At 43.4% G+C, this 71,636-nt stretch overlaps 4 protein-coding genes across 9 annotated transcripts; 3 read left to right on the forward strand and 1 right to left on the reverse strand.

The window, feature by feature from the left end:
• The first annotated feature begins 8,612 nt into the window (after window positions 1-8,612).
• On the forward strand, window positions 8,613-20,322 carry psmc6 (proteasome 26S subunit, ATPase 6). The gene is made up of 14 exons (NM_001140882.1): window positions 8,613-8,698; window positions 9,142-9,221; window positions 9,328-9,367; window positions 10,406-10,458; window positions 10,567-10,634; window positions 13,155-13,269; window positions 13,366-13,453; window positions 13,730-13,791; window positions 13,910-14,033; window positions 14,265-14,326; window positions 14,664-14,784; window positions 15,131-15,211; window positions 15,390-15,461; window positions 19,876-20,322. The coding sequence occupies exons 1-14, from the start codon at window positions 8,614-8,616 to the stop codon at window positions 19,992-19,994; spliced, it is 1,170 nt and encodes a 389-aa protein (NP_001134354.1). The 5' UTR covers window position 8,613; the 3' UTR covers window positions 19,995-20,322.
• Window positions 20,323-20,324: 2 nt separating this feature from the next.
• cgrrf1 (cell growth regulator with ring finger domain 1) lies at window positions 20,325-25,988 on the reverse strand. 3 transcript variants are annotated; one of them, XM_045695219.1, is made up of 7 exons: window positions 25,763-25,967; window positions 25,082-25,119; window positions 24,760-24,899; window positions 24,226-24,406; window positions 22,062-22,209; window positions 21,683-21,790; window positions 20,325-21,368 (listed from the first exon to the last, which is right to left on the reverse strand). In XM_045695219.1, the coding sequence occupies exons 1-7, from the start codon at window positions 25,796-25,798 to the stop codon at window positions 21,039-21,041; spliced, it is 981 nt and encodes a 326-aa protein (XP_045551175.1). In that variant the 5' UTR covers window positions 25,799-25,967; the 3' UTR covers window positions 20,325-21,038.
• A 9-nt stretch (window positions 25,989-25,997) lies between these two features.
• ddhd1b (DDHD domain containing 1b) lies at window positions 25,998-40,309 on the forward strand. 2 transcript variants are annotated; one of them, XM_014144959.2, is made up of 13 exons: window positions 25,998-27,178; window positions 27,379-27,582; window positions 27,973-28,101; window positions 28,872-29,019; window positions 29,349-29,458; window positions 29,927-30,033; window positions 30,445-30,704; window positions 33,397-33,475; window positions 33,586-33,735; window positions 34,013-34,077; window positions 34,263-34,444; window positions 36,892-37,143; window positions 37,912-40,309. In XM_014144959.2, exons 1-13 carry the CDS (start codon window positions 26,386-26,388, stop codon window positions 38,094-38,096), a joined length of 2,664 nt encoding a protein of 887 aa, XP_014000434.1. In that variant the 5' UTR covers window positions 25,998-26,385; the 3' UTR covers window positions 38,097-40,309. The 2 variants fall into 2 exon arrangements, with proteins under 2 accessions (XP_014000434.1, XP_014000435.1); XM_014144960.2 differs by having other exon boundaries at window positions 27,379-27,561.
• Window positions 40,310-41,438: 1,129 nt separating this feature from the next.
• Window positions 41,439-48,234, forward strand: stxbp6l (syntaxin binding protein 6 (amisyn), like). Of its 3 annotated transcripts, none has more exons than XM_014144955.2 (7): window positions 41,439-41,594; window positions 42,141-42,328; window positions 43,608-43,738; window positions 43,873-44,176; window positions 44,482-44,580; window positions 45,256-45,428; window positions 45,796-48,234. In XM_014144955.2, the coding sequence occupies exons 2-7, from the start codon at window positions 42,175-42,177 to the stop codon at window positions 45,817-45,819; spliced, it is 885 nt and encodes a 294-aa protein (XP_014000430.1). In that variant the 5' UTR covers window positions 41,439-41,594; window positions 42,141-42,174; the 3' UTR covers window positions 45,820-48,234. The 3 variants fall into 3 exon arrangements, with proteins under 3 accessions (XP_014000430.1, XP_014000431.1, XP_014000432.1); XM_014144956.2 differs by having other exon boundaries at window positions 45,259-45,428; XM_014144957.2 differs by lacking the exon at window positions 45,256-45,428.
• The last annotated feature ends 23,402 nt before the right edge of the window (window positions 48,235-71,636 follow it).

Consider the following 71,636-nt stretch of genomic DNA (forward strand, 5'->3'; position numbering starts at 1 on the left):
ATGTACTCCCAGTTCACTCATGACTGCACGGCCAGGCACGACCCCAACACCATCATTAAGTTTGCTGATGACACAACAGGGGTAGGCCTGATCACCGACAACGATGAGACAGCCTATAGGGAGGAGGTCAGAGACCTGGCCATGTGGAGCCAGGACAACAACATCTCCCTCAATGCGATATAGACAAAGCAGATGATTGTGGACTACAGGAAAAGGAGGGCCGAGTACGCCCCCATTCTCATCGACAGGGTTGTAGTGGAGCAGTTTGAGAGCTTCAAGTTCCTTGGTGTCCACATCACCAACAAACTATCATGGTCCAAGCACACCAAGACAGTCGTGAAGAGGGCACGGCAAAACCTATTCAGGAGACTGAAAAGATTTGGCATGGGTCCTGACTGGTTGCATCACTGCCTGGTATGGCAACTGTTAAGCGTCCAACCGCAAGGCACTACAGAGGGTAGTGCGTACGGCCCAGTACATCACTGGGGCCAAGCTTCCTGCCATCCAGGACCTCTATACCAGGTAGTGTCAGAGGTAGACCCTAAAAACTGTCAAAGACTCCAGCCACCCTAGTCATAGACTGTTTACTCCGCTACCGCACGGCAAGCGGTATCGGAGTGCCAAGTCTAGGTCCAAAAGACTTCTCAACAGCTTCTACCCCCAAGCCATAAGACTCAGGAATAGCTAATCAAATGGCTACCCAGACTATTTGCATTGCCCCCCCCCTCTTTTACGCTGCTGCTATTCTCTGTTTATTATCTATGCATAGTCACTTTAACTCTACCTACATGTACATATTACCTCAATTACCTCGACTAACCGGTGCTCCCGCACATTGACTCTGTACCTGTACCCCATGTACTGTAAATTGAGTGATGTGTGTTGTCATTTGTGTAAAAGGGGTGCTATTTTGTCTCAAAATGTTAAATAGAATTCTATGGGAAACATCCATTCCTGTTGCTTTTCTCCACGTGAATGTTTTAACAGTATCTAATATTTATTTTTGGGTGATCTGTTTTTTTAGTTATTATTTTTTATCTGCTGATAATTGCTTCAGGGTTGTTGAGTCTAAGAAGGCTGAAGGATCTGTCCCACTGTTGTTTAATCCTGATTTATATTCATTTTCAAAGAAGCTTTTAAAATTGTAATTAATCGCTTTGTTGTTTCTGACCCCTCCGCTTTCAACTCACCACCCACCTGGTGATCCATCTTCCCTAATCACAATTCTGCTCCCTTCCCCAGCTATTTAAGCAGCTTGTTTCCCTTCAGTGTTTATGGTGGTGGCATGGGGTGGCCCAATTCCTTTTATTTTCCTTTTGATGTGTGTAGTGTAACCCATAATTTCCCACAGGAATGTTTTTTTTAATGCTTCCGCGTTGAGAATATTAGCAGCATCCAAAGACCATCAGGGGGTTGTTGAGTTGAAGTTTCTGTGGTGGTTGCTTCACTGTCTATCCTCATTCAAATTGCACTGAATGATGGGGTGCCGCCAGAGGGGTGCTGCTAGTGTTGTTTACTCCTTCTCTACATTTGGTGACCAGATGACTCTGGGGTACAACTACACATTATCATCTATGTCTGTGGTTTATTAGACAAAGACATCTCATGAAGTGCTGCTTGCTGTGTTTTCCATTGAAACTTTCCATGCAGGGCACTGTACCATAGCTAATGCAATATGACAGCACAGAGGTTGTTTGAAAAACTAGGGGGGAATACCAGAGCTTGTGGTCAACTAAATCCACAGGATCACGACATAGTCAGGTCCCATTTATCAGTAGACCTATACCACATCATAGAGATATGATTTCTAATCTACAGCATATTCATTTGATCAGATAGCAATGCTCATACGCTGAAGACTTTGTACCTTACTATGTAAGGAAAAACAAGTAAAGAAAAACACTGTTTTTAATAAGAGTTTGTCTATACTTCTAATGTGTTCATCCTGTGAAATGTCTTAGGGGCAAATCACCTGATATTCACAGGTTGGTTGGTCTCCTTCCTCTAACGTGCTTGAACATGTCCAACATTTATTTCACCCTCTAGCTGCCATTAGTGTCCGTTTGACATGCTTCAGAACATAAATGTCATGCCATACTGTGTTACACAGTACTGTCTTGGGACACTGGACAGCTACACCACAAACTGTAGAATCTCTATTACTAAGTCAAGTCTGTGGTACAACTTCAAAGTAATAGTTATTTCACACAATAACCTTTGAATTGAGATTAAAATGGAATTAATGACTGTAATGGGAAAATGTAAGATTGCTGAAGTTAATATTTAGTTTAGGCAGTGGTTCCCAAACTGTGTGGTACATGTTCTTATTTTTGTTGATAGTGTTTGATGCCAGAGAAGTTACTAAAGGTCCAGGTACAAGGAGTTTATTCGTTTATGACTACTGTTGGATGTGATTAAGTACTTTGACTGTTGTGATTGCTTTACTACTGTTTTATAACTCTGTACACAGCTGATGTTTATAACTCTGTAGCAGATGAAGGTCACTTATTTGGGTTTCCTGCAAGCCTCTTATAACTTTGCTTCCTCTGCTCACAAAGAACACAAAATCAGCTGATATCCAGACTAGAAGAGTGTCATTAAACATTCTTCGGGAGAGGTCGAAATGTACACAATAGTTACCCAGAGGAATATGGGTGAGGCTCATCATATTTCTATTTCAGTCAGTGGGAGGGTTTTGTACTTTTGAAATGTATTCCAGGCGAGGGTCATGTAATTTGTAATCAATGAAATGTCATATTGCTCAGGGTTTGAGAATGGATTTATTGTGTGCCCGATGATGCCCCTCGTCCCTGATTCTCTGCTGGGCACTCAATATCAAGTGTGCCTAGTGTGGTCTCAGTAAAATTATCCATAGCCTATACCAGCCTTTCTCAAACCCCGGTCCAGGTCCATGGACCGGAGCCGGTCTGTGGAGGAATGCTTGCCTGTCTGCAGCATATTTGTCTTGTGTCACACCCTGATCTGTTTCACCTGTCTTTGTGCTTGTCTCCACCCCTCTCCAGGTGTCGCCCATCTTCCCCATTATCCCCAGTGTATTTATAACTGTGTTCTCTGTTTGTCTGTTACCAGTCTTTCCCGGTTTTTACCTTTCGGCCTGCCTGCCGTTCTATATCGTGCCACACCTCTCTGGATTATTGACCCCTGCCTGCCCTGACCCTGAGACTGCCTGCCGTTCTGGACCTGTTGCACCCTTTCTGGATTACTGACCTCTGCCTGCCCTTGACCTGTCGTTTGCCTGCCCCTGTACTATAAATAAACTTTTGTTACTTTGACACTGTTTGCATCTGTGTCATACCTGAAACCTGAGAGTCTTGAATATGATTGGGGTTTTTTCGTGGTCTGCTGCATATTTGACTGGAATACTGTATATACTTGACTCAGATAAATACATGCCATGGGCCTACTTGCACAATACGCTGAACTATGCATGCTGCAGTAAAGAAATTGTATTACCATGTCTAAGTATAGTTACAGTACACCAAACCAGCCTGTTCTCATAGACTAGACGTAACATAGGAATTGTAAATCCGGGACACTCAAATTAGTATGATATGTTAATTTTGGTATGGTTACATAAGACAGATGGCTTCTTAGGACAAAAACAAAAGTAGGGTGGTTAGTCGGGGTGGATGGGTGGGTGTATAACGCGACCATCTAGCAACCTAAATGTTGTGAGTTTGAATCTCATCATGGGCAACTTTAGCATTTTAAATAATTAGCAACTTTTCAACTACTTACTATTTTTTAGCTACTTTGCAACTACTTAGCATGTTAGCTAACCCTTCTCCTAACCCTAACCTTATCCCTTTTAGCTAACCCTTACCCTATCCCTAACCCTGTTAGCTAACCCTTGCCCTAACTCTAACCCTTTAACTCAACTCATAAACTTAACCCTAACCCCTAGCCTATCTAATGTTAGCCAGCTAATTAACATTGGCCACCTAGCTAGAATTTGTAACATCATAAGTTTTGCAAATTTGTAACATATTGTACATTTTGCGAAATTGGAACATATCATGTGTTTTGCAAATTTGTAACATAGTGTACGTTTTGCAAATGCGTAACATATAATACAAATTATAATTCGTAACATATTATATGGACATCCACAAATGAATGCTTACCATACGAAACATAATGGCATGTCTTGGATTTATATACAGATTTTTGTACAGAATAACACAAAATGCTCTGAGACCAAGTTAACCAAACACACACTTACACAAACACACACAAGCTAGCCCTTCTATACAACCTGCAAGCTCTCTTTCTTTCTGCCTGGATTTGTTTAAAATAACAGCTGCCTGCCAAAACCAGTCTGTGTGATATGTAAGACCAGCCAAACAAAAATGCTGCACAATAATTTCACAGATAACGAGAGTTTACTGAAAGCTTCATACTTACTCTCTCATAACATTTACAGGTGCCAGGCTACTTTCCCTGTAGTTTAAAAGCTGGTCATGCCCTCAGTCGTGGATGCTTTCCGAGAGGTTTTAGGCCCAGCTGCTGCTACAAAGATCAGTGAAATCCTACTTTCCAATGACACTGTCACACATAGAATCCAGGATATAGCAGATGATATTGAATCACATACAGATTTTAGACAGAGCCCGCACATCAAATTGGTTTGCAATTAAAACAGATGAGATGACTGATATTTGAAATCGCAAATGTCCACTCACTCGGTCTCTCCAGGCGCCCAGCTTTTTCTTGAAATCGATACAAACGGTCCCACCGTAATCCATGTTCCGTTATGTAGTCCTACTCGTTCAGAACACGGAACACTTCACCTGCAGTCCCGTGGCAACTCTTTGCGTCAAAGAAATTAATCATATATAGTGCTTTGGAAAGCATTCAGACCTCTTGACTTTTTCCACATGTTGTTACGTTACAGCCTTATTCTAAAATGTATAACATTGTTTTTTCCCTCATCAAACTACACACAATATCACATAATGACAAAGCAAAAACAGGTTTTTAGATTTTTTTGTAAATTGATTGAAAATAAAAAACCGAATAAGTATTCAGACCCTTTACTCAGTACTTTGTTGAAACACCTTTGGGTGAGATTACAGCCTTGAGTCTTATGTATGATGCTACAAATTTGGCACACCTGTATTTGGGGAGTTTCTCCCATCTTGCAGAGTTGCTGAACAGCCAGAATGTGGACAGGCGCATCTCATTAAAACGAGCGCGCAGGCCTTGGTCACAGGACATCTCCAATCCTCAAGAACCGGTGACAAGTCTCTTCAGTGCTGGTGAACGGATTACTCATCCACTGCTTTCCCGGGCGTGGATCAGATTGTGGGGAGAAGTAATCCTCAAATTTGAGTAGTTTTGCTCCGATGTGACCCCATCAATTTACGCACGTGATCCATATCTACGTCACCCACGACCGCCAGAGTTGAGAGTATAGCGGTAACAAATCGCAAATGCCTCTATCCACTCCGTGTCTCCAGGCGCCCAGTTATGTACTCGTTCAGAACACGGAATATCTCACAGCATTTCACAGCATTCGTATAGACATGATTATGGGATTATAAAGCGATCTATAACAACGCTTTAGTCCGCAATGCTTTATGCTAGAAACAAGCTGTAAAATGCAGGGGACAGACGTGACGCCGATGCATATGAGATATATTTGGTTTGTCTCTATAACATTCAGAGGCTGCACTACAACATTCTATAGCCGAGGACAAGGAGATAAAAAAAATTGACTTTGCTTGAGAAGTAATGATTCTGTCACTTTCAATTGAAGCTCAACAGCACTTCAACAACATGCCTATAAATGTAATATTTAGACTGTATAAAATTAAATTGAACTTTGAATGAAATAGTGATGTATCTAAAAATGCCTTATTAGGCTATACAGTCATTCTACAGTGTCTTTGAATTCACTTTTAGAAAAAGCAGGGGCGGAAATCCCGGGGGGACGGGGGGGACACGACCCCCCCATCCTGGGAAAAATATGATTTGTCCCCCCCAATATATCACTGAAACATAACTATGTAATTTAAATAATATTAATAATACGCAATGAAAGCAATTGTGCTGATTATAGACACTTAATAGCGCATTTTTAAGTTTCAAAAGATTGCGACCCCCCCACCCTTTGCCTCACAATGGTTTGATCCACTGCCAGTTCCTTAGTTGGCAAGTTAACAGAGGGGTGTTATCCACTGTCTGAAAGGCACTCAATGAACGTAACTGACGTGAGGTTAATCCAGTCAATCGCGCACACACACTAGCTGAATATGCAGAGCTAGCGGGCAAATATTAACTATTAAGCTAGCTAGTAATTATTCCATTTATGTGGCCTCGTCAAAGATGGAATCTTTGCTATCGTCAATTTATTCCAAGATCAGCATGCAGACGATGTAAGTTAGTGCTTCAAAGTCCCTGTGATAAGGTTAGCGATAAAATGAAGTCCAAACTGAACAGAACTACACTCTCTTCTACCATTGTCTTAAATATATTTAATGGTCTCGTTGCAAAAGCTAAATTGTCGCAAGGGAACTTTTATTTATTTATTTTATTTCACCTTTATTTAACCCAGGTAGCAAAGATTATAGCAAACACCATTGAAACGGAATTGGTGCTCGCTAGCTTTGCAAATTCAGCTATTGTTGGAAGCCAGCCAATATGAAACAAACTATTAAAATTACAAAAGGTTGCAGCATATGTTGTGTAAATGGTGAACTCATACAGCTGTCAACTCTTGTCATTTTAATCCGTTTCACATTTGCTAGCTACCTTTTAGATCGAAGCCCAAATAGAATGATAAAAGATAAGATGATAGAAGCCCATCTCCTACTGTAAATAACCTACACACTGTGTGTGTGTGTGTGTAGCCAGCCAGCCAGGTAGAAAAATGGCAGAAAAATAAAAGACAGACAGAGTATTTTTCAGTACACCAAAACGCAAAGTAAGAACCCTAGTAGCCTAATATCTCAAAGACTAGTTGATAAAATGTTCATAAGAAATAAATGAAATTCTAATGAAAATGTTTCACAATGATGTCATTAGGCAGAGCAGGCAACAGATGGCACACAGACAGCAGAGTTGGGGACAGATATGCAGGGACAGACTTGCAGAGACAGGGAGTCTCAGGTAAGTTTGTTGAGTCTTTGTTTGGCAACATTATGAAAGGTTCTCAATGTTTTTTACTTGTAAAATAGGAACATAATTGGAAAATGCCATGGATACCCCCACTCTCAACTTAAACTGGTGACTGAACTAAGATTTGTTAAAGGCAATGGTATTGCTGTTGTGATTAGTTGTGTAGTTTTGGGTACCGGTAGTTAGGAGTACGGCAAACACCTTATTTCTTTGGTTCCTCAATATACATTTACCATATTACAATGTAGGCTATGTGTTACAGCACTACTTTTGGTGTCCCCCTCAGGAATTGCTCTTGAGAAAATTTCATGTAATTGTCCCCTCCAAAGTTGATATCAGATTTTCGCCCCTGAGAAAAAGGTTTGGCCAGTCTTTGGTTTTAAGGATCATGTGGTGAGCTATGCATGCCTAGTTTGTTCATTTAGCCTAGTAGATGCTCATATATTACAATTCCCTAATCACAGTCAACAGAAATCTATTTTGTAATGACAATATCATGGAATAAAATATAATAAATTAGAAAATTATAGGTTCCTAAATGAAAAAAAAATTACAAGTGCATACCTGATATGTGACTGCTGTGTTAAACAATGGCTTTTTCTCTAAATCATTGATGATCAGATACTTCAGTTGTAACTGGTTTTGTTGAGCTCCATTTTTACAGTTGATAGACATCTTAAGCACTGTTCCAAACTTAGACTATCTTTTTTTTTTACTCTGGCATGTATATAAATCAAAACTCCTCAGGTGCTGCAGCATGCGCTCATTCTTTGGCATGCTCTGTTGCGGTATTAAAAAAGATTATCCTCATCCACAGTCATGTAAAATTATGTAGATTAAATTGAAATGCGTTTAAAAAATGCATTTTTTTTCTCGGACCGTAAATAAAATGATTCACGCAGTGCTTTTATTATAATGGAAATATTTCACCCTTGTCTGCGGTGGTCTGCGAATCCACAACCTTCTGAGTACTTTGCCTTGTAATGCTTACAAAACAAAGAACATAAGGCTCTGATCTGTCCTAGGAGTGAGGGTAAACGGTAGGCATGTTCTCTGCTATCTACTTTATGTTTTAATTATTCATTTTGGTAGATCCGATTTTCTCAAGGTATCCCTCATTATAAATAACGTACAGTCGCTTATTATTAATCTGTGACCCAGCATCACTGGGAAAGTCACCCAAGCTAAACATAACCCGATTCATTTTTAGTTAGAAGGATTTGTTTTTGTGATTTGAAAGTGAGGGGGAATATTTTATTTCCCAACAAAATCAGTCTTTTGGATCGAGAGGATTTTGTTTTCAGTGTCAAGGGGCATCCTTTGGAGCGTCCTTTGGTCTTGGTCATAGTGTCATCCAGTGAGAAGTATGAGGGGACACTGCCCCCATGTGGCAGATGTGAAAAATTGCATGATGACACAGAAACAAAACACATCTTCCGGCGTCGTACAGTTCCCATAATTCATAGAGGCAACATGGCTGACACCAGAGAAAAGGGACTTCAAGATTACAGGAAAAGATTACTTGAACATAAAGAGATTGACGGACGTTTAAAAGAGTGTGAGTAATGCATTACCGTGTCTTTGTCAATAGATCGGAATAATGCACATAAAATTGGTTATCCAACTAAAATGAGCAACAGCCAGTTAGGTATGCGGTTTTTGGCTTTTTGTAACTCGCTTTGTCATGCAGTGCCAGTAGACTCGTCCATAGAAATGAATGGTCTTCACAACCGGCTAACGCGTTAGCAAAATGCTAACTACAAAAACAGCTGTATCTAGCCGTATATTGAAGTGTATTTGCTGTACTAAGCCATGGCAAAACAGTTTAACCAGCTAACGTTATTTGCCAAGACCACTAGTTAACCATATTAGTTCGAGTTTAGCTTGAAGTCATGGAAGAACAATAACAGACATAATCAGCTAACGTTAATAACTGTAGCTAGCTAACGTTAGCTACACATCTTGATTCCTTTCGTATCCTCTGTCTGACTCTGTTTTCAGTGAGGGAACAGCTCAAGGAACAGACAAAACAATATGAAAAATCTGAAAATGACCTGAAGGCCTTACAAAGTGTTGGTCAGGTAAGATTGTGTATTTACACATGATTATTGACCGGCAATATAGTGTACAAAAAATGTGTCATAATGAATGGATTTGAACTGCTAATTATGTTCATACTTTATGTAGATTGTGGGTGAAGTGCTCAAACAGCTGACGGAGGAGAAATGTAAGTTGCAGCTAGTATCACTGCAATCGTCCTATTGATATGCCTAGCTACATCACATATTATGGTGCGTTCATACATTCACTGGTTAGCTACTCCGATTTCAAAGCACTCGTCAGTGTGTGCCAGAGAGCAGAATAACTGATGAGCAGAGTAACACCCGTTGAATATAACCTGTGTCGGCCAAAACAATTCATAAAATTGTTCCCAGCAGCACAGTTAAGTTAGTCACCAACGCTCTAGACAACATGAAAACATCCTAAGCACCTCTGCTAAGGCAAGTAAAATGGTAAGAGTGAGGTGTTCTCTCATTTGTGTCTGGAAGTAGCTAGCAAGTTAGCCAACTTTAGCCAGTTGACTACAGTTGTGAGATCAGAACTCTCGGGTCAACCCTACTCCTCGGGCCAGAGCGTACAGTGTGCACTCTGAACGCTCTGAGAGCAAACGGACAATCTGACAACACTCAATGTACAAACTCCCAGAGCTCACTCTGGCACTCCAGAGTGCATTGAAGAACACACCATGCCATGGGTGCGTTCGTAAATTCACTCCGGAGTGCCAGAGTTTACTTTGGGCGTTCGTAAATTCAGAGTGTTGTCAGATTGTCCGTTTGCTCTCAGAGCGTTCAGAGTGCACACTGGGCGTTCTGGCGGAGGAGTAGGGTTGATCCGAGAGTTCTGACCTCACAACGGCAGTCAAGCACCCAAGCCAACTGGCTAGCTTGCTAGCTACTTCCAGACACAAATGAGAGAACACCTCACTCTGACCATTTTACTCCCCCTAGCAGAGCTGGTTAGGCTGTTTTCATGTTATCCAGAGCGTTGATGACTGTAACTGGACTGCTGGCAACAATTTAATTACGCATTTTTGCCAACGTTTACTGACACCGGCCATATTCAGTGAGTGTTGAGCGTTCGGAAATTCATCAGTTATTATACGCTCTGGCACACCCAGACGGGTGTGCTCTGAATCGGAGTAGATAGCCAGAGGGAATTTACGAACACACTCCATGTCATGTTCATTATCTACTTCTCTTCACAGTCATTGTCAAGGCAACCAATGGACCTCGTTATGTTGTTGGCTGCCGCAGACAAGTAGGTCTTAAACCATGATGGTACCAACGTTTCATCAGTGATTATTTACATTCTGTGTCATCTCTCTATGATTGTAATTGAGCTCATCTCTCTGTAATTTTCACACAGCTGGATAAATCACAGCTCAAACCAGGTACTAGAGTGGCCCTGGACATGACCACCCTCACCATTATGAGGTAGGCACTAGGGATGCAAATTTCGGTCAATTTTACTGCCACTAACCGACCCTCATTAACCGGTCAATAAATGGTTAAATTCTTCCCAAACAGTAAAATGAAGTGACCAACAGAAAATACCATGCATGCATAAAAGGAATGGCAATTTTTCATTAAGAGCTTAGTGGAAACATGCAACAATAGCAAGCCTATCGTCTTAGTCAAAAGGCTGTATTATTGAACATGCAACTCCTGTAATGGAGCAGCTAATCAAATGTAATTTTCAAACACTTGCCAAAGTACAATTTGTGGGGAACCATTATTCTAAACAGCAAACTCAATGAGAGCGATTCCATATGTGACAGAGATGAAAATCTCTGTTAGAAACTTAGAAAGACGGGACATCTATTAGCAACAACTAGGACGGGTTGCTAAATGACTAGGATTGTGCCTTTGGCTTCTGGACAACGAAAGAAAGTTGATTTGAAAAACAATAGAACAGGAGAGAAATGCTGCTTAATGGCATGAGGAAGTTTTTTAAAACAATTGCCTCTGTTTCTATGGTTGAATAATGGTTAGACTACGTTGAAGCAAAGTAAGACATGCCTCATTACTTGAAGTAAAGAAGAACGTTCAGTTTCAAAAAATTATACTGCCACAAGCTCACATTGCAAAGTGGTGGGTGACTCGCTGATAGCCTGCCTACCATCGACTATAGCCTATGCACTCGAATGAAGAATGGGAGGCGCGCTTTGATTACGAGTTGAGATTGAAAAATACAAGTAATAGCTCTTTAATCGTGGCCATCAAAACAGTTTAAAATGTGATTGCATTTAGAGTTGATATTTGTTGCGCAATGACTGGGCTTACAAAAGCACGTTTCACTCTATTACCAGCTTTTTGAGGAGCTGCTCTTGCGTTGTCTGACGGGTGGTAAGGTATTCCGCTCCTCAAACCAGGCTCTGTAGGCTGTGCGGGTGTGTTAGGAGAATTTTCAATCCCAATGATAATGCCTAACAATTAATAAGCTTTGACTAATCCCCAAGGTTTGTAAGGCACTGGGTTAATAATAATTAGGCAAAGACTCAGCTTATGCAAAAGGTTCGTACAGTTAATTCACGAGAACGTTCTGAAGTCCATAATACAGAGACATTCATTTTATAACTTGCTTCTTACTTACACACAAACAGTAGATATCCTACACACATACATACACACAAACAGAAGATATCCTACACACATACATACACACAAACAGAAGATATCCTACACACATGCATACACACAAACAGTAGATGTCCTACACACAAACAGTAGATGTCCTACACACATGCATACACACAAACAGTAGATGTCCTACACACATGCATACACACAAACAGTAGATGTCCTACACACATGCATACACACAAACAGTAGATGTCCTACACACATGCATACACACAAACAGTAAATGTCCTACACACATGCATACACACAAACAGTAGGTGGGTTGTATTCCTCCACAGAGTTCTCACCACTGTTAATCACTACCCAGCGCTGTCCGTTCCATTCCCCCGAGATTAGAGAAACCTTGAGAAGTACTCCCTGTCCTATCATCTAGCCAGGTCGAGTCAAACACAGTCTTCATTGTTCTCGGTATTCTCTTAGGCACACACATACATTTCTCTTCCTCACAGGTCTCTACTAAACCTTATGGGACTTACGTTTAGTACTTTAATTATTCATTATACATGCTACATAAACTACTAATTACTAATTAGTTAGGTTTCAGGGTGGGATTCTTTAATCATTACCTTTAAACATATAATTCCCTTATCAGTGTGTGATTTTAATAAGATGCATGAGGACTAACAAAAATACACGCAGCAATTTCATTCCACAAAATTCTGCAAATTAACCTATAGACCCATAAGCATGACCGGTAAAATGTATTTTCGGCAGCTAACAGATTTAACGGTTAACCGTTAACATCCGTAATTGGTACTGCACCCACACGCAATAGGGCTGCAAAATATGGGCTTTTTTTTATTGCGATAAAAAAATAAAAAAAACATTATATATTGCGATATAGATCAAAACACTTGGGTGAACTGTTGGAACTATTGAAATAGAATGATTTATATTAAGAGGCGAAGTGGAAAGCAGCATTGTGTTGACTGCATTTGACCTAACAGAACAGCATGCAAACTTATAGTGAATCTAACAGCAAGGAGGAGGAACTGTGCTGGTTGAGTGACAGGGGGCGGGGTTCGGTGTGTGTGGGAAGCAGCCACAAGTGATGAGAGGGAGAGAGACGACAAACGGAGTAAAGCGTAACTGACATTACACGCGCTTATTGGCGTTCCAAAATATTGCCTGTGATATGGATCTCTTGCGATATGGATATTGCACAAGTCAATATAGCAATTTCAATGTGAATTTCATTATTGTTCAGCCCTAACACACACACCCGTTGAGCAAATGTCAATTCAGTCTACTGACACAGCCCTAAATGTTTTCCCTGATGGCAGATAACATGTACGCTCACCCACCCTACAGGTATCTGCCCAGAGAAGTCGACCCCCTGGTGTATAACATGTCCCATGAAGACCCTGGCAGTATCTCCTACTCAGAGATCGGTGGCTTGGCCGAGCAGATCCGTGAACTGAGAGAGGTACACGTCACATCCTACAGTACAGTTATGACGTTCCAAGTTTTTCCCTGAAGCAGTCAGGTGTTATATATGACACTCCCCTGTGTTCCCTGTCAGGTGATTGAGCTGCCCCTGACCAACCCTGAGCTTTTCCTGAGGGTGGGGATTATCCCTCCAAAGGGCTGCCTGCTCTACGGACCTCCAGGTGAGTCACTAGCAGGATTTTGATGTAGACTCTTTGAAATGTTCCTTGATTCCTCATGTCCTGGATTCCTTGACCTACATCTCAAAACACGTTGGATCAAAAGATCTGAGGTCCCTCCCCTCCAATGCGTCTTGAGAAGGAGGTCTAGGAATAAAGGATGCGGCGAACCAAGGAAAGACTTTTGAGATTCACCCAGAGTAATGTGGTTTAGGTTATGTCACTGAGGTCCTGAGGGTTTATTCATCGATTTCCTTTATGCACCTATCTTTTCATTAGGCACCGGAAAGACCCTTCTGGCAAGAGCTGTAGCCAGTCAGATGGACTGTAACTTCCTCAAGGTGAGTAATAGGCTACACTTTGTTTTTCTCCACTGGCCCTTTGGGCTGTATTCAGTATTCTTTGAACAACATGGCTGACGCTTAGCATGTCCTGTCTTCTTTGCACCGGATGCGGCAGGTTGTGTCCAGCTCCATTGTGGATAAGTACATTGGAGAGAGCGCCAGGCTCATCAGGGAGATGTTCAACTATGCCAGGGACCACCAGCCCTGCATCATCTTCATGGACGAGATCGACGCCATCGGTGAGCTTCCTCACCTGTAGCCTGGTCCCAGATCAGTTTGAGCTGTAAAGCTAACTGCTGTGGTCGTTGTCAGCCAAAATGAGTTGGATATACAGCAAAACCAGATCTGAGACCAGGTTAAGCATCCTGAGCCCTGATGACACATCTATTCCTTCTCCCTTTGCTTAGCATTGCGTGCAGTGTCTGGGAATGTTGAATGTGTTGTAAGTGAAATACTTTTTTCTCTACAAGGTGGCCGAAGGTTCTCAGAGGGCACGTCAGCTGACAGAGAGATCCAGAGGACCCTGATGGAGGTAAAATGGGCAGCCATAACTCTTAGATATATGTTACATAGAATGGATAATGTTCAACAGATGTTGCTTTCTATGAGAATGATGGTTCTGCAAAATATATTTATTTGGGGAAAGACTGTTCTGTGGCTTGGTCAGTACAGTATATCTTGTGGGTGATGTTGAAGATGGGAATAGAACTCGGTGACGTGTAGTTTGCAGCCAGCTTGACTGGCATTTCAATACTTACTGAAGGGTCTTACTGAAAGATGTCTAAAGTTATCCGGATCCACGGCAGATAATCCTCTCTGTGAGTTGGCTCCTCGCCGACTTATCTTTTGTGTGTTTGTGCGCCGTACAGCTGCTGAACCAAATGGATGGCTTTGACACCCTGCACAGAGTCAAGATGATCATGGCCACCAACCGGCCTGACACCCTGGACCCCGCGCTGCTGCGTCCCGGCAGACTGGACCGCAAGATCCGTACGTTCTTCCTCCTCTCATCATCATCCCGCATCCTTCATACTTAATCCTCTTAATGTAATATAATGATATATGCCATTTAGCAGACGCTTCTATCCTAAGTGACTTAGTTATGTGTGCATACATTCTTTGCCTATTGATGGTTCCGGGAATCGAACCCACAAACCTGATGTTGCAACTGCCGTGCTCTACCAACTGAGCCATGCAGGACCTTATCCCCTTTGGGCGATAAGGCCACAATGATCTCCTTCCATTTCTTTCTCAATCATAACCAAGTAGAAAGAAATGTGAATGTCTATGGAATGAAACGATGAGTGACCCATGGTTATTTCTACTGTTCCAACAGACATTGAGCTGCCCAATGAACAGGCCCGCTTGGACATCCTGAAGATCCACTCTGGCCCCATCACCAAACATGGAGAAATAGGTGTGTGTGCGTGCGCGCTCACTCTCACACTCACTCTCACTCACTCACACTCACCATGGAGACACTGTGGTCTTGATTTTTAGCACAGCTGGGACTGGGACACATTTAGGGGTAATCATGTTTTAGATTTTGTTATACTGCTTCTTGTAACAGGTGTTGTCACTTTTTATATTTTTAGATTACGAAGCGATCGTGAAGCTTTCAGACGGCTTCAATGGAGCCGATTTGAGAAACGTGTGCACTGAAGCAGGTAACTGACCAACATTATGAGCGGCTTTCCCGGCTACAAATAAAGCCTAGTCCTGGACTGAAAAGCCATTTTAATGAAGATTCTCCATTGAGTATGCTTTTTAGTCTACGACTAGTCTTAATCTGTGTCCGGGAAACCTATCTGAACATAGCTGTTATTGTCCTGAACCCAACTTGTTGTCATGTTTTTGGCTATGCCGGATTGTGATATGACATGCTATTCTATAAAATCATTTATCTGTAATTAATATTACCTGATTAAGCTAATCAGGTGAATGTAATTAACTCGAAAGTCGGGGCACCACGAAATAATGTTTATAGAGTTTTATCTTCCGAATAAACTCTTAAAGACTTAGTAATCTTTTGCATCAATAGCAGTCAATATTTAATCGTCACTTTATTCAGTCTCATCTGAAACATCGTAGAATTCTTGGTTATCTTCACGAACCCTGGCTAACAAGTTGAATCAGCCATACAAACTTTGGTTTAATTATTTATTTACTAAATACCTAAATAATCACACAGAATTACATAAACACAGAATGGATCATACATTGATTACAAATTATGTCCTACAACAAAACGTCCCTGGGGGACGGAACCTGTATGATGGCTGGTTACACAAAAGAGCACACCCAATGAGAGAGATTCCATATGTGACAGAGATGAAAATCTCTGTTAGAAACTTAGAAAGACGGGGCATCTATTAGCAACAACTAGGACGGGTTGCTAATATGACTAGGATTGTGCATTTGGCTTCTGTACAACGAAAGAAAGTTGATATGAAAAGCAATTGAGCAGGAGAGAAATGCTGCTTAATGGCATGAGGAAGTTTTTATAAAACAATTGCCTCTGTTTCTATGGTTGAATAATGGTTAGACTACGTTGAAGCAAAGTAAGACATGCCTCATTACTTGAAGTAAAGAAGAACGTTCACTTTCAAACAATTATACTGCCACAAGCTCACATTGCAAAGTGGTGGGTGACTCGCTGATAGCCTGCATACCATACCAGAGAGGGGGTTGGGCTTGAATGAAAGTGCGGGAGGACTGAAGAACAAAGTGAGAAGCTATCGTAAATACAGAATCTTATGCATTCTAAATAACCGCCCATTTGGAAAATGCAATAAATATTTACTCTGAGCTGCGCTTCAATAGGTTGGGTGTAGATGGAAGGCCGTGTTGCCCAACAGAGATTTTCCTTGTCCTTTGAAGAGTGTCTCTGGTGGTAAACTGGATACGTTGTAGTATCGTCGTTGTGTGGTAGACTGGATACGTCGTCCGTCCTTTCCTAGCCCACATTTACAGTGGCCGCTGCTAACTCACCGGCTAGGAGGTATCACTTCTGGGGTGAATAAGAGTTCAAAGTTCATACCAAGTTGCAAAACTTTTAGCTCATGCTATATTCTGGCTGGTAGAGTCGAAATTCATCCTTTCGGCGTGTTGATTGTCATCTTCACGTTGAAATTCAATGGTAATTTTGTTAGGTTATTATCTGAGCCCTTTCAAATCAAATCAAATCAAATTTATTTTTATATAGCCCTTCGTACATCAGCTGATATTCTCAAAGTGCTGTACAGAAACCCAGCCTAAAACCCCAAACAGCAAGCAAAGCATGTGAAAGAAGCACGGTGGCTAGGAAAAACTCCCTAGGAAAAACTCCCTAGAAAGGCCAAAAACCTAGGAAGAAACCTAGAGAGGAACCAGGCTATGAGGGGTGGCCAGTCCTCTTCTGGCTGTGCAGGGTGGATATTATAACAGAACATGGTCAAAATGTTAAAATGTTCATAAATGACCAGCATGGTCAAATAATAATAATCATAGTAGTTGTCGAGGGTGCAACAAGCACGTCCGGTGAACAGGTCAGGGTTCCATAGCCGCAGGCAGAACAGTTGAAACTGGAGCAGCAGCACGGCCAGGTGGACTGGGGACAGCAAGGAGTCATCATACCAGGTAGTCCTGAGGCATGGTCCTAGTCGGGCTCCGGTCCTTCGAGAGAAAGACAGAAAGAGAGAAAGAGAGAATTAGAGAGAGCATACTTTAAATACACACAGGACACCGGATAAGACAAGAGAAATACTCCAGATGTAACAGACTGACCCTAGCCCCCCGACACATAAACTACTGCAGCATAAATACTGGAGGCTGAGACAGGAGGGATCAGAAGACACTGTGGCCCCATCCGATGATACCCCGGACAGGGCCAAACAGGCAGGATATAACCCCACCCACTTTGCCAAAGCACAGCCCCCACACCACTAGAGGGATGTCTCCAACCACCAACTTACCGTCCTAAGACAAGGCCGAGTATAGCCCACAACGATCTCCGCCATGGCACAACCCAAGGGGGGGGCGCCAACCCAGACAGGAAGACCACGTCAGTGACTCAACCCACTCAAGTGACGCACCCCTCCCATGGACGGCATGGAAGAACACCAGTAGGCCAGTGACTCAGCCTCTGTAAAAGGGTTAGAGGCAGAGAATCCCAGTGGAAAGAGGGGAACCGGCAAGGCAGAGACAGCAAGGGCGGTTCGTTGCTCCAGCCTTTCCGTTCACCTTCACACTCCTGGGCCAGACTATACTTAATCATAGGACCTACTGAAGAGATAAGTCTTCAGTAAAGACTTAAAGGTTGAGACTGAGTCTGCGTCTCTCACATTGGTAGGCAGACCATTCCATAAAAATGGAGCTCTATAGGAGAAAGCCCTACCTCCAGCCGTTTGCTTAGAAATTCTAGGGACAATTAGGAGGCCTCGTCTTGTGACCGTAGCGTACGTGTAGGTATGTACGGCAGGACCAAATCGGAAAGATAGGTAGGAGCAAGCCCATGTAATGCTTTGTAGGTTAGCAGTAAAACCTTGAAATCAGCCCTTGCCTTAACAGGAAGCCAGTGTAGGGAGGCTAACACTGGAGTAATATGATCAAATTTTTTGGTTCTAGTCAGGATTCTAGCAGCCGTATTTAGCACTAACTGAAGTTTATTTAGTGCTTTATCCGGGTAGCCGGAAAGTAGAGCATTGCAGTAGTCCAGCCTAGAAGTAACAAAAGCATGGATTAATTTTTCTGCGTCATTTTTGGACAGAAAATTTCTGATTTTTGCAATGTTACGTAGATGGAAAAAAGCTGTCCTTGAAACAGTCTTGATATGTTCTTCAAAAGAGAGATCAGGGTCCAGAGTAACGCCGAGGTCCTTCACAGTTTTATTTGAGACGACTGTACAACCATCCAGATTAATTGTCAGATTCAACAGAAGATCTCTTTGTTTCTTGGGACCTAGAACAAGCATCTCTGTTTTGTCTGAGTTTAAAAGTAGAAAGTTTGCAGCCATCCACTTCTTTATGTCTGAAACACAGGCTTCTAGCGAGGGCAATTTTGGGGCTTCACCATGTTTCATTGAAATGTACAGCTGTGTGTCGTCTGCATAGCAGTGAAATTTAACATTATGTTTTCGAATGACATCCCCAAGAGGTAAAATATATAGTGAAAACAATAGTGGTCCTAAAACGGAACCTTGAGGAACACCGAAATTTACAATTGATTTGTCAGAGGACAAACCATTCACAGAGACAAACTGATATCTTTCCGACAGATAAGATCTAAACCAGGCCAGAACTTGTCCATGTAGACCAATTTGGGTTTCCAATCTCTCCAAAAGAATGTGGTGATCGATGGTATCAAAAGCGGCACTAAGATCTAGGAGCACGAGGACAGATGCAGAGCCTCGGTCTGACGTCATTAAAAGGTCATTTACCACCTTCACAAGTGCAGTCTCAGTGCTATGATGGGGTCTAAAACCAGACTGAAGCGTTTCGTATACATTGTTTGTGGGGACCGTCGTCCTCTCGTCCTCGGAACAGAAAGTTATATTTTCATCAAGGGCTTTATATAGGAGGGGAGAGAAGGGCGTGTTTCATAGTTTATAACCAATGTCTGTTCACATGGGAAGGGCCACTGAGTTGAGCATAGTTTACTCTATGACAAACCGCTAAATTTACTCTATGACAAACCAGCTAAATTACATTTAATCTTTTCACAAATAGTTTCATATTTAGACATTTAAATTGCACAACAATTCCATGTGAATCTGATAACTATAATGTGTAGTTCCAAGAAACAGTTTGTCGTCCTATCATCAGTAATAATGTCTCAGACGCCAACTGATCTAGCATCATATTCATTTAGTACCAAGGCATATTTTCAACTGGTTGGATTACCGAAATATGGTTCCTTTCTCCCCACCTTTTTATGTTCCCAGACTCTCTATGTTTAACAAAGGCTTTTCAAGAGTCCTTCTGTAGAGTCAAGAGAGAGAAACAGGAGAAAGGTATTTATGGGGGGGGTCATAAACCTCACCCACAGGCCAACGTCATGACACTGTTGTTCATGCTCTAAGTCTCGTCCCTTTCCATCTTCCAGGTATGTTTGCGATCCGTACCGATCACGAGTACGTCACTCAAGAGGATTTCATGAAGGCGGTTCGCAAGGTGGCCGACTCAAAGAAGCTTGAATCCAAACTGGACTACAAGCCCATATAAATGCTTATATCTGTATTCCTATATGTGAAAATGGAAAGTAGATGAGAAAGGGAGGCTGGGATGGGGTTTGCTGTTGCGGCTTAACTTTTTGTATGATGCAGAAAAGCTTATTAGTGTACCATTTATATACAGAGTTGCCAAGAAGTGACCTCAAAACAGTTAGATATTGGAAATGGATACATTAATGTCCCTGTCTCCACTCCGTAGTGTGAAATTTATGCCCACTGGCCCAGTATTTAGGGTTATATTAACAAAACAAATATTCTTGCCATTGGAGCACCTGTATCTGTAAAATGAATATGTCACATTAAAAACATTGATATATCACACTGATTGTCCAATTTTATTTTATTTTTTTGCTGCCTTTTAAACCTTGGGGAAGCTGTGATGACAGGTTTGATTTCTTTGTGATTTTCATAAAGCTGCAATTCATAACTTCTGTCCACGATTAAGGCTCTAAAGAAAAAACACCTCACTGTATGATATATTGACAAATACAATACATTCTCTATACATTGCACATCAAAAATATTAGGTTTTCCATATCTACATTTGAATTTTTTTAAATGATTTATTACAAAAAAACACAAGGAAGGGGTAACATTAAAGTATTAGAACATGAAGGACAAACAATACAGCATCAAGACACTATCAAACATGTAGCAGTCTTTCCGCAACAGCCATCCTTGTGTGAGGGTGCGTGTGCATTCCATATCTACATTTACAAATAGTACAAGGAGTAGTTTGCACCTCGATAAACTCAACATGATAAAATGTGGTTCATATGCTCACAGCCATAAAACAGTTGGAAATGTCCAATAAAACACACCTCAATGTGAAACCATATCATCCATTCTATAAACACTTTGATTCCGTTGAAATTGTACTAATGTATCTGTGTTGGAACAGCACCCATCGTGGCAATCGGCATGCACTTTTTGGACACCATTCCTTCCTATCAGTAGCCTGTAGAACTACTCCAATGAGTAACATTACTACGTTCATATTATAAATACTGATAATATTGACCTGCTACATTACAGTTCATTCTTCCTCCATATGGGGCCGCTGGAACAGGGCAAAGGACTCTAATACGAAAGCTCTGCATATGGGGCAGTGTTGGAAGCGATGGACACAGCCGTCACACACACAGGCGTGCCTGCAGGGCAGCAGGACGCGGTTAACAGGTGCATTCTGACACACCACACACTCTTTGCCTTTTCCCTCCTCTGACCAGTCCTCTTCATCTTCCATTGCTGGCATCTTTTCCTCCTTTCTGGGTTCTCTTCTCTGTGTTTCTGGTGGTGCCTCTGTGCTACGGTCGGGGTCAGTCGCCTCCGACAACCCCATGCTCTCGGCTGACATAAATAGTGGCTGGAGGACACAACAGATAACATTACATTTGTAGGGATGTCAACTGCCAGCATCAGACTTGCTCTTAACAGTGAACACTCTGTTCTAATAACTACAATAGCACACCACGTAAGAAGCAATGTTTTGGCAATTTGGCCTGCATTCTAAACGGTACGCTAGTATGGATATCGGAACGCAACCAAAGATCTGAAAAAAGTAATGATTGGCTACTGTAATCTCACTGAGCCCTTGTCCATTACCTTGAACAAGACATTCCTGCTACGTCAATGGGACTGGAGAAATAAATGATGAATTAACAAAAAATACAGCCGTACCTTCAACTCATACATGTTCCCTTGTGCCGTGAGGAGATATTGAAACAGGATCCGTGCCGACAGGCTGTATTTGTCATCTGGAACGTGAACCACTGTGACGCTGGCGACCTGAGCGAGAGGAACAATGAGGGATAATGAGTGTCACATCCCAGGACTGCACCCATGCCAGGATGGTAACTTTAAACCTAATGAGCACACCTTATATCGGGGTGTGGATTGCATCATTACCCCTAGGATAATACACATTGAAGTGATTGGACTTCATGGGCTGGTTTCCCGGACACAGATTGAGCATGTTCAAGGACTAGGCTTAATTTGTGCCCACGAAACTGGCCCCATGTGACGATGTTCCAAGTATTACCAAGACTGTCATACTAACAATGTTGTACGTGTCCCTTGCTTCAGATTCGGCCAGTGTGAGGACAGCCACTACGGGGTAGCGTTCCCGTGGCAAAAGCCCAAAATCAGTGATCCCCAGATCGGCTGGCATCTTGGTATAATGCTCCTCTCTGTCCTCTCCACTGATACTGAGGCTTTGGTTAAGGGGTAAAATACATGCAGGATGAAACTGAACTGAAAGACATGAAATTTTAGCCTTGCACGCACTCCATCCGTCTATCCTCAACCTTAGTGTCACAACTAAATATCATGATGATGAAATATGACATATCATACATCATTGAAACATGCATTAATGTGCATAAAAGACAAACATGAGCAAATAATATCTTCTAGAACCTGAATATTGGAAATCAAATGTTATTTGTCACAAGCCTTTCCCAATGATGCAGAGTAAAACAATTAATTTAAAAAAGTAACACAAGAGGAATAAAATACATACGAATGAAGCTACAGTGGGGGAAAAAGTATTTGATCCCCTGCTGATTTTGTACGTTTGCCCACTGATAAAGAAAGGATCAGTCTATAATTTTAATGGTAGGTTTATTTGAACAGTGAGAGACAGAAAAACAACAAAAATATCCAGAAAAACGCATGTCAAAAATGTTCTGAATTTATTTGCATTTTAATGAGGGAAATAAGTATTTGACCCCCTCTCAATCAGAAAGATTTCTGGCTCCCAGGTGTCTTTTATACAGGTAACGAGCTGAGATTAGGAGCACACTCTTAAAGGGAGTGCTCCTAACCGCAGCTTGTTACCTGTAAAAAAGACACCTGTCCACAGAAGCAATCAATCAATCAGATTCCAAACTCTCCACCATGGCCAAGACCAAAGAGCTCTCCAGGGATGTCAGGGACAAGATTGTAGACCTACACAAGGCTGGAATGGGCTACAAGATCATCGCCAAGCAGCTTGGTGAGAAGGTGACAACATTTGGTGCGATTATTCGCAAATGGAAGAAACACAAAAGAACTGTCAATATCCCTCGGCCTGGGGCTCCATGCAAGATCTCAACTTGTGGGGTTGCAATGATCATGAGAACAGTGAGGAATCAGCCCAGAACTACACGGGAGGATCTTGTCAATGATCTCAAGGCAGCTGGGACCATAGTCACCAAGAAAACAACTGGTAACACACTACGCCGTGAAGGACTGAAATCCTGCAGCGCCCGCAAGGTCCCCCTGCTCAAGAATACATATACATGCCCGTCTGAAGTTTGCCAATGAACATCTGAATGATTCAGAGGACAACCGGGTGAAAGTGTTGTGGTCAGATGAGACCAAAATTGAGCTCTTTGGCATCAACTCAACTCGCCGTGTTTGGAGGAGGAATGCTGCCTATGACCCCAAGAACACCATCTCCACCGTCAAACATGGAGGTGGAAACATTATTCTTTGGGGTGTTTTTCTGCTAAGGGGACAGGACAACTTCACCGCATCAAAGGGACAATGGACGGGGCCATGTACTGTCAAATCTTGGGTGAGAACCTCCTTCCCTCAGCCAGGGCATTGAAAATGGGTCGTGGATGGATATTCCAGCATGACAATGACCCAAAACACACGGCCAAGGCAACAAAGGAGTGGCTCAAGAAGAAGCACATTAAGGTCCTGGAGTGGCCTAGTCAGTCTCCAGACCTTAATCCCATAGAAAATCTGTGGAGGGAGCTGAAGGTTCGAGTTGCCAAACGTCAGCCTCGAAACCTTCATGACTTGGAGAAGATCTGCAAAGAGGAGTGGGACAAAATCCCTCCTGAGCTATATACAGGGAGTACCAGTACCAGATCAATGTGGAGCTATTTACAGGGAGTACCAGTGCCAGATCAATGTGAAGCTATATACAGGAAGTATCAGTACCAGATCAATGTGGAGCTATATACAGGGAGTACCAGTACCAGATCAATGTGGAGCTATATACAGGGAGTACCAGTACCAGATCAATGTGCAGGAAGGAGTATGAGGTATTTGAGTTGGACACTGTATGTACATAGAGGCAGGGTAAAGTGACTAGACAACAGGATAGATAATAATAAGAGTAGAAATGAAGAACACATCATAGGACCATCACATATACAAAACATGTACTTATACTAACAACAACGATACAGATTATACGATTATCAGATTATCGCCTGTGAGAAGGATACTGGAAGCTTTGGCAGTGGTGGTACTGGAAGTGCAGAGCTTCCTGGAACAGATGTGGCGTGGCGAGCTTACTGGGGCCTTGTTGGTGGGTCTGTAGCGCCCCCTGTAGGGCATGGACACCACAACCCCAGTAACAACTCAGCACACAAGGCTCCAGGCAGCATGGAAGCAGGGACACACCCTCTGGAAAGAGGACAACAATGAATGATTCAAAGTGGCAGTCAGATGGGTGTTGGGGAAATTGGCATGGATGCAGTACTAGTTGTATATTTCCCTGGTTAACCACTCAATAAGAAAATGTGGTATATTTAAGCAATAAAGCCCGAGGAGGTGTGGTTTATGGCAAATATACCAGAGCTAAGGGCTGTCCTTTTGCACGACACAACGTGGAGTGCCTGGACACAGCCCTTAGCCGTGGTATATTGGCCATATATCACAAACCCCTGAGGTGCCTTATTGCTATTATAATCTGGGTCCCGGAAACTGGCTCTATGTGTGGTTTGTTGCATAATAACTGTCTTTGCATGCTCTCTCACCAGTCACAGAGGCCACCCCAGAGGACCCCATCTCTAGGGCAAAGGGGTTGGTCACCTGAACCATCCTCTTCTCTGGGGCAGGCAAGACTGACTCAGTCTCATCAGAGCTGCGGAGAATCACTGGGACATCGAAACCAAACCTATGGGAGATGTGGAACATAGGACAGAAAATCTGAATATGTCATGATGTTGTGTGTATAAGAGATCAGACAAGATGAGTGAAGTAGCCTTCAATATAACAACTTGATATTACGTGCACACCAAATTGATAAAAGTTTATAAAACAATTTCTGATTTTAAATGAAGCTCTCTAATAGCCTACCTTTTGATGTAAAGAAATGTGTAGAACATTGTAAATTGCTTTTAAACAAAAAAAAACATGTTATAATAAAACTAGTAGACGACTGTGCAGAACAGTGCATGTTTCAGTAAATACAATACCAGATACTGTATTTTTTTCTGAGGCAATGACACTTTGATTAACTTTCCCGAATGCCAGGTTTATCCAAGGTCCAACGCTACAAAGTTTCATTTTACCTGTTGTGTGTATGTACTGACATGCATGTGTAACTGATAGATACACACACACCCACAACATGTGAATATTTTTAAATGTATGTACATTGAAAAGTATTTTGTCTGTCATGTATATTTCGTTATGGGTCGCACCCTAATAAGACTAGCTGTCGCCATTGCCGTCGGCTAATGGGGATCCTAATAAATAAAATATAAAACATTTTCGCGCGTGCCTAACATTGCAAAATTGTATCACTCTGTATGCTGTCACGTGAAGTATCAAAGTTGCATCGCCGTTTGCAATCTTTATTACCGCAACAAAAACACAGGAGAAGTTGAGATTTACTGAACAAAATATAAACAGGGCCGATTGCTTAATGTAGGCACAGATAGTTAGCAACTTTATTTGTAGGCTAAAATAATAATTCCATTCAATAATAACAGCCTAATGTTGTTGTCATAACAAGGCATTTTGACAGGAACCTACCAGCCGAGGACCATGGCGGCGGTAACAACGAAACATAACGATATGACAGTAATGTAAAATAATGGAGAATATTCATACAACGTAATTAGAAACACAGCTGCCATTTTTTAAAAATCTTGGCTAAAGATAAATAAACCAATTTATGATTAAACCCGTGGAGAAAACAATATTCGTTTTCTTCAAAGCAGTTACTTCCGTCTTTCAACTACGGTGGCCAGTACACCATCTGCCCCTCATGCGCAATCTTTTCGCGCATTTGGGAGGAGGAACACGTAGCCTACCATTGTAATTATGTTGTAAGCAAATCGCAGATAGGCATGCGAATAGAATAAGTGAACAGGTAAACCTACTGGCAGTGACAAAATGGGTCTCTGAGTAGTAGGATATCTATCAGTAATTTCAAAAAGTCTCACATTTGGTAGCCTATATCTGGATACTGAGTGGATGAACCAGCTCAAAGATGGTGGCATTTGCAGTAATCAAGGAGAAGGTTTGGAAACCGTTAGTCCTGGACCTATGACTGTCAATCAAAGGTCAACAAGAGGCGAAGAAATCAATAAGTTTGAGAACGTAGGCCATATTGTTTTTTAGGGAACAAGCTGTTGAATTTTTTTTGTCAAGTCATGAGCAATTTTAAGGACATTAAGTCGACTACCCGTCGACTGAGCTCGGATAATAATTCCGTGAGCAGCAATGACTGGGATATGGCCAATGATGTCTTTGTGTCGTGCTACGAGGAACCGATGGGAGAGACTATACACGGGGAGATGGACTCGGTCCAGTCCGGCTTGGAAATGCACTTGCCTCCGCTGCTGCTAGGCGATCACCGTTTATCTCAAGACGGCATGATATTGGGCCTAGTGGAGGAAACTTACTCGGGCTATCACTCTCTCCCCGACTCAGGGACAGGCTATTTGGACATCACAAACGACCTGAAGTACACCGAAAGTGATGGGAATGTGACTACAAAGAAGCGGAACCGCTCCAACAGTTCCAGACACCGCGGGGAGGTCGTCACCGAGCTGGGACCCGAGGAAGTGCGATGGTTCTACAAAGAGGACAAGAGAACCTGGAAGCCATTTGTTGGACACGACTCTTTGAAAATTGAAGTCATTTACCGCAAATTATGTGAACTAAACCCCTGCAAGGTGAAATGTCGCAATCCCGCCATTGAACCAGAGAACGCCAGTGGGTCAGCCACGGGGTCCGAGGCCCAACCGGAGGACGTGGCGGAGGGGGGAGCTGTTCAAGCGGATCCGGCGACAGGGGAAGGGGAAGGTGGAGGGGAGGGAGGATACGAGACGGATGACATCGACTTGGATTCCATAAGTGTCAACGTTGAGGCTGTTTGCGTCAGAGGGGGTCTCTATGAAGTGGATGTCAAAGAGAAAGAATGTTACCCAGTCTACTGGAACCGTGAGTAGCCTATCACTATAGATGTTTCTCTCTCTCGTGCTATTTGTCTTGTTAATCCTGGTTTTATCACACTGATACCATTCCTATTCATGTCATAACAGTCCCACATCTGTCCGAGCATAGAGCAAAGTTAATAGCCTACTGCTCATTCAATACAGTTGGACCGACATGACCATACGTCGCAACCCCTTTGTCCACAGAGCAGGACCGTATTCCTGTGATGAGGGGCCAGTGGTTCATCGACGGCACGTGGCTTCCTCTGGAGGAGGACGAGAGTGACCTCATCGAGCTGGAGCACCTGGCCCGTTTTCGTGGACAACAGATGAGGGAGATCTACGAGACTGCCACCGAAGTGGTGACCACCACAGTGGACAGCAAGGACGGTAAAGTGGATGGACTCAATGGCAAGTGGGACGGGGGCGTGCCATGTCTGGCGTGACCGTGCTGATGAAGGGTGTATGTGTCACATTCTATGTGAATGATATAGATGAACAACACACACCGGTTCTGGGCCCAAAAATAAACACTTTGAATAAGGAAAGAAAATAACATGGCTAGAACGTCGCACATGGCTACTGCAGAACACAAAAACAAGCGATTCTTATTGGACAATTTCATATCCGTTCTGGACAATTTTCTTCCTTTTAGTACCAACTGAACACGACCCTTGATTGAGTGCATGCAAGTGGTGTATGGAAGTGGGATTTCTACAAAAGTCACTGGAGACTTAATTCACATTAACGGAAGGACGTTATTAGGTCTATGTTAATTAATTTTCCTCTTGATTCTCACAGCGATCCACAGTTTGAAACTGAGCCGAAGCCATGTGGACTGGCACAGTGTGGATGAGGTGTATCTCTACAGTGATGCCACTACCTCCAAGATCGCACGCACTGTCACCCAGAGACTGGGCTTCTCCAAAGGTTTGTGTCCCCACTGAGGTGAAATAAGAATCCTCTGTGTTTCACTGCCTACAACATGGTGTATAACACCTAACTTAAAACCTGCAGGTACAATTGTGCACCTATGGTTATAATGCATTATAAGCCTTGTCAAAGCATGTATGACACCCTTATAATGTATTTTTTTCCATCTCATAATGATCCTGACTAAAAACATAAATTTTGACAGAACGAACTAGCAGCCTTTTGTGGGATTTGCTCAAATATTGTGTTTCTATACTGTATAAAACGACCTTTACAGTGTCCTGTATAATAACTGGTATAATTCCCTGTGTCCTGTATAATAACTGGTATAATTCCCTGTGTCCTGTATAATAACTGGTATAATTCCCCTGTGTCCTGTATAATAACTGGTATAATTCCCCTGTGTCCTGTATAATAACTGGTATAATTCCCCTGTGTCCTGTATAATAACTGGTATAATTCCCCTGTGTCCTGTATAATAACTGGTATAATTCCCCTGTGTCCTGTATAATAACTGGTATAATTCCCCTGTGTCCTGTATAATAACTGGTATAATTCCCCTGTGTCCTGTATAATAACTGGTATAATCCCCCTGTGTCCTGTATAATAACTGGTATAATTCCCCTGTGTCCTGTATAATAACTGGTATAATTCCCCTGTGTCCTGTATAATAACTGGTATAATTCCCCTGTGTCCTGTATAATAACTGGTATAATTCCCCTGTGTCCTGTATAATAACTGGTATAATTCCCCTGTGTCCTCCTCAGCTGGCAGTAGTGGGACGCGTCTCCATCGGGGCTATGTGGAGGAGGCAGCGCCCGAAGACACACCGCCCGAAACAACACACATTGTCTTTGTGGTGCACGGGATTGGCCAGAAGATGGATGAGGGCCGCATCATCAGGAACACAAGCATGTGAGTTACGGGAACAATGAGCTGTATAAAACCCTATCAGAACCTGCCATAGAGTTTCATACAATCTCATATGTTTATAATCTAGTATTATTGTAGGGAAAGTGAGCCAGAGTGGGAGAAAGGATAGCAACGATTGGGACCTGGAGGATTCAATCTAAAGCTGTCTCGGCACCATTGTTTATGATCACTTATTCACAGCTATGTTGTGCAATAGTAATGCGCTCATAAAGCTTCATGAAAAGGGTATTCCTAGGAAATATGGCCAAACATCCTTGGTAGCGTAACGTTTGTTTATGCACATCTGTGTCTGTGCCTTTACTCGTCTACAGGATGAGGGACGCTGCTCGGAAGATGGAGGAGAAGCATTTCTCCGATCGTTCCACAGAGCACGTGGAGTTCCTTCCTGTGGAGTGGAGGTCCAAACTGTGCCTGGATGGAGGTATGTAATGGCCAGTTTGGCCACACCTACTTTGTGACCTATTGAAGACCTTAGTGGTCGGGAAACGTTGTCGCCAATAAACCGCATGGTAGCATAGATGGCAGGGTGCAGAGTCTGGTTTTTATTGTTTGCTCCGGCACCTGCTCAAAGACAGTGGATATGTATGTGTATGTGTATCTTTTTCTTGTCTTGTCTCTCTTGCAATGAGACAACCCTGTATACGTAAAGGTGAAATAAAATATCCCTTTAAGTAGTAACGTCAGCTATTAGTGTGTATAGATAGATCATTTTGCTTGTAGTCCCACTGTTTGACATACCGGAGGGACTGAAATGTCTTTGTAGGTGACTTGTGTGTGTGTGTGTGTGTGTGTGTGTGTGTGTGTGTGTGTGTGTGTGTGTGTGTGTGTGTGTGTGTGTGTGTGTGTGTGTGTGTGTGTGTGTGTGTGTGTGATTGTGTGATGGTTGCAGACACTGTGGACTCCATCACTCCAGACAAAGTTCGAGGACTCAGAGACATGCTCAACAGCAGTGCTATGGACATCATGTACTACACCAGCCCTCTGTACAGAGACGAGGTGAGACTCTCTTCATTAATGACACCACTCATTCATTAACATTCCAAATGAATGACCATAAATCCTATGAGCCCGTCCTCCCCATGTTTGGTGCCACCAGCCACCGCTGGTCTGTATGTCTGTTGGTTGTAGAGTAGACAACTATAGGGGCCCACTGGTCACTGTGAGTCAAATAAACATACAGTAGACATATGATAGTGTCCACTTTCGCATGCCATGTGTCTAGAACACACACACACACACACACACACACACACACACACACACACACACACACACACACACACACTTGTCTGCATGTCCCATGCATATTTTACCACATACAAGCACAGTCTCAAACTCTAATATCTACCAATTTGCAGTTGCAGCCTAATACACAAATGTAATTCATCATGCTTCGTGTGTCTGTAGATCACTAGGGGTCTAACTCAGGAGCTGAATCGGCTATACACACTCTTCTGCATGCGGAACCCCGAGTTTGAGGAGAGTGGCAAGGTGTCCATCGTGTCCCACTCCCTGGGTTGTGTCATAACCTTCGACATCATGACAGGCTGGGACCCCGTACGCTTCCGTCATGAAGAACTATCGCCGGACCCAAAAGAGATGCAAGAGTGCTGGCCAAGGTATCAGGAGCGTCACCTACAAGAGGAGCTGAGACTCACACGACTCAGGTAGGTAGACACTCAATAGCCAGGGTCAGGCTCTAATTTCCCCTCCCCCCAAAATATGATTTTGTTTTGTCATTGTTGTTTGGAACCCACTGCCCGCAAGTCGTCGTCAAGTTTGCCACCCCCCAACCCGTCCGTTGGTTGTGCCTGTTGAGCTGCCGTGTACGGAGCTTGTGCGCTCCCGGTATCCAAACATGCATGGCTTGAGAGATGCGATCACAGGTCAAGTGTTGGTAGCTAGCTACCTAGTTTATATCTCAACAGTACTGACAACAGTATCACCCCCACCCCAGGCTTGACTCGTTGCACACGGGATGCCGGGCGTGCATTGGCAGGACCCGTTGGGTGCCCTGTGTGTCCTGATAGGACCCAGGCCATACCCCCTCCTCTTTATAGAGCCCCACAGAGGTGTCATAATACCCATAAAACCTAACCGTCAAACGCAAATGGTTCCAATCGTTTTTCCACCATTCATTTTTCCCATAGGGGATTTTAGAAACGCTTAAAATAAGGGCTGTGTTTTGTGTAGGCGTACCCTGGCGTGCCGTTTTGATAACCATGTAAATCTCTCGGACAAGGTGACTTTTATCAATATATTTGTCTCTATTTACTTTCAGATTCAAAAAATGCTAATTAGCATCAAAGTAGACATCATGCAAGACTACAAATCCCTGCAAGCATGTCATCTTTAGATGGGACCTTTGCTAACGCGTAAATGTAAAGGAATTTAGACAATTTATTCATTACTACATTTAGCTAACATTAGATAGTTAATCTAGAGATTCTTACCTTTGCCTCGATTCAGCAGTCTTGTCCAGATCATCAGTTCTTTATGATAGGCACATTAGCAGCTAATTAGCATTTCATTTGTTGGGTGTAAATACAAGCAAAAATATTGATAAACGTCACGTTGTCCGAGACAGATTTACATGGTTATTAAAACGTCACGCCATAGTAAGCCAACACGAAACACAGCCCCTTATTTTGTGTTTCCAAAATCTCCTATGGGAAAAATGTATTGGACCCATTTCTCTGTTTGACCGCTGGGTTTTATGGGTATTATGACTCATACTGTTGTGCTCTATGGTGTTGTTAACACGTTTGTTGTCTTTGTAAAAAAAATAAACAGCAGCATAAAATTGTATTAACACTTGTTAACACTTGATTTAGCCTAAATCATCATCAATATTTGGTCTGGTTGGCTGATATCCGCAGCAGATAGAGGCAGAAAGACATATAGAGGTAAATCGCAATCAGTAAAAGAAATTGAGCTAGCTAACTTGTAGATTTACATCAATCATCAACATCAATGATCACCCGATTTTCCCGATGGCATTCATGTCTGTAAGAGGGAATGTAACTAGCTTGCTTACAATTTGTGATGATGAGAGAGTATTGTTGCAGAAATAAATAGGCCTTTGCCGAGATACACTATATATATAAAAAAAGAATGTGGACACCCATTCAAATTAGTGGATTAGGCTATTTCAGCCACACCCGTTGCTGACAGGTGTATAAAATCGAGCACACAGCCATGCAATCTCCATAGACATACTTTGGCAGTAGAATGGCCTTACTGACGAGCTCAGTGGCTTTCAACGTGGCACCGTCATAGAATGCCACCTTTCCAACAAGTCAGTTCGGCAAATTTCTGCCCTGCTAGTGCTGCCCCGGTCAACTGTAAGTGCTGTTATTGTGAAGTCTAGGAGCAACAACGGCTCAGCCGCGAAGAGGTTGGCCACACAAGCTCACAGAACGGGAAGTGCGTAGCGCGTAAAAAAACCATCTGTTCTTGGTTGCAACTCTCACTACTGAGTTCCAAACTGCCTCTGGAAGCAACGTCAGAACCAAGAACTGTTCGTCGGGAGCTTCATGAAGTAGGTTTCCATGGCCGAGCAGTCGCACACAAGCCTAAGATCACCATGCGCAATGCCAAAGTTTGGTGGAGGAGGAATAATGATCTGGGGTTGTTTTTCATGTTTTGGGCTTGACCCTTTAGTTCCAGTGAAGGGAAATCTTAACGCTACAGCATACAATGACATTCTAGACAATTCTGTGCTTCCAACTTTGTGGCAACAGTTTGGGGAAGGCCTTTTCCTGTTTCAGTATGATAAAGCCCCCGTGTACAAAGTGAGGTCCATACAGAAATGGTTTGTTGAGATCAGTGTGGAAGAACTTTGGGATTAATTGGAACACTAACTGCGAGCCACGCCCAACATCAGTGTCAGACCTCACTAATGCTCTTGTGGCTGAATGGAAGCAAGTCCCCACAGCAATGTTCCAACATCTAGTGGAAAGCCTTCCCAGAAGAGTGGAGGCTGTTATTGCAGCAAAGGGGCGACCAACTCCATATTAATGCCCATGATTTTGGACTAATATGTTCGACGAGCAGGTGTCCACATACTTTTAGTCATGTAGTGTATGAATTATTAAAGTATTATTTATTTTTTTATCTCCCTGAAACGTCTCTTCACGGCCCTGGCCAGGGTCAAATTCATTAGGCACCAAACAGGGAAAAAAACTGACTCAAACAGGGAAGGATTACTTAAACTTTTTGGATTTTTGGATTTTTGTTTTGCTACGGTGTGCCCTATTGAATACGACCCAGATCCCACCCTCATTTGTCCCCAGTGTTGAATGTTTATGTTTCATTTACAGTTGTGTGATAATATTGGTGTTGCATTCATGTCTAAAGGTTACGGGATTTGGAAAATCAGTTTGCTGGTTTGCAATCCCCATCATCTGAAGGTTCTTCTTCAGCCTTGAAATTTAAGGTGACAAATTCCATATTTCATTCCTTCTAATTGTTATGACAGATAGATTGAGCCATGGATTTAACCGCGGTTCCCCTCTGATTTTCTCTGTGCCTTTTATTTTGTTATAGGTGGAGAACTTCTTTTGCATGGGTTCTCCCCTGGCCGTGTTCTTGGCGTTACGAGGGATCCGACCGGGGAACAACGTGACCCAGGATCACATCTTACCCAAATCCATCTGCCAACGTCTCTTCAACGTCTTTCATCCTACCGACCCTGTGGTGAGCCAACCAACTGAACCAGACAGTAGAGTCATTCAGTCATGCAGTCAGTCACTGATGGTATACTGTAGCAGATCCGTAAAGGATTGGAAGGGAAAGGGGCTCAGGAAGGGCTTTGGTAGGGTTGGAAACATACCTGCTGTTTACGTTTGTGCTTCCAGAATCAAATCAAGTGGCTAGCTAGATAGTGTGCGTAAGATTTGGTTTTGGGTTCCGGTCCCGAGATTGCTGATGGCATGATGGAAGTGCTTAATGATGCCTATGGCTGTATTTTCAGGCGTACCGATTGGAGCCCCTAATTTTAAAGAACTACAGTAACATTTCACCTGTCCAAATACACTGGTGAGTAGTGGATTTAGTATATTATTTTGAATAGAATAGATCACAGTCAGTACACACACACACACACACACACACACACACATATTGGGACAGCACAGAATCGGCAGCAGAGCAACACCCTTGGAGCAGTTTTGTACGAATCAGTGTTTGTGAATGACGTATTGTATTGTGACCGGGATCTACAGGTATAACACAAGTAGTCCGACTCCGTACGACCAGATCCGTCCCACACTTCTCAACCCTGCACTGAAGGAAAGTGCATCCGTCTCGGACACGGAGAGCCTCCCTAGCCCCTGTACCTCCCCCCCTCAGGCCCGAAGACACTACGGAGAGTCCATTACGAACCTGGGGAAAGCCAGCATTATGGGTGAGAGAGAGAATGAGAGACGGGGGGAGGGAGGGAGGGACATAGGGACTTTCAGTGATGGATTCTTCATTTTTATCTCCTTGTTTTTTAGACTTTGCTCTTTGTTTATCTTGTTGGTGTTTTTTACTTTGGTCTTTCCTGAAATTGGCTTATTTTATTATTTTATAGTAGAGAGAGTGGGCTTTTAGGCTTTAGTCAAGGACAGACCCACGGATGAAGATATATATATATATATATATATACTGCTTTAGTCAAGGACAGACCCACGGATGAAGATATATATATATATATATACTGCTCAAAAAAATAAAGGGAACACTTAAACAACACATCCTAGATCTGAATGAAATAAATAATCTTATTAAATACTTTTTTCTTTACATAGTTGAATGTGCTGACAACAAAATCACACAAAAATAATCAATGGAAATCCAATTTATCAACCCATGGAGGTCTGGATTTGGAGTCACACTCAAAATTAAAGTGGAAAACCACACTACAGGCTGATCCAACTTTGATGTAATGTCCTTAAAGCAAGTCAAAATGAGGCTCAGTAGTGTGTGTGGCCTCCACGTGCCTGTATGACCTCCCTACAACGCCTGGGCATGCTCCTGATGAGGTGGCGGATGGTCTCCTGAGGGATCTCCTCCCAGACCTGGACTAAAGCATCTGCCAAGTCCTGGACAGTCTGTGGTGCAACGTGGCGTTGGTGGATGGAGCGAGACATGATGTCCCAGATGTGCTCAATTGGATTCAGGTCTGGGGAACGGGCGGGCCAGTCCATAGCATCAATGCCTTCCTCTTGCAGGAACTGCTGACACACTCCAGCCACATGAGGTCTAGCATTGTCTTGCATTAGGAGGAACCCAGGGCCAACCGCACCAGCATATGGTCTCACAAGGGGTCTGAGGATCTCATCTCGGTACCTAATGGCAGTCAGGCTACCTCTGGCGAGCACATGGAGGGCTGTGTGGCCCCCCAAAGAAATGCCACCCCACACCATGACTGACCCACCGCCAAACCGGTCATGCTGGAGGATGTTGCAGGCAGCAGAACGTTCTCCATGGCGTCTCCAGACTCTGTCACGTCTGTCACATGTGCTCAGTGTGAACCTGCTTTCATCTGTGAAGAGCACAGGGCGCCAGTGGCGAATTTGCCAATCTTGGTGTTCTCTGGCAAATGCCAAACGTCCTGCACGGTGTTGGGCTGTAAGCACAAACCCCACCTGTGGACGTCATGCCCTCATACCACCCTCATGGAGTCTGTTTCTGACCGTTTGAGCAGACACATGCACATTTGTGGCCTGCTGGAGGTCATTTTGCAGGGCTCTGGCAGTGCTTCTCCTGCTCCTCCTTGCACAAAGGCGGAGGTAGCGGTCCTGCTGCTGGGTTGTTGCCCTCCTACGGCCTCCTCCACGTCTCCTGATGTACTGGCCTGTCTCCTGGTAGCGCCTCCATGCTCTGGACACTACGCTGACAGACACAGCAAACCTTCTTGCCACAGCTCGCATTGATGTGCCATCCTGGATGAGCTGCACTACCTGAGCCACTTGTGTGGGTTGTAGACTCCGTCTCATGCTACCACTAGAGTGAAAGCACCGCCAGCATTCAAAAGTGACCAAAACATCAGCCAGGAAGCATAGGAACTGAGAAGTGGTCTGTGGTCCCCACCTGCAGAACCACTCCTTTATTGGGGGTGTCTTGCTAATTGCCTATCATTTCCACCTGTTGTCTATTCCATTTGCACAACAGCATGTGAAATTTATTGTCAATCAGTGTTGCTTCCTAAGTGGACAGTTTGATTTCACAGAAGTGTGATTGACTTGGAGTTACATTGTGTTGTTTAAGTGTTCCCTTTATTTTTTTGAGCAGTGTATATATAAATATATATGTGTGTATGCGTGTAATAATTTTTTTATTCTGTGGAAATACCTCCTTTTAGCTCGCTGAAACAGAAGTAGATTGCATAGCTGATGTAGCAGCAAGCCAAGCACAGAACCACTGTCCAGAAAACCCAGCCTCAACAAATCAATGGAAAGCGATTAAGTCTTGTCACAGGGATTGACACTATAGAACCTATGAATAAAGGATTTCCTTAATTCATGATTAGATATTATTTCTAACGAACACTTTGCAGTATAGGACCAAGTCTAATGCAATTATTATGTAAATCAATGGGTGTGATAGGTACAGTATAGATGTTCCCTTGTTTTCCTGCCTATATCTGTGAGAAGTTAGACTTATGTGTTGTCAAATCAAATCAAATGTATTTATATAGCCCTTCTTACATCAGCTGATATCTCAAAGTGCTGTACAGAAACCCAGTCTAAAACCCCAAACAGCAAGCAATGCAGGTGTAGAAGCACCTGTCCTGTGCTGTGCCATGTGATCGTGAGTGTGTGTGCTTGTCTGTCTTTGAGTTTCGCTGTGTGCTCTCCGTCTTGGCAGGCGCGGCAAGTCTCGGCAAAGGCATCGGCGGGATCTTCTTCTCCCGCTTCTCGCGCTCAAGTGGTCACGTGGGCGGCGTGGAGGAGGAGCCTTCCGACTCGGAGGGCGGGGTCTTGGAGGGGGATAATGCCGTATCAGGGGAGGAGGGCGTGGCTGCGGAGTTAGTGGAGAAGTTAGCGGTAGTCGAGGAGACGAGAGAAGTAGAGCACTCCATGTCTCGTTCCAACTCGGCTATCCTGGACAACACAACACGTACGTATCCCTATACCAGATCTATTCAACCGAAGCATCTACCTTAGTCCTCCCCACAGACCTGGATCAATTATGTATTGCAAATATTTTATACTAAATAGTTGAGGTGTGCTTGATTTAGCTTGTCAGGCACAATCAATCAGTCAGTCAAATGTATCTGTAAAGCCCTTTTTACATCAGCAGTTATCACTTGCTTTTACAGTAACCCGGCTCTAGACCCAAGCAAAGGCAGAAGCAAGAGCACAGTGGCCAGGAAAAACTAATTGGAAGGAAGAAATCTATAAACTCTGCCCTGTAGTACAGTTCCAAAATGTATTCTTTGGCTGTCCCCATAGGGGAACTCTTTTTGGTTCCAGGTAGAACTATTTTGGGTTCCATGTAGAACCCTCTGTGGAAGGGGTTCTACCTGGAACCAAAATAGGTTATTCAAAGGGTTATCCTATGGGGGGGGGACAGCCAAAGAACCCTATGGGGACAGCCAAAGAACCAAACCAGTGTCATAACCAAATGTGCAAACTCATGCTAGGCAGGCTAAATCAAGCACATCGTAATTATTTTTAAGTATATGAAAAATGTATTGGAACCTACTCCCTCATTGTTTTCGGAAACCAGCAGTGAACTTTACTACGCACTATGCCATTTTGACAGAGGTTTCCCTATTGCATTTTGTAACTGCTTTGTCCCAGTATCTATGGCTAGAATTTAAAGTGCATGTTTTGTGTGTGTGTGTGTTTGTTCTAAAACTCTTTGTCTTTCTGTGTGTTACAGTGGAGTTGGAGAGGCGTATTGACTTTGAGCTGCGAGAGGGCATGGTGGAGAGCCGCTATTGGTCGGCGGTGACCTCTCACACTGCCTATTGGTGTTCCCACGACGTGGCACTATTTCTTCTCACTTTCATGTACAGACAGGAGTATCCCACTCAGCTCTCTGAGGATAACCCAGAGTTATCGTAACCCACAGCCAACACACACACAAACACACACAAACACACCCACTTGATCTTGCAACCAGACCGAGGAGACATATCTGTGTGTCAGAGACCACTCCACAGCCTGTGTTCAGCTGGTGGTCATCTCGTCAGAGACCGTTCCCTTTACCATATGGTTCTAATAGTGACTGTTCCTCTAATGTTCCCAATGCTGTCAATTCATCCACCCTGTGGGTTTATTGAATACGGTCTCCCCTCCAAAGCACCCACCAACCCCAATTAAGACTGTTCCTCTTTCCTGTGACCGTAAATGATGACTGTGTCTCTTGGAATGTGTTGGTGTCAGACACAGCTTTGACTCGGCCTGTGTGACTCCTGAAACTGTAGCCATGGCTCAAGCCTAACCTCTCTCAACTCTGAGCATCAACACTCATTCAGATGTTTAGCCTGTTGGGAGAGTTACATTCAAATCCACCCTTTCATGGTCTGAATGCCTCAGAGAAGCACACCGAAACCCATTCAATTGCATCGTTTGATTTCAACCCGTCAGGTCGATCAAAGTGGATTGTTATGGAAGGGTTGAAGTAGCCAGACGGAACACTGCACTCACCATTGTTTTATCCGCTCAGTCCGGTTTAACCTGGCTAGGGTTAAAGCCAAATGAATGATGATGACATTGGATGGAGCATACTTAAGACAAAATGAAGTGCAGCCCTATATACTAACTGTACTGCTACGACGATGCGTGGAGTCGCCAAATTATGTTTACACTAACTGACTAACTGCAAGACTAGCTGAAAGATACTAATGTTGGATACACAACTTTAGCAAAGTTGCCAAATACAGTTTTTGTTTAGCTCTCTCTTATAACAGTGGCAGGTTCGGTCGGTTTTGCCGGTCCATTAGGAAGGCCACCGAATCGCTTTGTTCTATTGTGAATCGTCTTGATCGCAAAGAGCACTCCATTTGTAAAACTAACACTGACATGTTGCACATATACGGTAGCTTTACATTTTTCTGCACTTTCTAGTCAGGCAACAAACAGAGATACGACATATCAGTAAAACAAGAGGAACACACACACACACACGAAGGACCCAAAATGTTTCATGCGCATCCACGGAACTAAACAGAGTTGCAGTGGAGAAGTCTGCTGAGTTCACTCCTTATTATTCTAACACTTTATTTAAATCAATAACTATTCGGGCCAAAATGAAAATGAAGCATGATATGCAGTATGTACATAGACAGGGATGAATATGCTCTGTTTAAGATTGTCTTGCTAGTAGTGAGGGATTGTAGCATGCAGGCTCATTGAAAGCCACCTGGAGGGTTCCTCCATTATTTTTTTTAAAGTAAAAAAGAATAATATGTATTACACTAACACCGAATGACATCACTCAAATTGGATCTCTGCCATAATCAAGGATCAATCAAGCTTGCCATCAGGAAGTTTTTTTATATATATGTTTGGTGTCATGTATTTTGTACAAAGTATGACTTTTTACTTTCTTGTGAATGTTTGCTGTTTTAAGTTCTCCTCGGATGTGTTTGAGTGCATCCCTTGTTAAGTCATACTGTCAGATTCCTAGGTATGCTACTGTGTCATCCCATTGCATCTGCGCTTACAAATGCCTGATTCACACTATGTGGCCGAGCCCAACTGTGCTGTGCTGGCACAGATTTTTTATTTTCACTTTGTCCTTTCTAGCATCATTCCAGCAACTATGGTGTATACGTAACCAGGCCAGTCCAATACAGCTTGATTAAGTTTGGCTCAGTCGTGTGAAAAGAGTATTTAGAGAATTTTGTTCGTGCTTCTCTCCTTGGTTTGGCATATCCTGGTTTACATGTCACACTGTCACTGTTACACTCAAACATAGCAAGCTGATACCTCCTTCTTCCTTATGATAGAACTTACCCATTCATGTGCCATAATGTGTAACTGACATAGATGTCTTCTCTTAATTGTGCATAGAGTTGTCGTTCGAGGCAAAATGTACTGTACCCTAAGGGCATTGAATTGTGATTGGTTGTGTTGTGGGTAGTCCATTCTTCAGCTATACTCCCATTTGCCTTGCACCAGAGGACACTGCTTTTCTGTCATGTTTTCTCTTACTGCCCAATCCACTGTCATGCTCATTGCTCACTCTTTTTAAACCTGTGTTTTGTTCAAATTAATGATGTAATGCTTAACCTTGTTAAACCTTTTGTTATACATTAAAATGTATCTCTACAGCTGTCTGTCTGTTGTCTGTTTATTGAAATGTACTCATGAACAAGGACAAGACAGCCCATCATCGGTCATTCCACCAATTAGGTGCCTTTTGAGTAGTGTAACGTCACCTAATTTTAACATTCTGTCAAAAAGAGCACATGTTCAAACCTAGCAAAAAACAGATGGCTTTCCCCTCTGAAGAGGTTAAATAAAAAAATACTTCAGTAAGTGCCAAATAAAGTAACAAGGTTGACCGTAACAGTGTTGACGACTTCATCTTAAATCAGCCATAAATCTCCTGTGACGGGGAATGGAAGCTTGTTGTGTGCAACAGGGAGGGGAATCGAATGCAAGCTTGACAATTGTTATATTTATTGTGAAAACATTTCTAGCTTGGCTATGGGTAACAGGGTTGACGTGTTATGCTCAGCCTTTTTAAGTTTTCAACCACAAAACACCAGAAAATGGGCAAAAAGAATAGAACCAGATCACTATGATTTGACTATTTGATGTTCAATGTGTCTTCAGATCTTTTTTTTAAGGAGTAGTTTCACCATATTAAAACGAGAGTTCAGGTCACATGACAGGGTTGACCTTAAATTGAGGGACAGTTAATTTTTTATTTCATTTTTACCTTAAAATGAATCACTAATCACATGAAATACATAATGATCTTCAGAAATTACTTTGTCAAAACAACAAAATAACTAGAGCTTTGTAATGATGCTGAAAACTTCGGAGACATTTTGGAGGATGCACAGAGGGACATTTTGTCACGTTAGTCTTTATTCATGTAAAAAAATCGGATTTATTGTATTTTCCATGTGGTCACTCAATGTAATATAATAAATCAAATATTTGTGCACGATTTCTACTTAAAATATTAAAGCTATGCTAAAGGCTCTCATTTCGTGGATCAATCCCAATATCTATGCTTTGAAAGTAGTTTCATGTCCAAGGAAGTTTTTACAGTACTGAAAGAGTACAAACATTTTTTTTTATCAATATGTTCCAGATATTTGCAACCTGCAAATAATAAAGATAATTATGTTAAACCAAGAATAATATTTGTATTTATTAAAATGTATTCTAATGAGATTCAACTCAACAGTACAATTTCCCACGTGACTTCTAACTTGCTCAAATGGGACGGCGTCCCAGACAGATTCGCCTTCTCCGCAAGGCGTGCTGTTGTTGTGTGACAAAACAACACCATTATAAGGCGTTGGAATAGTTTGGTGAGCGTTACTGAAGCTTCTCTGTTTCTGCGTCTCGAAGGAGTGAGGGGGTAAAACAACAAAACAGGTATTGTAAACGATTATTTCTGCTCTCTTACAAATTGTTCTGAAGGCCACCATGGATAATTTTTATTGCACTTTTAGAGGTGTAACGTTCACCACTTTACTAGTTAGAAATAACCCTCTAAGGGTCCTTGATATTTAATGATGGTCTATATATGACACACAGGAAATCAAGATTACATTAACTGAATGTATATATTAATGTTTCATTCACTTCTCACTTACTCACCCTATGGACATTCCATCCCCAACGGACACCTACCCTGCCCCCACCCACCAATGGACCTTTATCATTGCTGTGTGTATGTATGTATGTATGTATGTATGTATGTATGTATGTATATATAGATATATATCTCACCACATTTTTGTGTATACACACCTCATTTAAAAAAAAAGTATTGTCTCATTCACTTCTCTTTTTTTGACCTACACAGTTGGAGCTTGGAGCATAAGAAATTCACTGTACCCTGCGACTACATCTGTGACCCTGTGTGTGTGACTAATAAACTCATCTAATCATCAGTCTCTCTGTCTACTATCTTCATAGATCACTCATCAAATATCCTACACCCAGTTCCACCATGAATATCCAGTCAGCTATCAACAGGGAGGTGTTTGCTCCCCGGGATGAGAGGATGCTAGTGGCTGTGGAGGTGAAGAGGAGAAAAAGGAAAAGGGTCCCCTTTCTGCCCACTGGAGGCAAGGGAGAATACATGACATACATCTGTTTGTCAGGTAACACCTATTTATTTTTATTTTTTTATGCATCCAACATCATGACTACATCTGCTTTCTACATTTTTTTTGTTTGAGAAAAAATAAGTGTCTCGGAGTAGGTGGTGATCTAGGATCAGTTTTGCCTTTTAAGGATGCACCATGCAGAAATCACTCCACCATTTCCTGGTTGCAAAAATTCTAATAGTTTGCCTAATTTCAGTTGATATGACAACAAGCAAGTGTAGAGAATCACTACCGTCTAAACGGCTGTGAAATATATTTTCCATAGCCAAAAACAGTATTTTCTGCTGTTTTGAAACTGGTGTACCAAAGTAAAAATCTCTCAAAAATGAAACTTAAGAACAGGAAGCATAGAAATGATGCACATAGAGCAGATCTACAGCTTCTTAGACTGGCTTTCAGTAAGAATGACAGATCTATAACTCACCTTTCTATGTGAGTTTGGTCAGGTATCCCAAAAAGTTACATATTGCAACTTTAAATCATAATGAATAAGGAGGGAGACCTGATCCAGATGAGCATTCCTACATTGACTCGCCGTGAATATGGGCCCAGGTATACTGAGATGACCGGTAGATAGATCAGTGTGACTTTTACAATTCACTATCCTGTTGCTACTCTGTAGTCCTGCTATGTACAACTCTCTTCAGTAGGTTATTGAAAATCTGCATTGTTTAACTGTCTCATAGTGGCATTGTCTGAGCAGAAGGATGCAGAGGTATTCATCGTGATTCAATAACGACATTGTGCTGCTGTTAATCAAAGATCTCTGCGTCTGACACTGTCAGAGGACATGGATCATTCACATATTTAGCTGTGTTCAGTGTCACCCGACTTCATAGTCACTATTGTTACTGTGATGAAGTCACCCAGAGCCATGGACATTCACTGGCCCTACCCAAACACCACTGATGGGTGGGTGATGGCTGGCTGGGTGTCCTCAGCTGGCACTGCCATTCTCCCCCCATTACAAAACCCTCATATCGTGTGAGCAAGAGAAACCACTGAAGAAGAATAGGCATTGGCGGTCTGTTTGTTGATCTGTGATGGTGACTGATCGCTAATGGCTTCTGTGTTGGGTTAATTTGTTCACAATGAAACGCATATCCATTACTGGATAGCCAGTCTTTTATCAAGTGTCTTTTAATCTTCTATCTTGACTCCAGTAGGGAGTACATTTACATTTCCTTCCTCTATTGTGGATGTTATGAAGTGTGCTTGCTTACCTTTCAGTATTGGCATATTTGTAAGCCCTTAACCCCTCCCAATGCCCCAGTGACCAATAAGAAGCCAGCTCAGCTCCTCATCACCAAAGTCAAGCGGTTTGGAGGCTCCGCCCCCTTCACCAGAAGGTCACAGTGGGCCGTGGAGCAGCTCCGCCAGGTCAACGGCATCAACCCCAACAAGGTGACCTCACCACCAGTATACATGCCTATTGGCTGGGATTGGAGGACCTTCTGACCCATGTCTGTTTGTTTAGACCACTATTCCCTCTACTGTCCTGTGACCTATACTGTATCCCACCTGTGTGTCTCCCTCAGGACTGCCCAGAGTTTGACCTGGTGTTCGACAACGCCTTTGACCAATGGGTGGCCAGCTCAGCGCCAGAGAAGTGCATCTTCATCCAGATCATGTACCACGCCTGTCAGACCTATTGGGAAGGCAAGGAGGGCGTCCCTGGTAGCCCAGCTGGGGACCAGCAGAAGGCCCCAGGGGGCCAGAGTAGCCCAGGGGCCCAAGGGGGCCAGATGGGAGGACCAGGGCCCCAGGCTAGACGGAAGAGCACCGTGGGTCCCAGGCCCCGTCATACTGAGTTTGTCAACTGTCAGTCCAAACTCACGGGAGGTAAGGGAGTGTTGAAGGAAAAGCACAGTCTATCAACAGTCGGTCCCAATTCACTCCCTTCTCCTTGGTCCTAACCCTTCCATGTTTTCAAATCAAAGTGCTAGGGGAAGGGTTAGGGAGTGAATTTGGGTCATGTGTGAATTTTTCTGGGACCACTGGGTCAACCCTAGGAGTGGCTTGTCTTCTCTCATATAATATGGCAGGGACTCCAATTCATGTTTGGTTCTGTAGTTTCTACTTGCCTATTTTGATCACAGTTATAATACGGCTATTATCAGATTCCACTATTTGTGTCATTCTAACAGATGCCTGCAAAATGAATCTGGTCGTGTACCGTTGCAAGGTCTTTTTCAACCGCATGAAGAAGGTGATCGTTTCAAACCAAAGCCGTTCTCAGGCTGGAGGTAAGCGAGTTAAAAAAAAGCCCAAATAACCTCTAATACTCACTGAGTAGCAACACAATCTCTGCAGAGATGACAAAAGGCGTGTGGTGATGACCTTAGTAGGCCTGTATCTGTTCTATTCTCATGGATTCCTAATCCTCTCTCAGGAGAATGATGGGTTTGGTCTATTGTCTTCTGTTACACCTCTCCACTGCAGTAGAGAATGCCTCTTCTATGAGGTTGTGCCTAGATGAGTGGTGACTTTGTGTCCAAACCTCCTGCTAAAAAACAAAGGCTGGCCTTGAGTCTCCGGGGCAGGGAGACTGAGAAGGAACGCGGCTCCCCATTGAACCCGCTGACAGGGGGGTTGTCATGTGTAGCACTGGGAGAGGTGCCAGGCGGTTGCAGGGCCTAGAGACACAGAGCAACAGCAAATGTTGCGGAGTCTTTGTCCTAAGCTGACCAGTCCAGGGCTTGTATCCACAAAGCGTCTCGGTGTAGGAGTGCCTTTTGGATCATAATGAATATTATTATATGGGTAGATCCTAGATCAGCACTGCTTCTTTGTGATACATTCACCCATGAACATACTGAACTCATGCCTAGGCTGTTTTATAATTGGTAATTATCAATGAACAGGATTTGTTTGCACTCTGAGTATCCCATCTCTGATGCACTGCTCTCTCTGTTGTGCAGCAGGTCCTAGAGCAGGTCCCAGTGGGCAGCGCCCTCCAGGGGGCAGTATGGGTAGTGTAGTCCAGAGGGCCAGCCAGGCCCTGCAGGAGCGTGGGGAGAGACTGGGCCGGGCCGAGGACAAGACGGTAGACCTAATGCACAAAGCCCAGCAGTTTGCAGACACTGCTCACAAGGTGTGACATAGCATTATTGAATGTAAATGGTGCACACGCTAACACACACGCACAGATTCAGCATGTGGGTAAAAATTTGACTTCACCCTCTGAGTTTGGTCCACTTTGGTCCCACTTTTATTATGAAGTGTGCATCATTCCACACTATGGGATATCCTGCTGTGTACGTTGACTTTGTTCAGAACGTTTACCCACTGAGAAAGCCAGGAGAGCTACAGTCGGCCTCCTCTAAACAAACATTTATCAGGCCCTAGAATGCCCTCCCAAGTGGCCCATCGAAGTGAGGTGGGGGGGGGGGGGGGGAAATGTTTTTATTTCATAGGAAATTATCTAGAATGTGTAAATTATGATTTTCTTTCTCCTCTAGCTGGCTCTGAAGCATTCAAACTAGAGGCATATCTTCCTGTGGAACCGCTCCTGGAGTCGTTGGCCCTAATTTACTTGTTCATTCTATGTAATAACATTTATACTCATCTTGGACTGAGTTGAAACTAATGGACTAATGTTTGGACTGAGTTGAAACCCAGTGGTCACACTGCAATTCCTCTGTGAAGAATCCTGTCTAGTACTGGGTTATTGCGCTTGCTATTAGGACTTAGACTGTGGACAAGCAACTGTCACTTGTCAGAAGGACATTAAAATGTTTACAGATGGGCAGTGGGGAGGACGGCCCAGTTATGGACCCCCAGCATTAAAGAATGACCTTTCACCTCTAGAACGGGTCCTGTGGATTACATGGTGTCCTTTCATGGGATAGATGGCTGGTATACTGGATGGCAATGTAATGTCACAATGCTCCCACTGTTTGAGTGTACATGTCTTCCCTGCTTCAGTAGCCTCTTCTCTCATAACGAGGATTTTAGATTTTATTGATGAACTTTTGTTTTGTGCGGTTTTAGATATGTTAATATGGATTCATGAATTCACACAGTGAACGGCTGACAAGTGAAGTTGAACCTACGTGTCTCCACCATGAATATATTATTTCAGTGGTGTTTTATTTTTTGCTCATTGCATAAATCATTGATCATTTATGACTGAATAGGCACACACACAGAGCAGCTTGTGAATATTGGCACGAACCGATGCAACTCGGATTGCAAATTAATTCCTGTTATTTTTCTCTCTGCATTGTTGGGAAGGGCCCATAAGTAAGCATTTCACTGTTAGTCTACACCTGTTTACGAAGTATGTGACAAACCCATTTTGTAGATGTATTATTTTTTTATTTTTTTTACAAATTGCACATTCATTGACTGTTTGAATGGCATTGAATGCATAAGTGTGGCTCTTTAAAGGTTATTGCCTTCATGGTTGTCAGAGCAGGTGCAGGGGAACAAGGAACACCTGGTGAAATCATTTTTTTTTCTTTGCATGATTGTGTAATAGTCTTGATTTCTTTGCTCTTTCTGAAGTGGAATATGCACTCATTTGCTTTCACTGTTTTTCCATGCTCAATTCCTCCAGTGCCCTTTCCCTGCTTGTATCAAAACCATTTAGTCACCAATCACTGTTCCAAATTCAAGTTAATATGTTCCTATTTGATTCTTGTCTTTGTCTAATCGTGTTTTGATTAATTGATCCCCTGAATTGTCCCTGTCTTGTCTGTTTTTGTCTCTTGTGCCATATCTACATGTATGCATGTCCTTCAAATGCAGGTTCCATGTGAAAAAAGTTGAGTGTAGCAGTTGGAATGGTGGATTCATGTATGTAGACCAGGGGTCTTCTAGGTGAAGTCATAAGGAAGGTATTTAATGTTGGCATGTGACGGTAATCGCGTCCACCCAGCCGGCTCTATGCAGTAGCAAATTGATCCTGGGGACGACGTTGGGTTGAAGAAGTTTCTGATTTAACACTGTATAGATGATACCGGGGAGTTGGATAGTGATGAGGAGACTGGTAGAGATGAGATGGTTAGTGATGAGGGTTGGTTAGAATGAAGGTGTATTTGCTGAAGGTCTAGCTCAATGCTATTTTGATGCCCAGTGATAATGTTTTTTTTTATTCTACACAGTACAGACAGTTTTGGGATGGAGTTTTCCTTAACTCTTATCTTTCGGTATTTTTTTCATTAGTCCATTGACATAGTTTCAATGCTTGTCAGCAATCAAGTTTTCAAGATATGTAACTTTCAAAATGCAGAAATCATCCCTGAATGATGCTTTTTGTGTCATAAGATGCAGCAACATGATACAGGAATCATCCCCATATGATGCATTTTGAAAGTTACATATCTTGAACTTGATTGCTGACAAGCAAAACATTTTGACTGTCAATGATGGACCAATGAAACACAGACAATTTTGGGGTGGAGTTTTCCTTTAATTGATATGCTTTAGCAGCTGGGGCAGTGTGTCCCTCCTTTATGCTGAACGTCTCATAGAAAGTGAGAGCGTAGTCTTACCTCTGCCTTCAGAGTACTCATATTAGAATGAAGCTTGTTCTGTGGCACCGAACTGTCAGGAGTGGAATCCAAAGAGGGCGCTTGTCCTGACTGCATGTTTTCTGTTGCTATATTACTGCTGTGGCAAAAGATGGGTTAGAATCTACATTCATTGCCCAAGAAGAGTGCCTCACTACCTTTTAAAAAAAAAAAAATGTATAGCCTGATCGTGGAGTAAAACCCTGTACTGACATCTGTTTTATTGTTCCTAGAAATGCAGAGTATTTAACATTGCCTTATACTTATACTACAGAGCTTCAAGTACTGTTCTAAGTGTAAATGAGATTTCTTGTACTGCCTTTTAATGAAGAAGAGCAATGACCTTAACACTCCTTTTTGACCCAATAAATGAAATTGGACCAATCTGATCTCTGTTTTCATTGTGATAGTGTCGCGTGTGTCCCTGGACAGAGGTATAGGACGTTACTTCTGTTTGCCCTATTTCCCGACAGTAGAGGGTGCTCAAACAGCAGTCAAATCTGATCCACCGTCCACAAATGATGTCATTACTTAAAGGTATTCTTTGAACATGTAATTATTTTTGCGTAGACAACACATTTGAATGTTCTAACAGATAATGTAGGTGATAACCTATGGTCAGGATTGTTAGGAATATTTTCGATCTGTCAAATTTCAGTCACCAATGATTGTTCAGTAGAAGGAAATTAAGCTTAAAAGAACTTGGATCATTGTTTTGGGATCATAAGCTTTACTGCCCATGTGTTCAATCCAGTCATAACTCTGTCAAACCACTCTCCAAACAAATAACTATTCTCTAATCATTTGGAAAATATTGCTTATGCAATATATCTGTATTTTGATATATTGTATATCCAGGCAGCTTGGTGTGCATCTATGGATCTGAGGAAAACCATCTCTGGTCTGTCTGGAGAATACAGTACTTAACATTGATGCAACTGCTACGATGCAACTAAAATATAATGCATGAGTCAAGGTTTTTTTTAAAAAATTTAATTTAAGTGCTTTTATAAATGCCAACATTGCTTTTGTCACCAACACTTATGCAGGGCAAAACAGACACTGAGATGACTGGGATATAAAATTGAAAATCATTTAATTCATTGTATGTGGTGTGATAGGACTTGTGTTTGTGGTACTGTATTTACAACATTTTAAATGAACTACTTAGCTCCCACTTTTGTACCATAGATGTAGTTTACGATTTACTCATTTAGTACCATTACCATAGTTGCAATTGGGTAGCATATACTGTATTTAATCTATGATTCAGTTCTTAAGTACCAGATGTCATTTATAATTGACTTATTTAGTACCCTTAGGTATATTCTGATGTACACAGTATTAGATTGTGGCTAATATGTTTAACATTCATGGTCACAACAGGAAGTGTCAATAGTGTGTCGTATCGACAATATATATTTCCTGATGCCTAAAGTAGATGTATCAGCAAGAAGGGCCGGTCGTGGCCTTGGCGCCGCAGTGACGTTGTGTCAATCTCATATTGATCCTTGTCTTTTCCTCCTTGGATGTTAACATGGCACTGACCCTCAGTTTAAGTGTGCCTTAACTCTGACTCAGACCGCTGTGTCATAACTCACGACTATTGGCCAGGCACACAGGGGTTGTGGCAAAATGTTTTTCAATGGAAAGCCAAAATAAGCAGCTCTAATCGAATACGTTTTGGTAGTCCCTGTTTCAGTCCGTTTTCCTCCGTTGGATGCTTAATAAAGCCGACCTGGGAGAGCATTTAAGTTTTTAATAGCTTTTGGGGATATTGTCATCACTGACTGCTACAGTAATTCATTTATTACATTAATAATCATATATTGTTAGTCAGAAGAACTGGATGTCCTTATCCAGTGTACCACAGTGGGGCGCTACTGTGCAAAATCAAATTGTATTGGTTGCATACACATGTATAGCAGATGTTATTGCGGATATAGTGAAATGCTTGTGTTCCTAGCTCCAACAGTGCAGTAATATCTAACAATACACACATCTAAAAGTAAAGGGAATTAATAAATATATAAATATTAGGATGAGCAATGTCAGTCTGGAGTTTGTATGCATGTATATATGTACATTATGTGATGTACAGATATTATGGACGGCATGTGGATAGAATATATAGTGAAGTGTATTCGTAAGTGTTCAGACCCCTCGATGTTTTCCACATTTTGTTACATTACAGCCTTATTCTAAAATGGATTATATAAATATCTGGAATCTATGACAAAGCATAAAGGTTTTTAGAAATGTTTGCAAATGTATAAAAATTCAAAAACAGAAATACCTTATTTACATAAGTATTCAGACCCTTAGCTATGAGACTCAAAATTGAGCTCAGGTGCATCCTGTTTCCATTGATTATCCTTGAGGTGTTTCTACAACTTCATTGGAGTCCAACTGTGTTTAAATCAATTGATTGGACATGATTTGGAAAGGCACACACCTGTCTATATAAGGTCCCACAATTGACAGTGCATGACAGAGCAAAAACCAAGCCATGAGGTCAAAGGAATTGTCCATAGAGCTCAGAGATAGGATTGTGTCGAGGCACAGATTTGGGGAAGAGTACCAAATCATTTCTGCAGCAGTGAAGGTCCCCAAGAACACAGTGGTCTCCATCATTCTTAAATGGAAGAATTGTTGAACAACCAAGACTCAGCCAAACTGAGGAATCGAGGGAGAAGGGCCTTGGTCAGGGAGGTAACCAAGAACCCGATCGTTCCTCTGTGGAGAAGGGAGAACCTTCCAGAAGGTCAACCGTCTCTGCAGGATTCCACCAATCAGGCCTTTATGGTAAAGTGACCAGACGGAAGCCACTCCTCAGTAAAAGGCACATGACGGCCCGCTTGGAGTTTGCCAAAAGGCATCTAAAGTCTCACAGACCATGAGAAACAAGATTATTTGGTCTGATGAAACCAAGATCGAAGTCTTTGGCCTGAATGCCAAGCGTCACGTCTGGAGGAAACCTGGCACCATCCCTACATGAAGCATGGTGGTGGCAGCATCATGCTGTGGGGATATTTTTCAGCGGCAGGGACTGGGAGACTAGTCAGGATTCAGGGAAAGATGAACGGAGCAAAGTACAGAGATCCTTGATAACCTGCTCCGGAGCGCTCAGGACCTCAGACTGGGGCGAAGGTTCACCTTCCAACAGAACAATGACCCTAAGCACACAGCCAAGACAACGCAGGAGTGGCTTCGGGACAAGTCTCTGAATGTCCTTGAGTGGCCCAGCCAGAGCCTGGACTTGAACCCAATCAAACATCTCCGGAGCGATCTGGAAATAGCTCTGCAGCGATGCTTCCCATCCAACCTGACAGAGCTTGAGAGGATCTGCAGAGAAGAATGTGAGAAACTCCCCAAATACAGGTGTGCCAAGCTTGTTGCGTCATACCCAAGAAGATTTGAGGCTGTAATCGCTGCCAAAGGTGCTTCAACAAAGTACTGAGTGAAGGCTCTATATACTTATGTAAATGTGATATTTCATTAAAAAAAAAATTATACATTCGCAAAAATTGTTTTTGCTTTGTCATTATGGGGTATTGTGTGTAGATTGATGAGGAAGATAAAACAATTTAGTCCATTTTAGAATAAGGCTGTAACGTATCAAAAAGTAAAGGGGTCTGAATACTTTCGGAATGCACTGTATATCTGAAGAATACGTGGAAAGAATAGGATATGTACAGTAATAGTTGAATTGGATGGCCTTGACTATAATACAGTATATACATATGAAGGGGGTAAAACAGTATGGTCACTTTAATAATGTTTACAATGTTCCATGAATATGTACATAGGGCAGAAGCCGCTGCGGTGCAGGGATGAGTAACCGGCTAGTGACTAAGCTCAGCGCTGGGTGGAGGCTGGCTAGCGATGGCTGTTTAACAGTCTGATGGCCTTGAGATAAAAGCTGTTTTTCAGTCTCTCGGTCCCAGCTTTGATGCACCTGTATTGACCTCCTCGCCTTCTGGATGATAGCGGGATGAACAGGCCGTTGCTCGGGAGGCTGAGGTCCTTGATGATCTTCTTGGCCTTCCTGTGACACCGGGTGGTGTAGATGTCCTGGAGGGCAGGCAGTGTGCTCCCGGTGATGCATTGGGATGACCGCACCAACTCCTTGCCGATGGTGCAGTTGCTGTGGTGAAGGTGTAGTCGATGTTTTAATGGTGTTTACACTACGAAACGTTCAACGTAAAATTAAAATAAAACACCCTCAGTTCCACATATTAGTGTAGTGTAAAGCCGCACATTTCTCACATCTCCTATACCACCTCCGTAGGTAGTTTGCCAAACTCGCCCTGGACTTGTCCCTTCCGGGCAGACGAACGTCAACTCAATTGTCTCCTGAAGCCAAATGTTCCTACAGTAAAAATCTTAATAGCAGAGCATTTTCCTTACTGGAGACTTAATCCCAGCACCAGAGAATTGAAGTTGAATCCTTATAATCTCTTTTGGCTGAGATGGTCCATCCACCTGCTTTCTATGAAGGCCGCCTGGCTAAACAACATTTGAAGAAGTCTCTCTGTGTTGATTGAAATAGGTAATAAACTCTTAATCTCTCACATACATCAATGCCCTCAATCTAATTTTGGGCTCCAAGCATTTTTTGATTTCCAATGATGCCATGGTTTACAGGTCGAAATCTGTAGATAATCTCTGCGTCACAAAATCCAATAGTTTAACAGTTAGACTTTTCTCAGATTTACTCCAAAGATTTCTGATGTTATCCTTTGTGACATCAAAGCAGAAAAACTTAACCTAGAAAGAGAGATTAGAGGACCTGGGTGGGAGGTGGGGGGGAGTGGGGATCCAATTTGTTGTGAAGAGAAAACACAAGTCCAGGCCCTTGTCCTAGTGGCACTGTCGTCTGGGGACGGGATTATGGACAGCTGCTGGGCCACACACACAGGGAGCACACAGCAAAGTGGGACAGGTGTGTGCGTGTGTGTAGCTGTGTGTTTATCCATCTGTGTCTGGGATTCTTTATCCTGTCTCAGTAGTACAGTACCCCTGTACAGGATGCCGTGGTCACATCTTATATATCATATATCATATATATATCATGTTTAGTCATTTAGCAGATGGTCTTATCCAGAGTGACTTACGGGAGCAATTAGCGTTAAGTGCCTTGCTCAAGGGCACATCGACCCAGGCTTACCCACCCCTGTCGTTCCTCACAACTGACTATATGCACCGTCATGTAACATCCCAAACAAGGTCTTCTGTGGCACAGTTCCAGGGCATGGCGCTTGCAATGCCAGGTTAGTGGGTTTGATTCCTGGGACCGGACCACCTGCATGCAAAATATATGCACGCGTGACTGTAAGTTGCTTTGGATAAAAGCGTCTGCTAAATGGCATGTGTTGTTATTATTATTATTATTATTATGCCTCGTCAAATGTATGATTAACTAAACAGCCTTGTTGACATGGACATGGTTACGTTGAGGACACAGGTGATATAGCGACGACATGGAGGGGTCATGCCCATGTTAAGGATTAGCAGGTTGTTGATAAGTCTTGATTAAACAGGTGACCCGTGCTCTAAAGGTTTACCTTGTCTGACTATCATAGGATTGGTGGGAAAGGGGTTTGATTGATTGGTACTTACAATCGTTGTTATAGAATTGTCCTTGAAAGCACATTCATTTGAAACTGTTGAGAATTAACAAGGGCTGTCCTCGAACTACAATTTTGAGATTGAAATCAGATTTGTCATTTAAAAACCATTCTGTATGTGGAAACAAAGAAGCTAAGTAGCCATGATTGCTAACGTTAGCTAGAGTTTACAACCCTCCTTGTCAGGTCAATATAACAAGGGGCTGGGCTTAAATTTTTCCATTAGAACACATTACTGTAAACATTGTGCCTGTGATTATCACATTGATCACACCATGAGGTGACGAATGGGGTGACATCTCCCAATACCGTCACAGAGGACACGTAGTGGGTCATACAGACTACAGTAAGCTAAAACCATACGGTTGGTCTACATCCTGTAATGGATATGTGACTTTAAGAGAATGCGGCGGTGCTGTACTGCGGTAGTATGGGTGTGTTTTATCCTGCAGCAGCAGCCCTGGCTGCTTCAGGCCTCTCACAGTGGGGCCATATGGCCTTCTCCATTTCCCATCCAGCCAGGCAACCGCACCTCTGGTCACCTTCAGCCTCCTCCCCCGGCCCTCCCTCTGAGCCCTGGCAGCCTGCACTCCCAGAGAGGTCACTGTCTGGGTTACTCATCTCTCCTGTTCTCCTTGTACACCTCTCTCTATCCTTTACTCCCAACCTTTCTCTCTCCGTCTTTCTCGATATTTCTCTCTCCATCTCACGCAACCTTTCTCTATCCCCCCTCTCTCTTTCTGTCTCCTTTTTTTCTATTTCTCACTCTTTTTTCTTTCTCTGTTTCACTCTCCATCTTTTTTCTTTCTCTCACTCTCCTTTTCTTGCTCTCTCTGTCTTTCTCTCTCTCTTTTCCGTAGTTTCTTCTAGTTCCTGAGCCAGTCTGTTCTTCCTCCTCTCTCTAGGTAAAAACATCCCAGCCTTACTCCATTGTGTCCAGGTGTCGGGCACCAGGACAGCTCGGGTCAATGATATCAAGTGTTAAGCCGCTTTAAAGAGAACATCCTTAATCTACGAGCCGTTGATTTGCGAAGCAGTAGTATGTCGGTGCATGTATGTGTACATGCGTGCGCGACCTTGTGTGTTTTTGCGCGCACGTATCTGTTTGTGTTTGCATGTGTGTGTGAGAGTCATGGGCAGGACCCGGGTCCTTGTGAGAATATGGACTACTCTAATAACTAAAAACCACCTCAAAGCCTTTTAAAGTGACTTTCATTCAATCTACAGTAGGAGTTTTACGTGACCTCTCTGTCACCCAATGCTATAAAAAGCCACAGTCCTGGCTATGGAAGCGACTAACGGGATCTACAACCCAAAAACAGCTTGAATCTAGTTCCATCAACCAAGCCAGGTCGTATTCATTAGGCACCAAATGGGGATTTTTTCTTTTTACTGAAACAGGGAGGGACTACCTGAACTGGTCCAATAGGAAACGCTCGTTTTTGTTTTCCGTTGCAAAACATTTTGCTACGGTGCGCCGCAGTGAACACAATCCAGCTCTCTCATCTCCCCCAACACTGGAGCTGGGCAGGCGTGGGTCAGGCTTGGCGCTCCGCTTTGAGCAGATGTTTGGTAACATCACAGAATTTAAGCTGGTGTTGTCATGATCGACTTTTCCCCACTCCAACGCTGCACCAAAGAAAAACCTGAGCCACCCCACTGGCTTCAAGCAGAGGAGCATTTTTACCCCAGAGAGAAGGAGAGAGATGGGGGATGGTGGAGGGGAAGAGATGGGGGTCGAGAGAAAGCTTTGAAAGTGCCAGCATCAAGGCTCACCGCACACTCATTGATATGCAGCGTGTTGCATATCACACCCTGAAACGACAAATCCCTCAACACCCCTTTGCCTCATATGAAAGCCAGATGCCCATAGCTAGCTGACACATTTTTTAATTGCAATGCAGTTTAAATGGAGATCCTGTGGATATGTGATCTATGTTGGCCCCTGGGGGAGCGCCAGAGAGAGTCCCGGTGGAGCTTGCCATTCCTGGGGGAGCAGGGGCCGTAGGGACCAGCCTCTGGCTCTCTGCCCTGCCCTGCCTTGCCCACCACCACCACACAGTGATAGGGCTAACTCCTCTGGCTGTGTCCGAATCACGTGCAGCGCAATGGGGCTTCATGGTCCAGTCACCATCAGTACCCACCACCAGTACCACCACTCTCCACCCCTCCCTGCTCTGACTGCCCAGCCTGGACCACAGCCACTGTGTGGGTTTAAAACTGTAATCTGATTGGCTGATTCATGATTAATCCACACGTTGGCCAGTACTATGTGTACTTTCAACGTGCCAATACAGGTCCTTACATTTGTACACGTGCACAGTGCTTCCATGACCCAAAGAAATATCAAATGCAGTCCTGTATTTGACACAGTGGCACCAAGCTCCGTCTCGCTCTCTCTCGGATCCATTGGTCAGCGTTATTGGATATTTGAATCATTTCCTGGTTATGTGCCCTGTGATTGGATGACTGGAGGTCAGTTAGGGGTTCAGATTACAGAGGATAAATCCGGCTGGAGACAGAGAAGCTCTGAGGTGAAATACCTCTGTCCGACCTATTTTACCCAAATAATACATGGACTAATAATAACTAAGCAAGAATGCACCAGTTGACTTTTCTGTTCTGTGCATAATGGCTTTGACCTTACATGTCCTCCTTGTATATTGCTCCGTGTGCGTGTGTGCGCGTGTTAGAGAGAGATTTTCTTGGACTGTATGTTTCAGTGTGATTGTACCCTTTTAAGAATGTATGTGTGAGATAGTGAATGGTTTTTTTTTCCCGCCTCTATGCATTCCGCTGTATATAGAACATTTTCTTGCTATGCAGTATGAATGTGTTCAGTAGTCATAATGCATTGTGCTTCCTCCTAGTCTATTTATAGCTGTCATAATCCAGTAGTCGTTACTCTAAATCTCATGCCATGTTATCTGTTATATAGCCTACTACAGACAACCCACCCACGCCCACAGCACTCTGTTGACTGCTGTTGTGTAGACCAAGATTGTGGCCCGAATGTCACCCTATTCTCAACACAGGGAGTTGGATGCCATTCGGGACTCAGCCCAAGTGATTATAGGCACTGACCTCTTGTCACATGACTCACATCTGTTTGGAATGGCCATCAACCAGGTGACCGTAGATGACAATAACCAGAGTGGCTTAGTAATGTCTTTATGAGGATACAGTCTTATGTAATATAGCTGGCGGAACCACTGTATGGAGGGATTTCGTAAGGCATATCTGAGGTTCTAGTCAACACACATATGGTACAGTAGCCTCTGCTGTAGATAGTGTAGAGGCTGATTCACACTATAGGGCCGACCCAAACCCTTCCAGCAGCTACTTTATGGTCAGCCCAGTACAACCCAGCTCAATTCGATTTGGCCCTATAGTGGGAATCAGACAGGTTATTTGAGTGGAAGAAAGGATCCCGTGTCTGCTCCTCTGTAGAACTGTGGCTAAAACTGATCTGTTTCTGATCTGATCAAACCCCTGGAGGATTTGTATTGGCTAGTGGTCATAATTTTCCCCGTTTACCAGTCTCTCTCTCTCTCTCTCTCTTGCTTTCTCTCTTTCTCTCGCTTTCTCTCTATTTCTCTCTTTTTCTCTTTCTCTCTTTCTCGCCTTTTCTTTCTCTCTCTTTCTCTCTCTCTCTTTCTCTCCATCTCTCTCTCTCTCTTTCACTTTCTCACTTCTCTTTTTCTCTCTCTCTCTATCGCTCTATCGCTCTCTTTCTCTCTTTTTGTCTTTCACTTTCTCACTTTTCTCTCTAGCTCTCTTTCACTTTCTCACTTTCTCACTTTCTCACTTTTTCACTTTTTCACTTTCTCACTTTTCTCTTTCTTTATCTCACTTTCTCTCTTTTTCTCTCTCTCTCTCTGTCTTTCTCTCTCTCTTTCTCTCTAACGCACATATATACCCCAGTCTGCTCATTGAATAATGAATAGGCCCCAGGCAGACTTCCCTCCATGATAGTCTGGTGAATGGTCAACCACAGCCAAGCGTTGACGATGTGAATTGTGATGAGCAATAATCATCGTAGGGGCAGTTTCCTGGACACAGGTTAAGCCTAGTCCTGGACTAAAAAAAACAATTTTCAATAGAAATTATCCATTGATAATAAGGGCAATTGTGTGCGCACTATAGTTATATAGTATCAGAGTGTATTCCGATACTATAGAGAACTAGACCCCTCAGAGAGTCTTTGACTGTCTTGGTCCATGTCCAACATTATAGCCTTGTGTTAGGAATGAGGAAGCTGTATAGGAGATCAGGTATCAATCAGCCTGTAGTACCAAAGCTGGCGTTGGGCAGATGGGGACATTGTCTATCAGTTTAATGCACCACCTGCGGGATCAGAAACGTTACCGCCAGAAGGATGAGTACAGGCTACAATGTGCTCAATCAACACAGCTTACATTTCACTGAATCGCATGCGGATCCATGGCCCGCGCAATACTGCGCCTCGTCGGTAAGACGATACACACGTGGGATGTGCAGTTTTTTTTCTGTCGGTGCCCACAGATGTTGTGTTTTACGTGGAGCGTTGACACCGGATGGGAATAGGAGGGGCGGAGGGGAAGGAATAAAGCCCCTCTACTGACCCTGCACAGCCAGAGACGGGATAGGGGATGGACCATAGAGATCCTAACAAATCATTTTAATTCCTATTTCTATGGGATGGCCATGGTCCAGATAAACACCATTATACGCTTTAGGTTTAAAGGTGGGGTGTTCGGTGTGTGGGGGGAGAGTGTGGCCATTTTTAGTTTTTTACATTTAGCATCACTACGTTAAGGGAAATCTAGTGTTCTTTCTAACAAAGATATCTACATAGATTTCAGGATGTTGTGTTTCTAGGGAAATAATCCGAATTCATGTGAACATAAGTTTCGAAAAGATAGCTTGTTCAAAAAAAGTGGTCTCTTGGCACAACTTACCCCAGGTATGGGGTAAATAGATCATAGAGAGAGGGGAAGTTGAGCCACCACGGGGTAAGTGGGTGATGGTGTCCTGTGACGGTGGGTGATGCTGCTGGTAGGTCAAAGTTTAATTTGTGGAATGGAGGTGTGCTATATATCGTACACTATATCTTAAATGTATGCCTCCATAAAGATCTAGATCTCTCTGTTCAATATCACTTATCCTTCCATTTCTTGACCAGTTGTCTGCGACGGGGATGTCGTTTCGATGTGCCAATTCGTTGGCAATTTCTGTGCATTTGAGGCTACTAAGCTCATTCAGTCTATTTGTTCATCCCTTGCTGCTGCTCAAATGGACTTCCTCCCTTCGCTCTCTTCCTTGGCTGCTCTCTCAAGAACCTCAAGGTGGGCTAGACCCCTGTTTGTTTTACACGGGGCATGATGATGTCTGCTCTGTAACAATACAAATGCACCATCTTGAGTTCATATACACGACACATAGCAACAATATGCATAAAATTGACTAAATGTAATTGTCATTTGTATGGGGTGTGGTGGCCATTGGCTCAACTTACCACAAGGCAAACATTTTGACTATTTTAGCCCACACAGCTACAAGGATGCACTTTGATGCTAAGTTTAGGACCTCATATATTGTAGCTTACAGAACTGTTGCGTAAAATAATCTTAAAACGATCTACTTTGGTTTAGATACAAGAATCATGAAACCTATATAACACAATACATTTATTTGATTTTGTGAAATATGTTTTTTGGGAAACTTTTTGGTGGTTTCTTCCTTCAGACTCCATGCAATGATGACCTCTTCCTAAATATTTGGTCAAATTATACATTTTGTGTATGGTTTCCTGGAAACAAGGGGTGGCTCGACTACCCCTTTGGCTCAATTTACCCCTCTCTCCCCTACTGTACACGTTCGATTCCATGTGAAATTGTATTTACAGTATTTAATTGTTTTATTTTTACAGTGTAAACCCTCACCTCACAGCAATAAAGCACAGTGAACACTCAGGCATGATAACTAAATGAGGTCTATGCAAGACAGGGGCAACATTCCAATGTCCATAGTAGTGCGGGACCTTCACATTATCCCTCACCATCATTCCTACTACAGCAGAATTAAAATGCATGCCCAATATATTGCTTTATTCTCAGTATGCATCATGCTAGTTTGCTAGTTTGCATGCTGGAACAGAGCCTCTTTGATATAATGGTGTTTCGGATGTCCTCTGCTTTATTTTGTGTACACTTTCAGGTGCAGTGTAGCGTAGAACCCTGTCTTTGCCTTCGCAGCATCACAGCATTGATTTTGCCGAGCTGCTGTAGCTCCCTGAAATAGCTCTGCCACACATGGAGATGCTGAGCGAGCACACGCATGCGTGCACACGCACACTTTTCTCAAGCACAGAACAATATAGGGAGCTGTGCTTAGCTCTGTGATTTTAGGCCAGCAGCTTGCCATCCTGGGCCAACTCTGTGGGGAAATAACACCGAAAACCCCCCAAAAGTAAACAGTAAACTCCCATCCATAACACCAGCTTTAAGAGAGGAATCTGAGGATAGGCATTAATCAAAACTCTCAAACCCTGTTGGTGAGAGGGACAGACAGAGGCAGGGGAAAAGGGGGGGGGAGAGAGAGAGGGAGTCAGGGGAAAGGCACAGAGGAAACTGAGATGGAGACAGAGAAAGGGAAAGAGACAAGGAAAGGTCGAAGGAAAGATGGGGAGAGGGTGAGGTAAGGAGACATAGCGTAACCAGTAACCGTAATCTCTACTGACACAGCTCAGCATTGTTGTTCAACGTCTCTCTCTCTCTCTATTTTCTTGAGGCAGCGGTGCTAACCAGGGACAAACTATGGGTTGTAATCTGCGTCGGCTCACTCTGTCCTCGAACAGCAATGTTACTGCAGCTAGTATGTCCCAAACCGCTGGCCTACTTCACCTGCAAAACAATGGCAGGAGGAAGCAGATGCAAATAATCCTATAATCCACACACGCTGCACAGCCCTAGCATGATTAAAGAGGCCAGGCAGCCAGAATAATGCACTCTACTTTGAACAACACCAACCTCAAAATACGTCTAATGGTCTTGCAGGAGAAAGAAAGCAGGAAATGGGGATATAACATTCTAAAATGGGGTGGAGTGGTGTGGAGAGAATCAGTTATATTATTTTCTTGCCTTTCTTCCATTTGCCCTTCTTTTTCCTGCCGTTTTCCTTGCCTGACTATTTATTTCACTCTGAACGCCCATGTGATGTGGAAATGGCAGCAGAAGACCAAACGCTTATTAAACGTGATGATGCCTTGTGTGTGGTTGTGCGACTGTGTGTTTGTGCGCACAAGTGTATGTTTGCGTGCCCACACGCTTGTGTGTTTTTACCACTAAGATGCTCCACTTGACAACATCTCGTAATGACTCATTGGAGTGGGTCGCTCAAGTCCTTTTATTGTGCTGCAACGGCTCAAAGCGGGTGTGTGAAACTCTCTATTTGTGCACGCTCTGTGCTGGCTGGTGTGAGCTGCTGCCTGCAGGCATGTACTTGGCTCCAACATCCATCCTCTACCTCTATTGTGCTGCCAGGGCAGCTGGAAGAAGACTCGCCATGCTGTCCCCTCTACGGCTTCTTCCATCCCAGCGAGGAAGAGCGAGAGGGAGGGTTGGAGGGAGCAGGAAATAGGGATTGCGGGTAGGTAAAAGAGAGAGGGGGGTCAGAGGGAGAGGAGAGAGAGGAGAGAGATGGGGTAGGGAAGAGGAGCATTTGAAGGCCTACCTTAGATGTCTACTATCCACTGTAAAGATAACCGTTAGATGAAAGAGCAGACTTTTCTTCCTCTGTTGCTGAAGACCACCATGAGTCCAGGAAACCGCTTTGAGAATCCCCACAACCTCAGTGCAAAATCAGAAAACATAACGACTATGCCACAAAATCTGTGAAACACTTGGCGACACAAGCTCTGCACAATAACCATAATGCACTGCGCCTAAAGTGTACAGTTCTCCCACTACCCGAAGTCCCCCCCTCCCTCCTCCTATGCATCCTGGGTAACGCAGTGCGCCGTGTGCACTTCCAGGTGTCAGCAGAATGCACCGTGGGATGTCACAGCGGATATTGTCACGGTGTGACGGAGATGGATGGCTTGTCACGCCGACTGACCTCCAAACTCCTGTGTCAGCAGGATGACCGGAGAACATGTCACACCGTGTGACTGGTCCAGCACCAAGAAGAGGACAATGCTGCCCCAACAAAGTTTTCCTGGAGCCAAACCACAAAAGAATACGGTACACTCGTCACACGCTTTGTTTTATGATGAGAGTTTCGGTTTTGTGCCTTGTTGTTTGCCCAGCTTTGAGTGGAATCCCATGAAACCTTGCAATAACCAATTGTAACTGTGACAGGAAACCATTTTAAGAGCCATCAGCGAATCGTATCACTGTGGTGGTGCGTTGTTAGCACTGATGCAACGTGTTTGCGTAGGTGCTGTGTAGTTCCTCTACGTAAAACCGTTTGCCTTAGTGCAGCAAAGATGGTTCGGAACCACACTCGCATCATGAGTAACCTTGCCTGAGACCTGAAGACTTGCGTTCGCTCCCAAAGCGAATGCTTAGGCTTTAACTCTGTGGGCTAACACAGTATTGTGGTGTGCAGGATACCTGGCTTTAAACCGGGGCCGGTCACATTTTATTCTAACACCTGACTCAGGTCAGAACATACGACTAGCAGTATAATGATGAAGAGATTTCTTTCCTCTAAGGTCCGTAGTGGCCTTTGATAGAGAGGCCGGCTAAAATACATCACCAGCCCTATGGCAATCCAGGGCCCTTCTCCAATGGGTGCCATCAAGCAGAGACGCTGACGTCCCAACGGCCATCCGTCAGAGCAGGGGACGGGGCTGAGTGGGTCGCTGAGCCGGCCGCACCCTGCCTCCACTGAGACTCATCAGCTGGGTTTGATCACCGGCTGGCCGGGGCAATAATCTTCCCCCTCCCTTCTTCCCTGTCTCCGTCAATTCGACAGCTGATCCAGCACTCCTCCCCCTCTTCCTTCTCCTTCGACGGGCCACCACAGGGATAGCCGCTCCGCACGACACGCAACCCTGACAGATCCCTCCGCAGACTGGGCTGATTTCATCAGCCACTTGGTCCCCCCCCCCCCCCTTTCCACCGTGGAGCTGTGGTTGTGGGCCACAGCTCCACATCCACACATCAACGCCTGTTTGTCTTGTGTGGAAGGCAGCTAGAGAGGGATTCAGAAATGCTAGGGAGGGGAATTTCATCAGTACCTTTTATGGTGTTGGGATATAACACTGGTTTACTGTATGTGGTTTTCAGGAACATGTTTAAATATGTGCTGTGTGGATTCTTCATACTTGTATTCCTTTCATCTGTTTTATTGTGGTTGTTTGTTAAGCATTATGACATCAACACTGTGGCATCGACACTGACATCACTATGGCATGATCATATGTCAAGCATATTCCTCATACATCCATATAGATGTAATTCTATTTGAACTACTCTACTGTCAGGGAAATTGCAAGATTATGGTATGCTTGTATTGCATTATAATGGTTGTTTTATTCGACAGAGTATTCTGTTAACTATTGTGTGTTCTACTGAGGAGGGCCTCTATGAGAACACTGACAGGGGAGATTTACGATGTCTTTGGGTGATAAAACCTAAAGAGTATTCCAGAGAACATGAGTTAATGTTTCTGTTCCGTACCAGGGAGAGACGGTTCCAGTTTGGAGTAGGAGGACCAGACACTGGTCTATACAATAAACTGTTGACACAGCAGGTGCTGTCTGCTATGTTTTATAGATATCTTTCATACAAATCTTAACCTTGTGACCATTCTATGTATCTGTTGTTCATCATGTAGGTTGAAAGGGGTGTATCTTGGTTATAAAATACCTTTGTACTTTTGTTTTGCCACTCTCAACGGATCATTAGAACATGGGGAATCGTTAATAAGAGCTTTGCAATAGCGATGACTTGTCATTAAAGATTTAGTTTAAGTATAACTCTGACTGGTGTGATAAGTTTGTCTCTCCTCATTTGATAGTACAGATATTAACCACCACACTACTCTGTCATACTTCAGGGATGTTGAGTTCATTTTCTTCCAGTACATTTTTTTGGTGTGACGTGTGAGAACAGAGAATTTCATCTATTTTCTTTTGTTGCTGTGGTAAACACGTTACTGTGCAGCGTCATACGGAACGAGCCAGTTCGTGACTCTTGAGCGCCCTGATGTTACACTACTGCTTGACAGGAGTTACGGTGCGTTTAATAAATTCAGACCCTTCCCGCTGTTCCGCTCGCTATTATCTTATTGATTGAACATTCTCATCAGGCCTTATTATTGAGGGGGCCCTGGAAATCACCCATAAATCTGACCCCAAGTGGCTCCTGGATAATAAGTCAGTCTGGACAGGACCCTCCTCCAACCAACCAGCTCCTAGCCAGACTTAGGTCCTGGCAGAAAGCAGAGAAAAGCTGCTCTGCACAAGCATCTCCACTGAAAACCCTCCTCTGATTGCTTAGAATATAATATATTGAATATATCTATATTATTCACATACAAGGAAGGGACAATGTTCCAATGTTTCTTTGGCAAGGAAGCAAATCATGGAAATTGCAGTACAAAACAATACAGTCTAATTAAGTTAGTTCGATAAAGAATCCTTCTTTTATTTTCAAGCCTCTCCAGGGTTTAAGGTTGTGAGGAGGCAAGTAGGGACAGATCACTGCATGGGAGGAATAAGTGACCAGGCTTATCTTCACGCACATTCACGCATATTCACGCATATTCACTCACATTCACTCACATTCACTCACATTCATACAGTCACTCACATTTATTCACATTCACGCATATTCACTCACATTCACTCACATTCACACAGTCACTCACATTTATTCACATTCACACACATTCACACACATTCACTCACAGTTACACATATTCACTCACATTGACTTACATTCACTCACGATGTGAGTAAGACCTTTAAACAGGTCAACATTCACAAGGCCGCAGAGCCAGACGGATTACCAGGATGTGTACTGCAGTTGCTGACCAACTGGAAAGTGTCTTCACTGACATTTTCAACCTGTCCCTGTCCGAGTCTGTAATACCAACATGTTTTAAGCAGACCACTGTAGTCCCTGTGCCCAAGAACACCAAGGTAACCTGCCTAAATGACTACCGACCCGTAGCACTCACGTCTGTAGCCATGAACTGCTTTGAAAGGCTGGTCATGGCTCACATCAACACAATTATCCCAGAAACCCTAGACCCACTCCAATTTGCATACCACCCTAACAGATCCACAGATGATGCAATCTCTATTGCACTCCACAGTGCCCTTTCCCACCTGGACAAATGGAACACCTATGTGAGAATGCTATTCATTGACTACAACTCAGCATTCAACACCATAGTGCCCTCAAAGCTCATCAATAAGCTAAGGACCCTGGGACTTAACACCTCCCTCTGGAACCTGGACTTCCTGACGGGCCACCCCCGGGTGGTGAGGGTAGGTAACAACACATCCGCCACGCTGATCCTCAACACAGGGCCCCTCAGGGGTGCGTGCTCAGCCCCCTCCTGTACTCCCTGTTCACTCATGACTGCACGACCAGGCATGACTCCAACACCATCATTAAGTTTGCTGATGACACAACAGTGGTAGGCCTGATCACCGACAATGACGAGACAACCTATAGGGAAGAGTGTGGTGCCAGGACAACAACCCCTCCCTCAACGTGATCTAGACTAAGGAGATGATTGTGGACTACAGGAAAAGGAGGACCGAGCACACCCCCATTCTCATCAACAGGGCTGTAGTGGAGCAGGTTGAGACCTCGAAGTTCCTTGGTGTCCACATCACCAACAAACTATCATGGTCCAAGCACACCAAGACAGTCGTGAAGAGGGCACGACAAAACCTATTCCCCCTCAGGAGACTGAAAAGATTTGGCATGGGTCCTCAGATCCTCAAAAAATTCTACAGCTGCACCTTTGAGAGCATCCTGACAGGTTGCATCACTGCCTGGTATGGCAACTGCTCGGCCTCTGACCGCAAGGCACTACAGAGGGTAGTGCGTACGGCCCAGTACATCACTGGAGCCAAGCTTCCTGCCATCCAGGACCTCTATACCAGGCGGTGTCAGAGGAAGGCCCTAAAAATTGTCAAAGATTCCAGCCACCCTAGTCATAGACTGTTCTCTCTGCTACCGCAGAACAAGCGGTACCGGAGCGCCAAGTCTTTATTTATTTTTATTTTTATTTCACCTTTATTTAACCAGGTAGGCAAGTTGAGAACAAGTTCTCATTTACAATTGCGACCTGGCCAAGATAAAGCAAAGCAGTTGGACAACATACAAAAACACAGAGTTACACATGGAGTAAAACAACATACAATCAATGATACAGTAGACAAAAATACGTCTATATACAATGTGAGCAAATGATGTGAGATAAGGGAGGTAAAGGCAAAAAAAAGGCCATGGTGGCAAAGTAAATAAAGTATAGCAAGTAAAACACTGGAATGGTATAATTATAATTTGAAGAAAGTTCAAAGTTAAAATATAAATAATATGGTACAAAGGAGCAAAATAATAAATAAAATAAATAAATACAGTAGGGGAAGAGGTAGTTGTTTGGGCTAAATTATAGATGGGCTATGTACAGGTGCAGTGATCTGGGAGCTGCTCTGATAGCTGGTGCTTAAAGCTAGTGAGGGAGATAAGTGTTTCCAGTTTCAGAGATTTTTGTAGTTCGTCTAGGTCCAAGAGGCTTCTTAACAGCTTCTACCACCAAGCCATAAGACTCCTGAACATCTAATCAAATGGCCACCCAGACTATTTGCATGCCCCCCCCCATCCCCCTTTTACACTGCTGCTACTCTCTGTTGTTATCATCTATGCATAGTCACTTTTTAATAACTCTACCTACATGTACATATTACCTCAACTAACCGGTGCCCCCACACATTGACTGTACCGGTACCCCCCTGTATATAGTCTCGCTATTGTTATTTTACTGCTGCTCTTTAACTTGTTACTTTTATTTCTTATTCTTATTCATATATTTTTTAACTGCATTGTTGATTTGGGGCTTGTAAGTAACAATTTGGTGCATGTGACAAATACAATTTGATTTGATTCTCTCACATTCACCCTCATTCACTCACACACACTTCAGGAAAATATTCTGTGAAATGACCAGGGTTATAATTCAAGAGTTAGCATTCAGCACTGTGCCTTTTGATGGTTTTCTCTCTTGCACTCTCCCTCTTTCATTCTCTCCGACTATCTCTCTCCATTTGTCCGACACACGTAGGCACGCATGCACGCACACGCACACGCAAACACACACAAACACACACAGAGGGATTAAAAGAGTCAGAGGAGCAGCTGAGTGGTTGCCTGCTGACACCAGAGTGACAGGGTGCACGGTTGACATCCGGAGTCGTCTGCATGTGCTCTTCGATGTACAGCGGGAGACATGCCTCTTCATTGTCACGGTCTATAACCATCTGTATTCTGAGAGCAGTAGTCAGAGCCACCTAACCTCAGACGTTCCTAGACGTGACTTGGTCTGGGCCCAATTTGACACGAAGCACACAATGCATAATCCAAGTTAACACAATATTTCTAACGTTACATATGTAAATTAGACAGGTAATATGTGTATATTGTGTCTGTGTGAGTGTTTAGGGTACTTGCGGGAACTTTCAATAAAATCCCCATTGGACCATTCCTGGAATCGGGAGGGAATAAGCAGTTGTTGAAAACCAGGGAATTTATTGAAAGCTCCTGGAATTTTGCAACCCTAATTGTGTAACATGTTGTGGTTGGGGATACGTGAGTTAGTAAATAAACAGTGGGCTAGTGGTGCTGCAGTGCTCATTAATCCACTTAGCCTTAATCCCTATTGGCTATCTGAGTCTCTCCTTGGCTTTGGACAGCTACCTGTCACTATCACATGGACCACCTGCTGTGGGTAGTGTACGTTTGTAAGAGAGGGAGAGAGAGTAGATAACATGACTGCATATTGTATGTGCGTGAGTACGTCTGTGTGTGTGTATGTGTGTGTGTGTGTGTGTGTGTGTGTGTGTGTGTGTACTGTATGTGTGTATGTGAATGTATATGGGAGTACAATACCATGTTTAATCCCCATGAGGATCTATGAATAACAATCAGATGAAAAAAACAGAGCATCACTTCCTCTAATTTCCAGAGTGGTCCACACTGGATGCGGTAGAAGTCACATGCTCAGGTCAATGCGGGGGTCGGGCTGGTGTGGTGCTCTGAGGTCACAGTAGCATTAGTAACCAGACACCAGTGTGCGTTCCCAGTGACGGAAACCGGATACCACCTTTGGATCTAGAGGGCACAGCATGGAGGCCATCCATGCAGTTCATTTTCTCTTCAGGCACATAAGTGTCTGTTGTCAGCCCATCTGGTTGGGGGAAAACCCCTGGTATTATTCAATACCCGCTGGATGGTTATGTGGTGGATTTTCATTGAAAATGAACCAGTGACTGTATTCTTGAATGGAACTCTTAATGAAAGGGTTGACCGCCCATTCACCACTGTAGTGTAATACCCAGGGGTCCTCGGATATCCAATCATAGAAAGCAGTGTAAAATGAATGATTAATTTATACTTCCAAACAGAGGAAGCGAGCGATGGGAGTCTGGATCTCCCTTGAATTAGTGCACCACAGGGGGGAAATTGAATGGAAGAGGGTCATGCTATTTGGTGCGTTATGCTGGTGTGGGTATGGGATTATGGGTAGGAAATCAGGGTGAGCTGGGGGACAGATGTGGACAGATGATACGAGGGGAGGGAGGGAGGGGGGTACAGGACGGGGCCACCCGCTGTGTGGACACCCATACTGGGACCAATCCCCCACGCCAAAAACATCAAGGAGATTAAATGACCCGTGTTTAATATCGAGGCTGAGTATGATGATGATGAATTGATGTCAGAGGTCAGAATTTGGAGTTGTCGAGATAATGACCGTGCTAAAACCATCTCCAGAATAATCTCACGCCACAGTTTGTTTTACACTACTTTTGGTGGCAGCAGTGAGACCCAGAGTATAAGGACAGTAGTCTAATGTAACCTTTTTTTTTTTTAAGTGTGCGAGTCATAAGTATCTGTCTCTGGGCCAGAGTGCAGATTGACTCCTATTGGCTCAGGTTGGCTCACAGGCCTGCCTGCTGGGTGGTGCAGCGGATATACAGCAGCACTGTTCTCTTCCCTGTGAAAAATCGGCCCTGACAGATACAGGCTTCTGTTCGTTAGCAACTCTTCGCCTGCTAAAGTCACACCTGTTCTTTTTCTCACCTGCTGTGGCAACTTTCAGGTCTTCCCACGCCCGACAAAAAAACAGCTTTAGAAGGCTAGAACTGCTCTGCGGAGTTCCTGATACTGTTCTGCTCTTTTTATTGTACTGTTTTTACAGTATGCAGTCTTTGATGACGAACTCACATGAAGAGATCCAGTGATAGTTCAGCTCTGCCAATATGCTTTTTATTGGTGGCGAGGGTCTTCTGTTGCACTGCTTGATTATCTATCCTCTGGCGCTTCTCTGTGTTTATCTGGTTGGTTTGGAGATGCTTTATAAATACGGGCCTTGAACATCAGTACTTTCCATCTCATGTATTTTAGATAGATCGTCTAAGAGGGAGAGAGATATTTAAGGAGAGAGAGGCAGAGAAAGAAGACAGTGACTGAGCAACAACCAATCAAAGAGAGTAGATGGGCAATGCGGATGCGGCAACATTCCTCACAATTCCCACGGGCTGCTTCAGCTGTGACACGAAGGTCATCCTTGTGGTTGAACACAGCGGGAGAGAGCCTGTGCTCTTGAAAAACCTTTGAGGACAGTACTGTACAACCCCGCCCACTGGCAATAAGAGGGTGAAGTGAGGAGATAAAGGAGAGCCCATGGGAGAAGCCACAGCAGAGAGACTCTAGTCTTATCTGCCTAGAGTGGGGGAGTTTAAGCTCAGATGAGACTTATTTAGGGGATTGTAATCAGGTGTTACCGGGCAGATCTGGCTGCCTTAGAAACCTTTGAAACCTCTCTATAGGCCAAACACATGAAGTCAGATGTTCCTGAAATTGATTCAACTGATCCCCACTCACAGTGATAGGAAAAACCTTTAGTGTTTTAGGATAAACTAGCTCTTCTTGTTCTCTTTGACAGTGTTTTGGCATGGGTACTTGTAAACAACTGGACAGAATGAGCTTTGGTAATTCCTTAATGACTTTATGGCCGTCACAGCGTTTGTCATGTGCAAAACTACTGTACTGTTAAAAAGCCCTGAGCTGGCCATCATGTCCTTATGTGATGTCTGCTTTTTGAGTGAAGCTAATGCCACAACACAGGGCTAAAAAATATGTCTGACTGAAATGAAAGTGTTGACAACACCGAAACACCTGTCGCTGCTTTGACAGCACTTCTCGTGGACATAAAGGAAGTTAATGTCAGATTCTGATGAGCTGGCTGCTTATTCAAACAACTGAGTGCTGCTAAAAGTGCACACACACACACACACACACACACACACACACACACACACACACACACACACACACACACACACACACACACACACACACACACACACACACACACAATGACTTGTGTTGAGTGACAGTATGACAGTGTTTGATTTTCCCTTAGTTAGATGACATTATCATTGATGTCTTTGTTGCTCCGCCAGGTGTGGACTCTAACTCCGTGAGCCCCTCTGACTCAGTCATAAAGCTTTAATGTCATAGGCACCGTGCCCAGTGCCGTGGTAATGACTCCAGCGGGCACCCTGCCCACACAGGGAGCTCCAGGTCCTGGCGGCGCCAGCAGGACCTTGCTCTCCTTCCTTCCCTCGCTTTCCCTCTTACATAGCCGTCATCATCCCATTTGATGCGTCCATAGAGATGTGCACTGAGGCGTTGTCTGAGATTGTCCTGCCAATTCAGAAGAGTGTGCAAATTCACACTAGATGAGAGAACCAATGCAAAATGACAACCGCTAGCTGTTAGGAATTGCACTCTAAACGTACACTGAGTACACCAAACATTATGAAAACCCTCCTAAAATTGAGTTGCACCCCCCCTTTTGCCCTCAGAACAGCATCAATTCGTTGGGGCATGGATTCTACAAGGTGTCGAAAGCGTTCCACAGGGATGCTGGCCAATGTTGATGACAATGCTTCCCAAGGTTGTGTCAAGTTGGCCTTTGGGTAGTGGACCATCCTTTATACACACGGGAAACTGTTGAGCATGAAAAACCCAGTAGCGTTGCAGTTCTTGACACAAACTGGTGTGCCTGGAATCTACTACCATATCCCGTTCAGAGGCACAATTTTTGTCTTGCTCATTTACCCTCTGAATGGCACACATACACAATCAATGTCTCAATTGTCTCAAGGCTTAAAAATCCTTCTTGAATCTGTCTCCTCCCCTTCATCTACATTGAAGTGGATTGAAGTGGATTGAACAAGTGACGTCAATAAAGGATCATAGCTTTCACCTGGATTCACTTGGTAAGTCTATGGCATGGAAAGAGCAGGTGTCCTTAATGTTTTGTACACTCAGTGTATACTGATGCAGCTCTCTGCAGTGCGGAAATATTGTTACACAAGTATCATAAGCCCTTATGAATATCAAGAAGGCTATTGTTCTCCTTTATGGTTTCCTCTCTATTAGAGGAATAGCCCCTAGTAGACAGTGAGGTACAGAAGTGAAGCGCGAGCACACGACACACACACACACACACACACACACACACACACACACACACACACACACACACACACACACACACACACACACACACACACACACACACACACACACACACACACACAGTATTTTATAGATGTGACCAGGCACTTCAACATCAGACAGCCTGCCTAGCTGCTTCTCTCTGTCATCTCTTTCCGTGACTGCCTCCTGTCTGTGTGCATTGATGTCAATATGCTACAATATGTTTCCAAATGTGTTATGATCATACCCAATCATCCCTCATCTTGAGAGCTTCCAAGATTAGACACACAACGAGTCTGCCTATCATTTCCTCCGACGAATCTTGGAAGCTCTCAAGATGAATGATGATTGTGTATGATCATAACCCATTTGGAAACATATTGTAATGTAGGACGCCAAGGACACCATGATAAAATTCTGA

This window comes from Salmo salar, chromosome ssa15 (genome assembly GCF_905237065.1).
Source record: "Salmo salar chromosome ssa15, Ssal_v3.1, whole genome shotgun sequence".
Taxonomy (NCBI): domain Eukaryota; kingdom Metazoa; phylum Chordata; class Actinopteri; order Salmoniformes; family Salmonidae; genus Salmo; species Salmo salar.

Coding starts and splice junctions, on each gene's coding strand:
- stxbp6l (XM_014144955.2), top strand. CDS start 42,175: ATGAATATCCAGTCAGCTATCAACAGGGAGGTGTTTGCTCCCCGGGAT. Junction 42,329..43,607: donor GACATACATCTGTTTGTCAG/GTAACACCTATT, acceptor CCAATGCCCCAG/TGACCAATAAGAAGCCAGCT. Junction 43,739..43,872: donor ACGGCATCAACCCCAACAAG/GTGACCTCACCA, acceptor TGTCTCCCTCAG/GACTGCCCAGAGTTTGACCT.
- cgrrf1 (XM_014144714.2), bottom strand. CDS start 25,866: ATGGCAGCTGTGTTTCTAATTACGTTGTATGAATATTCTCCATTATTT. Junction 24,900..25,762: donor GCCGCCATGGTCCTCGGCTG/GTAGGTTCCTGT, acceptor CATCTCCCATAG/GTTTGGTTTCGATGTCCCAG. Junction 22,210..24,225: donor CACCACTGCCAAAGCTTCCA/GTATCCTTCTCA, acceptor CCAAAGCCTCAG/TATCAGTGGAGAGGACAGAG.
- psmc6 (NM_001140882.1), top strand. CDS start 8,614: ATGGCTGACACCAGAGAAAAGGGACTTCAAGATTACAGGAAAAGATTA. Junction 13,270..13,365: donor AGATCCGTGAACTGAGAGAG/GTACACGTCACA, acceptor GTTCCCTGTCAG/GTGATTGAGCTGCCCCTGAC. Junction 15,462..19,875: donor AAACGTGTGCACTGAAGCAG/GTAACTGACCAA, acceptor TCCATCTTCCAG/GTATGTTTGCGATCCGTACC.
- ddhd1b (XM_014144959.2), top strand. CDS start 26,386: ATGAGCAATTTTAAGGACATTAAGTCGACTACCCGTCGACTGAGCTCG. Junction 29,459..29,926: donor CAAACTGTGCCTGGATGGAG/GTATGTAATGGC, acceptor TGATGGTTGCAG/ACACTGTGGACTCCATCACT. Junction 30,034..30,444: donor GCCCTCTGTACAGAGACGAG/GTGAGACTCTCT, acceptor GTGTGTCTGTAG/ATCACTAGGGGTCTAACTCA.